Raw genomic sequence first — 71,134 nt, 5'->3', positions numbered from 1 at the left:
GTTGGGGCTCGCGGCCTTTTGACAGCTGTCAGTGCGGCCACCTGGAGCGGCCTTTGACAGCTGTCATTCCTGTGAGGGATACACTACACCCCTTTCCCCCCCTTGAAGAAAATAGTGGAACTGGAACAGTTTTAACTATGGCCGAATGTATGTCAGTGTGCCTCCGGCCCACTCAAAGTCCGCCCGGTAGGCAGGGGGTCGTCTGGATCTTGTGCAGTGACAGAGTGGTGGCTCTTCGTCTGCCGCGGGATTCTCCTTGGGGGGCAGGGTTTGTGGATCGGGGGTGTTTGGGGGTTAACAGGGTGATCGGTGCTGGGTTGGTCGGTATCTTCTGGCGTTGGGCCTGGAGGGTTGTTGAGGGGTGCCCTGGGGCGCAGTTGGTCTGTGTGCCTCCGAAGGGTGAGCCCTCCGCCGATGTTTATAGTGTAAGAAAGGGGGCCGGTTTATTCAAGGATAACCTCCTGAGTCCATTTATCCCTTCCCCCATAGTTGCGGGCCCAGACATTTTGTCCCTGTGTGAAGGTCCTTGACGGCGGGGTGATGGTTTTTTTCGCTGCAGGTCTGTCAGGGTGGAGCCTGTTGAGTCGAGTCACCAGCCGGCGACCCCAGCGGAGTTTTACCCAGGGGATTTACCGGTGGTAGATACAGGTGTGGTGTCTTGGGCGAGGAGGAATCGGGCGAGTCGGAGGTGCCAGTCCCCGGTGGCGAGTCTGCGGAGGGAGTCTTTGGTAGTCTTCACCATGACCTCTGCAAGGCCATTGGTCGACGGGTGAAAAGGGGCTGATGTGGCGTGTCTAATACAATTGCTCGACGTGAAGATCTGAAATTCACGGGAGGTAAATTGAGGCCCGTTGTCAGTGATTATCATGTCGGGAAGACCGTGCGTTGTGCAAACCCCCCTTAGAGCCTGGATGGTGGCACTTTTGGTGGTGCTAGAAACCGGGAGAACCTCCAACCACTTAGAGAAACTATCTACCGTATATACTTGAGTATAAGCCGACTCGAGTATAAGCCGAGACCCCCAATTTCACCCCCAAAAACTGGGAAAAGTTGTTGACTCGAGTATACGCCGATCCACCGTTCTGCAAGCCTCCGCCGCCGGCGGAGGCTGGATCCGCGCTCTGCAAGCCTCTGCCGCCAGCAGAGGCTCGATCCGCCATTTTGCAAGCCTGAATACACAGGAATACTCTGTGTGGCCGCGGCTCTCGGGGAAGCCCTGGCTGTCCGCTTCCTCGCTCCACGCTGCCATTCGGGGCCCGCGCGTTCCCCGGGCAAATCGCAGCGCCCAGCAGGCGAGGAAACACACCCGCTCCAGTCGCCCCCCCTTCCCTCAGGAGACGCAAAGCAAGTGACCGCCCGGAGCTTACCGAGGACTTGCACGCGGCCGAGGCTTCGGTGCTTCCAGGATCGCGCGCACCTCTCCCAAGCCGCCGCCGTCCGGAGACCTGCTGAAGTTTGGGGAGGTTTGGGGAGGTGCGCGCGCACCTCCCCAAACCTCCCCAAACATCGGCAGGTCTCCGGACCTCCGCGCCCTGCCTGCCTGCTTCTTTCCGCTGCAGAAAGAAGCAGGCAGGCAGGGCGCGGAGGAACGGAGACCTGCCGATGTTTGGGGAGGTTTGGGGAGGTGCGCGCGCACCTCCCCAAACCTCCCCAAACATCGGCAGGTCTCGGACGGCGGTGGCTTGGGAGAGGTGCGCGCGATCCCGGAAGCACCAAAGCCTTGGCCGCGTGCAAGTCCTCGGTAAGTTTTTTTGTTGACTGGAGTATAAGCCGAAGTGGAATTTTTCAGCCCAAAAAGTGGGCTGAAAAATTCGGCTTATAGTCAAGTATATACGGTACAATGATAAGAAAGATTTGTCCCTGGAAGGGGCCAGCGAAGTCGACGTGGATGCGGGATCAGGGGTTTTTTGTAGTTTCCCATTTGTGAATAGGGGAATGGGGGGGCGCTGGCCTGGTTTGCTGGCACAGGTAGCAGCCAGCTACGTGTGCCTCGATGTCTTTGTCAATTGAAGACCACCAAACGTAGCTGCGTGCCAAGGCTTTCATTTTTATGACACCCGGGTGACCGTTGTGCAATGTTTGGAGGACCTTGGGTCTGTGACATGGGGGAACTATCACCCTGCAACCCCATAGAATGCAGCCTAAATGGGTGGTGAGCTCGTGGCATTTTACAAAATACGGCTGGATGGTGGAGCTGGGGCAGGTAGATTGCCAGCCTGACGATACCCAGGCTAGGATTCTGCTGAGCATCGGGTCTCTGCTGCTGGCGGACACAATGTCCTTGGCTGTCACTGGGCATTCTGAGAGCTCCTGCATGGCTAGTATGCGACCTGCTGGGGCTGGGGCTGGGTTTATTTGAGGCAGGGGCAGCCTGCTGAGGCCGTCTGCATTGGACATCTCTTTTCCAGGTTTATAGATTAACTGGTAAGAATATGTGGAGAGGAAGGTAGTCCATCGCAGCATGCGAGGGGACAATATTTGGGGGGGTTTGACGGTCCCATGTGAACAACCCAAGGAGAGGCTTGTGGTCCGTGTAAATGGTGAAGGGTCTGCCGTAGAGATAATCATGGAACTTTTTAATTCCAGCTACTATGGCCAGTGCCTCTTTATCTATTTGGGCATAGTTGCATTCAGCCCTCGAGAGGGTCCTAGAGTAATACGCTACTGGGGCTTGAGTGCCATTGCCAAATGTATGGCTTAGGACCGCTCCGATTCCATAAGGGGATGCATCGCAAGCGATGCATAGGAGCTTGGATTCATTGTAGTGCAAAATGGTGGTATTGCTAGACAGTAATTGTTTAAGTTTTATAAAACTGTTGTTGTGAGCGGCGGTCCACTGCCAGGGTGCTCCTTTGTCCAGCAATCTATGGAGGGGCTCTGCTATTGTCGCTTTGCCAGGTAGGAAAGCGTGATAAAAATTCAGGAGCCCCAGGAATGCCTGGAGCTCTGTTTTATTCTTGGGTGCTGGGGCGGACCTGATGGCTTGGATTTTCGAATTGGTAGGGTGAATGCCTTTTCAGTCTATCCTGTACACTAAGAATTCAGTGGAGGGGACCCCGATAGAACATTTTTTCCGTTTTAGCTTTAATCCGGCTGCCCGGAACCTACTCAGAACTTCATGCAGCCTGGCTGCCAGCATACATTTGGAGTCGCCCGCGATGAGCACGTCATCGAAAAGTATGGGCATACTCCGGGAATCCCTTTTAAGGTCCGTTCCATGACCTGGAAAATCCCAGGTGCCACGGATATGCTGAATTGGAGGCGGTTCACTCTGAACGCCCCGCGATGAGTGACTATAGTTTGGGCGTCTGCAGTCTCTCTGGTGACAGGGAGTTGCAGGAATGCATGTGCTAGGTCTAATTTGGCGAAAACGGAGCCGGAACCAATTTCTGACAGGACATCCCTGACAGCGGGGACAGGGTACGCGTGGGGGTTCAATGCGCGGTTGAGGGTGGCTTTATAATCCGCGCAGATCCTCACGTCCCCGTTTGGTTTGACAGGCGTCACTATGGGAGTCTCCCATGTTCCGCTGTTGGTGGGCTCTAAGACTCCTAGGGCGACTAAACGATCTAACTCCTTATCTATTTTTTGCTTCAGCGCAAAGGGGACTCTTCTAGCTTTAATTCTGATTCGCCCAACCTCAGGTTTGAGTTTAAGGTCGATGGGCGGGCCGTTGTATCTGCCTAATGTTCCGTCGAAAACATCTGCAAAGATTTTGCAAATGTCTTCTAACGACTGAGGTTGGATGCGGTTTGTCCCTTCTAGGCGAATGCCTAATGCTTCAAACCAGTCCAACCCGATAAGTCTGGTCCGGGGATGTTTGGTTATCTGGGCTAAAAGGTTCCCTTTGAATTTTTTGAATTCAATCTTTAGGCTGGCCTGTCCCTTTAATTCTATAGGGGCGCCCTGGAAATCTGCTAGCAGGACCTTGGAAGGTTGCAAGGGAATGCGGCGTTTGCTTTTAAGCGCTATTTTTTGGAGTGTGTCCCTTGATAGGATGGAGACGGAAGACCCTGAGTCGACCTCCATCTCGCAAGGGACTCCCTGAATTTTGACCCAGGCCTTGACCTTGGCACGAATGAGGTGTGTGGCAGTGGGTTTGGCTTGGGAAAGTACGGACCCTACAGACCCTTGGGGATGGCGGGGGGACTTGGTCCTACCTGCGGGGATCTCATCAAGTTCGTGGAGGGTCTCCTGGTTTTGACTGCGGCATGCTGAACGGATGTGGCCGGTCTTCCCACAACCGTGGCATTTCACATTCCTGAAGCGACAGGTGGCTCTCGCATGGGCCCCGCCACAACTTGCACATCTGGCCCTGTTGCCTGCCAGAGGTTTCTTCGTGCTGGGGCCTGCTGGTCTGTTCTGTCCGCGGTTTCCTTCTCGACTGGCGGCCATCCGGTTGAATCGGGAGAGGATTGCGTCTACTCCGGAGCCGGGCTCAGGAGGTCCTTGGTCAGCTTCCCGGGCTTGATGGACCGAGGCGCCGGGGTTGTCGCTGAACGCCGGGGGATCTTCACGGTGGCTGTCCTCATATGCCATTATGTCTAACGTGAGCTCTGCGAGGTCCATTGTGGGTCTTGCCACAAGTTTCCTCTGGAGGCGTTCGTTCTGGAGGCCGGAGATGACTTGATCCCGGATGCCGTCCTCCAGGTCTGAGAAATGGCATTTCCGAGCGGCGTGCCGGACCCTAGCAATGAAGGCAGTGGAAGGTTCCCCCGGTTGCTGGCGACGGCGGGCGAAATGGAGTCGCCAATACAGCTCTGATCGCCTGGGCATGAAATGTTTGCTGAGGCGATCTGTTAGCTCAGCGTACGGCACTGTAGCGACTGGGTCCGGGCTGCAGAGTCCCACGGCGATGTCATATACTGCTGGCCCACTGAGGCATAGGAACGCGGCGGCCTTGTGGGGGTCCTCGGTGATTTTATTCACAACGAGGTACCCCTCGACTTGGCCCCAATGCGACTCCCAGCCTTCAGGGTGGCGGACGTCGAATTCTCTAACATGCCCGAGATTAGCCATGTTGGGTCGGCGGTACCGTGGCACTAAGAAGGTTAACCTGCCCTCAGCCAGTGACTTAGCTCGTAACTTCAGCGATATCGAGCGGCTGGGACGGCTTCCCTTCTTGGCCGTGACTTCAGCTCAGTTGTACCACGATCCCATCCTCGTCGCCAGGTGAGTTATCTCGGTAATGAAGAGGGAGACGATGGCTTCAACTCAAACATTTATGTGATTCAGCCCGGACGGGGCAAAACTGTACAACAAGCCTTTATATAGGCAACTGTCAAACGAGTTGACAAATCAGGGACAGGCGTTTTCCTGCTGAGGGGGCCGTGCCCAATAATCAGCTGGCAGCTTTTGACATTCCCCGAGTGATAGCGCATGCGCCGCTGAGCTGGGGAACCCTGTCAGCTGGTTGATGCTTCAGCTGGGAACTCGGATAAACCTAGCCGGCGTTTTGACAGCTAGTGGCTGTCAGTTGGCTGGTGAATCTGCACCTGCGCGACTTTGATAGCTCGCGGCTGCTGCCGTTTTGACAGCTTGCGGCTGTTACTGCGCATGCGCGGCTTTTGACAGCTGTCAGTGTCAAACAGAGGGGTGCGCATGCGTGTTGGGGCTGGCGGCCTTTTGACAGCTGTCAGTGCGGCCACGTGGAGCGGCCTTTGACAGCTGTCATTCCTGTGAGGGATACACTACAGACCATAAAAGCAAAGCGATATTTATGAAATGTTATTATGATGACTCCTTATTTATATAGTGCAAGTTCCCAGGATAACTCCAAACAGCTTGATTAGTGTTCTTATCCTATTGTTGTCTATTTTATCTACAGGAATGAACTGTGTATTTTTTTCTGGTTAGCTGAAGGTGTGAATTGAAATGGATTAGTTCATAATTTGAGTGGGCAGTAAAGTAACCTATCACACCCGGAGAGGTCTGGATTTGTAAGAGCTCAAAACCAATAACCTGCTGAATCTTCAAATTGTAATTCAAGGTCATTTGATTTTTCTTCCATGCACAAGGTCATTTTAGCTACAAAAGGTATTGAGGCTTTTAACACACCAAATGATCTAGCCTTTGCCTTAATAGTTTTCATCCTTATTGAATTGAGGAGACAGACACACACAGAGACAGACTGACAGACAGACAGACAGAGAGAAGCATGTCAGTCTGATCTTCAAATCCAGGAGGGCACCACAATCCACCAAAACATCAAATGTATAGGTTAGTTTTGGTATTTAGCTCTGAACACCTGGTATGAAGGATCATTAAACAATTGAAATTTTATTCACGTTTTCAGAGCTTTAAAAAGAAGCTCTTCATAGGGGAAGATATATGAATTTAATTGCCTAATCGGTTGATTTCACAATAGGAAGGAATGATGGTAGGAACAACTGACAGTAACTAAGAGAAGATTTGGGAATGGAAGTCGTACGGTGACTACAGAAAATAATTCCTATACTTAAAATACTATTGTTTTTCAGATATTTTTCCCCAAAGCTTATATCTGATGAAATTTACAAGCATTGTGGGCTGAAAATGTAAACTTGTATTCTTTGCACAAGAACCCCTCTTGAAAAGCTGATAGGACTGAATTCTTTTTCATTTTTGAAAGGGTAGAGCAAGATACAAGGAAGAGCAAGAAAAATAGCAGAAGATCTTTTACATATATGTCATGTATAAAATAATATGTTTTTAATCTACATGAAACAACAAGAAGAATTATTATCTTGTTCAAAAAGACTGCATTGCCTATTACAGATTCAGTATATCACATATTGAGTGGGGTCAAAAACCTACTAAAATTAGATTCCAAAAATGAATGTTTGGGCCTCTTTGCTTCCTTTTTAACTTCTCTATGTGTCTGCTGATGGCTGACTTGTCTGAAAACCAGGTTTGCAAGAATTTCCTTGCACTTTGGGATATAACTTGGTCGAGGATGCTGACCATTTCCCCATTCAAATTATGGTCGAGTCTATCCATGTGTTTATAGGATTGAGGAGTTTTATTGTGTCATCTCACTGCTAGTTGGTGTTCATGGATGTGGTCTGCTAGTCTTCTGCTGTCTCTCCTTCATAGTGGCTGTCACAGTCATTCTACGTAGTAATTCCACACAGTATCAGTTTATGTTTGGCAGCCATAGGATATAACATTAAAACAGAAAGAAATCATCTTCTGTGTCACTTACTTCCATTTCATTTACATAGTGTGACATGTTTTGGATGTGACACCATTTCCCCATAATTTAAAAATGCATCAGTAGAGCACAAGGCAGCTCGCAATTAAACCTAGTAATATGGGGATCTTTGTCACCAAAGAGTCAAGACATGGCTTTTTCATGATGATAATGCGGGTGCTTACCGCAAGGAGGTTGAGGGTTTGGTGAACTAGTGTAAGGAAAACAGCCTAGTTTTAAATACTGGGGAAAAAACCAAAGAGATCATTGTCGATTTCAGCAAAGGCAGGCACAGCCATACTTCTCTGTGCATTAATGATTTACCTGTGGAGATGGTTACCAACATCAAATTTCTCTGTGTGCAGTTAACAAGTAGACTGGCTTGGTCTCTCAACAGTGTGACACTGGTGAAGAGGGCACAGCAGTGCCTGCATTTTCTGCGTTGCATGAGAAAATCACATCTTCCTTCCCCTGTGCTTTCCAATTTCTACAGAGGAATGATCGAGAGCATCCTGTCATACAACATCACAGTCTGGTTTGGAAGCATCACTGCTTCAGACAGGAAGGCAGTGCAGAGTGGTGAGGATGGCAGAAAAGATCACTGGCAGTTCCCTCCCTTCCATCCAGGACATAGCACATAAGCATTGCTTGAGTAGGGTCCGCACGTCTGTCTGGGACATTACACATCCTGTTTGAAGTGGCTTGGGTGTAAGGATCACACAGAGACAGCAGGCGTAAGTTGAATGTTTATTATGGTACCCAAGTGTCGGCTTCGCCGACTTCTGCTCTTTTTATAGCCAGCTGTTGGCCCGCTGGGCCAATCAGTCCTTTGTTTTCCTCCCGCCGGAAAGCTGGTCCAATCGGCTGCATCTGGTTTTGACAGCTTAGGAATCCTCATGGCGGCTGCGCTTGCGTAGTAGGCGGCCGGGCTGACAGCTGGGAGCTGTCAGCTGCTGCGCCTGCGCAATCGCCAGCAGCAGCTTTGACAGCTGTCAAACTGCCGCGTGTATTCCTGTCAGCCGTTATTTACCTCATACAACTGTTGTTAACATGAACTAGTAACAATAATACATTTAACATTAATATATAACACCCCTTACCCTTCCCCCGAACTGGTGTCTGCCCTGCCCCTCGGTTGCTGTTTGTTGCCTGCCCATTCATAGTCCTGTAGGTAGGCTGGTGGTTGCTTTGTTCGGCCGGAGCAATGAAGAGGTGTTTCTCTGCCCGGCTCCCCTTCCCCCTGTTCTGGCTGGAGAAATGGTGCCCGGTTGGTGATTTCAAGTTCAGGTCGTTGTGGAGCCCCTTCTCCTTCTGCTGCCGGACCTGTGAGTTCAGATAGGTTTCGGGGGCTCCGCTTCCTCAGCTGGTCGGTGTGTCGTCGGATGTGACCGTTGCGACCCGTGTCTATAAGATAAGACAAGGGTCCTGTTTGGTCTATGACAACCCCCTGGAGCCACTTAGGTCTGTCTGAATAGTTCCTTGCCCATACAGTTTGTCTGTTTGTAAAAGATCTTTGCAGGAGGGGTTGTTCTTCATTGGCGTTTGTTCTGTCAGGGTGCATCCTGTCGAGTCTGGTGATGAGCTGTCGCCCCCAATGCAGTTCTGCCGGTGATTTCCCTGTGGTTGTGCATGGGGTGGTGTGTTGGGCTAGTAAGAACTGGGCTAGCTGCCGGTGCCAGTTCCCTTTGATAATTTTCCAAAGGGCATCTTTAGTAGACCTCACCATAATTTCAGCCAGACCGTTAGACGAGGGATGGAACGGGGCCGACGTGACGTGCCTAATAGAGTTCCCCCTGGTGAATATCTGAAATTCACAAGAAGTAAATTGGGGCCCATTATCAGAGACCAAAACATCGGGGAGGCCATGTGTGGCAAAAAAGCCCCTAAGCACCTGTACTGTGGCGGTCGTTGTGATGCTGTTGACCGGAACGACTTCCAGCCACCTGGAATAGCTATCCACCGCTATTAGGAATGTCTGTCCCTGAAAGGGCCCTGCGAAGTCTAAGTGCACCCAGGACCATGGATTCTTGGTTGTTTCCCATCTATGGATTGGGCTTTGAGGTAGGGCTGGCCTCGTTAACTGGCAGGGATAGCATCCTGCTACATAGTCCTCAATGTTTTTATCAATGTTTGGCCACCAAACATAGCTTCTGGCTAAGGCTTTCATCTTTACAATTCCTGGGTGTCTCTCGTGTAGTGTGCGTAAAGTTTGGGCTCTGTGCTTTTCTGGAATCACTACCCTGTTGCCCCATAGGATGCATCCCAAATGGGATGACAGTTCCTGTCTTCTCGTGAAATATGCCTGGAACTCTTGTCCCGGGCATGTGGCTGGCCATCCTGCAGTAACCCACTGCAGTACCCTGCAAATGGTCTTTTCTTTGGCTGTGGCCGAGGCAATATCTTTTGCTGATAAGGGGCATTCAGGTAGTTGTGAAATCGCCAGGATGTTTCCAGCAGGGGCTGGGACGGGGTCTTTGTCCGGCAAGGGAAGCCTACTGAGTCAGCGTGGCCCAATTCTTTCCCCGGCTTGTGAACTAGTTTGTATGTGTATGCTGATAAAAAGGTCGACCATCTTAATATTCTAGGTGACAGGATTTGGGGCGTTAATTTGTCCCATGTGAAAATGCCTAATAGGGGTTTATGGTCAGTGAAGATGGTGAATTGTCTGCCATACAAGTAATCGTGAAACTTCTTCACGCCTCCCTGTTAACGCCTCCCTGTCTATTTGGGCATAATTCCTTTCAGCCTTAGTCAGAGTCCTGGAATAGAATGCTATCAGCTTCTGTATTCCATTTCCCTTTAAGTGACTCAGGACTGCACCTATTCCGTACGGGGATGCATCGCAAGCGATGCATAGGGGCAGATCTTCTCTGAACAGTGTGACCGTGGAACTGTTACACAGGATGTTTTTTAGGTTTTGAAAACTGGTGTCATGCTGTGACGTCCAGATCCATGGGCTTCCCTTATCCAGCAGTCTATGTAGGGGTTCGGCTATGGTCGCTTTATGGGGCAGAAATGCATGGTAGACGTTTAACAGTCCGAGGAAGGCTTGCAACTCCTGTTTGTTTTTGGGTGTGGGGGCTGCTTTGATGGCCCTGATCTTGGAGTTGGTCGGATGAATCCCCTGGGCATCTATTCTGTAGCCGAGAAATTCCGTGGAGGAAACCCCTATTGAGCACTTTTCCTTTTGAAGTTTGAGACCCACTGTTCTAAATCTGCTCAGAACAGCTGTCAGTCGGTCTGCCAAATTTTGTTCTGATTCTCCAGTGATGAGGACATTGTCGAAATAGGGGCAAACCCCAGGGATTCCCTTTAAGTTTTTCTCCATTATTTCTTGGAATATCCCTGGGGCTGCCGATATGCCGAATTGTAGCCGCTTTACTTTAAAAGCCCCATGGTGAGTGACTATGGTCTGCGCATCTGCGGTTTCATGGGTTACAGGGAGTTGCAAATACGCCTGTGCCAAGTCTAACTTGGCAAAGATGGCGCCGGAATGGACGGAAGAGAGGACGTCTTTTACCGCGGGGACTGGGTAAGCGTGTGTGTTTAAAGCTCGGTTAAGGGTAGCCTTATAGTCGGTGCAGAGCCAAATTTGGCCGTTCGGTTTGATTGGGGTAACTATTGGAGTTTCCCAGCTTCCCCCGTCCGTAGGCTCTAGGACTCCTAAATTGACCAGGCGGTCCAGTACGTCCTCAATTTTCTTTTTGAGGGCGAATGGAACTCTCCTGGCCCTGATTCTTATGGGTGGAACCTTGGGGTTTAGTTTTAGGGAAATTGGGGGGCCCGTATATTTCCCCAGTGAACAGTCGAAGACATCTGCAAATTGATTGCAGACAGCATCGAGGCTTGCGGCCTGTGTGGTGTTAATTCCTGTTAAGCTGATGCCTAAGGCTTTGAACCAGTCCAGCCCGATTAAGCTGAATCGGTCCCCTTGAGTGACTAAAATGTTAAGGGGTCCTCAGAATTGTTTAAATTCAATGAAAATTCAGGCTCTCCCTTTCAATGGGTTTTTTTGGTAGTCCACCAGGTAAATCTGGGGGTGTTTTAATGGAATTTGCCTCCGGTTGTGTTGGCAAATTTTCCTGAATGTTTTCCTTGAAATTAGGGAAACCGAGGAGCTGGAATCTACTTCCATCTCGCAGGGGACCCCTTGTATGCGGGCTTTAATTTTTACTTTTGGGTTAAGTTGATGGCCCTCTTGCAAACTCTTGTCCCTGTCTACCACCTGTACTAGGAACCTGGGGGGGCTTTTTCCTAGAGGCTGGTGGGGGTCTCATACCTGGGGAGGTCGCCTCAAGCTCATGGAGGTTCTTGCAGTTCCGGCTTCGGTATACGGTTCTGATGTGCCCAGTTTTACCGCAGTTATGGCATTTGGCATTGCGGAACCGATAGGAGGTTCTGGGGTGGCTTCTCCCGCAGCTGGCACAGGTGGCTCGCAGTTCTTTAGGGTTGTTCTTCGGGTAGTTGTTCTTCTTGGTTCTTGCCCCTTCCCCACGATTGTTTTGGTGTGTTTGAAGTCTTTTGAATTGCCGTTGAATGGCGTCCACGTCGGTCAGATCCTCTAATTCCCCGACGTAACTGTGGGCTATTTCATCCTGATGCACTGATCCGTGTTGACCGTTCCCCACTTGTGCGAGGTCTCCTTGGTGGCTGTCCTCGTACGCCAGAATTTCCCTAGTGACTTCGGCTAAGTTTAGGGAGGGCTTCACAATGATTTTCTTTTTGAGGCATTCGTCCTTAAGCCTGATAACCAATTGGTCCCTGATCCGGTCTTCCAGATCTGGAAATTGGCACCTTCGGGCGGCATGCTGGACTCCTGCGATGAAGTCGGTCGTGGATTCATCTGGCAGCTGGCGCCGATGTGCAAATTGGACCCTCCAGTATATCTCCGAGCGTGTTGGCATAAAATGCTTGCTGAGTTTTTCTGTCAGCTCCGCGTAGGCCACTTCCGCGACCAGCTCCGGACTGAAGAGTCCGACAGCCACGTCATATACGGCCGGGCCACTCAGGTACAGGAGGGCTGCCGCCTTGGACCGGACCTCTGTGATCTTGCTGACCAGCAGGAACCCTTCGACTTGGCCCAGATGCGATTCCCAACGTTCTGGGTGTCAGATGTCAAATTCTCGGATATGTCTGAGGTTGGCCATGCTGTCTCGGTCCTTATTACTGCTTCGCCTTGATGTGGGAAGTTATAACTTCCTAGTCAGTGACTTCAACCGTGACTTGCTCTGAGCCGCCGGAAAGTTCCCCTTCCTTGGCTAGTGACTTCAGCTCAGTGAAGCGAATCCCACCTTCATCGCCAGTGAAGTGGCTTGGGTGTAAGGATCACGCGGAGACAGCAGGCTTAAGTTGAATGTTTATTATGGTACCCAAGTGTCAGCTTCACCGGCTTCTGCTCTTTTTATAGCCAGCTGGTGGCTGGCTGGGCCAATCAGCCCTTTGTTTTCCTCCCGCCGGAAAGCTGGTCCAATCGGCTGCATCTGGTTTTGACAGCTTAGGAATCCTCGTGGCGGCTGCGCTTGCGTGGTAGGTGGCTGGGCTGACAGCTGGGAGCTGTCAGCTGCTGCACCTGCGCAATCGCCAATGGCAGCTTTGACAGCTGTCAAACTGCCGCGTGTATTCCTGTCAGCCGTTATTTACCTCATGCAACTGTTGTTAACGTGAACTAGTAACAATAATACATTTAACATTAACATTAACATTTAACACAATCTGTTTTCCTTGTTACCTTCTGGGAGGAAGCTCCGTGATATCCGAAGCAGAACATCCAGAATTCAGTCACAGCTTTGTTCCATACAATATTAACCTTGTGAACTCTGAAGCTTCTTCCTTCCATTATGTATTCAAGATGGACAGTGAATAATATTTATATTACTTATATGTAAGGGTGTAGGTCTATACATATGTTGTATATAGTATGTTTTAAATGTGTGTTATGTAAGCGCACACTAAGCAACTAAATTTCATTTTTAATGTGTGCCATTGTGCCCATAGGAAAAAATGACAAGAAAGGTTATCTATGTATCTATTTTTGAAGAAGAAAAACCACAAGCTGAGTTGTATAGCGATGGATCAAGGAAGGAACAGATCTTTGTGCAAGAACATCCACTACATTCAGAGCTGGTGGGTTTTCTTCTTTGTTAATAGTCTGGATCTCTGATGAACATAAGCACAAATGTCCAACCTTGGAAGCAAAAGGGTGGTTTGTCCAGTTAAGATTGCCATTAAGGTGGATAAGGGAGAGAGGATGTCCTCATGACTGTTTGTGTGGTGTATTTGAACTTGCTTTGGGAATAACTCATATGGGGAAAGTGCCTTATAGGGGTCCTGAGGAGGAAAGAAAAAGGAAGGAAGGAGCAATTCAGTTCTTTTTTTGTTGTTGAGTTACCTTTATAAATAGATTGATTCTTCCTTCTGGGTGAGGGCTAGAGGAGGAGTTGGTGGTATTTATTTATTTATTTTTATTTTATTGCATTTATATACCGCCCTTTCCCTGAGGACTCAGGGCGGTTTACAGGGAGTTAAAAATCAACCATACAAAAGTTAAAAATCAATTAAAAATATTAGATCAACCCTGTACTATTAAAAACCCCAATTAAAATAGTAATAGTAAAATGGTAGATGAATGAAAGGCTCCTCTACCAGATGAAGAGAAGCAGGGCAGAGCGTCTTTGAAATTTGTTTATATGAAGGTGTTGTACTCTCTCTCTCTCTATCTCTGTGTGTGTGTGTGTGTGTGTGTGTTTGTGTTGCAGTATGAAGGAGGTGGTAGATGGGTACACTGATGACACTGAAAGTGTTAATAAATGTGTTTACCTGGCTACAGAGTAAGCCCCCTTCAATCTATCTGTAGCAGATTTTTCAGGCAATGTCTTTGGTGAGACATGAGGAAAGCCTTCTTCGGTTTTTCATCAATCCTGGAAAGAAATGTTCTGACTTTCAGCAAGAGAGACAACAGGTTTAATCTATTACGATGACTGACTGGACTAATTCTTAGTGAGAATAAAATATTCTAGCAGAAAATGAAGAAAGAGTAAAGGGGCTAATGGATTTTAATTCTGCTTTCTTGCTACTACAATTTCCTGCATGTTGATAGGAACTAGGAACCACCACACTGGGACAAGCAGCCTCTGGATTATCTCTTCCTTCCAATTTGAACATGGTGTTTTAAGATACAAAACGAAAACAATTTATTTGACTTCACAAATGAGAGATTTCCTTGACTTATTCTCAGTGAACTTTACTTTACATAGATAGGGGTGATGCTGGTAGTTCTTCCTCTTCGAAGAAGGCAATTTCCAAAAAGAAATGTGTCTGAGAGATCTTTAAAACAATAAAATTTGGAATGTCTTTGTTTTTCAAATTGACTGTTAAATCCCATGATTATATTGGATGTGTTGTTCATTTTTACTGAAGATGAGTTACACTGGTGTTCCTTCATCTTTTGATTTCATAGCACGGACACTTCCCTGAAATTTTCCAAATTGTTTTCTCAGCCCATCCTTGAACCAGATAACCAGGGCAGCACAAACAATTGTGAGACAAAATGCACACAGTATTCCTGTTATAGTTGACATTTTCATCTTAGCTTTACCCTGTACCGTAACTGGAGGTGGCCCACTGTCTATGCTACCCCCATAGCCCTTATTGCTACAGTCTGGCGGGGCCCATCCAACATCACAGTGACAGTGTTTCAAAGTGTTACAAACTCCCCGATTGTGGCACATTGTAACATTACAGTCATATTTCAGAATGGAAACATTGACACAACTACCCTCAATACACATCATGTTATTGCCACAAGGAACACCATTTCTCACTGCTCCAATATCATCGACCTTCACCCCAGGGTGGTAGTCAGTGCCCCAGCATTGATTCATTCCGGTGGAAGTATGAATTATTGTACTGTGATCCTCCAAAGAAGGCATTTGAATGTTTTTACACTGGATACGGCCACACAGGCTATCCCCAGGTTTACATTTCTTGTAAATTCCATGTTTAAGCCCACAGTTGCCAAAGCGATCGCCCTTATTATTCACTTCTCGGAAACATACTTCAGAAGTGACTGTTGCTCCACTACCGAATATCATTTTGCACTGCATATCGTGAGTTGTGCAGTTCCCGTGATAGCAATACACACCATCATGACACACGGCACCGTCTTGCACATGCACATCTTCTGGACAGTGTTCTGAAGTCCCATTGCAATATTCTGGAAGATCACAACTACTAATCTTCTCTCTGCAAACAGTTCCTTGTTGACGATACTGGCAGTTAGCACAGCACAGACCCAAGGCACAAACAGCAGCAGGGCGCAACATACAATTAGCTTGACAGCAGGCATCTGACTTGCATTGTTTTTCCGACCCACAATCACATTGCTCTCCATTTTCCACTATTTTGTTACCACAGAATTCAAATTTAAAAGTTTTGTTAGTGTCTGGTGGGACAAATAAACAGTCAGTGTTTCTATGGTGGAAATAATCTTTATAACTGCAGTTACTAAATTTATCAGTCTCTGCTGCATATGGTGCCATAATGCATTCATTCTTTTCACAATGACAAAATTGCCCATCATGTTGCATTCCAAGAATATGTCCCTGTTCATGGGCAAATATGAAAGAAATATAAAACAAACTGGGAGTTCTATAGGATTCAATGGCACTTGCCCAGTAACTGCTGCATATAGTTCCAACATATGCAAGTCCTACACTTGCCCCAAAATCTTTATATGCAAATAAGTGAGCAACATCATTTTTTAAAATGTTAAGCAGATGTTTTGTTCTCCATTCATTAAATAATAAAAGGGTGTTATCTGCTATAGAGGTAATGTATATGGGGTTTTTTTGTGACCAGATCACTAAGCCTGTTATTGACAAATGAACAGAAAGGGAGTCATAGAATGTATTTGCAGTGTGGACAATATCTAGAACTTGCATAGTAATAAAAGATTCATTTCTGTGAAACTGCAAATATCGCTCATGATCAATCACAATTGCCACTTTAACATATCTCGTATGTGGCCACCAGGATTTCCCAAAAACTTGTTGGTTTGCAAGATTCTCTGTTTCAGGAATTATGTCCTCTTGATGGCTCTGCTCTTCCTGCCCTACTCCACAAAACATTCGGACAGCCCCTTCCTCTACTTCTAACCGAAACACCACGTGTTGAAAGGTAGAAGATTGCTGGACTGGTTCAATTTCATAGGTCTTATTTTCGATTTGCAAGAGACCTCTCAGTCCTCCTGAACATGTACTGAGGGTGACTCGAGAAGAGGACTTTCTCTGTATAAATCCATGGTAGAAACAATCTTCCTTGATAAAAGGGTGATCCACCTGGAGATCTCCTGCTGTATCATAGGTGAAAACAGGAAAGACCTTAGGGATGAAGTTCCTTCTTTGCCTGAGGAATACCACATGGGGATTCCCTTCAATGGGCAGGAGGTAGCTGACATCCTGGGGTTCCTCTTGCCCATACTTGGGAGACAGCTTCCTTGGGATGATCACGTCGTAAGAGGCATATCGGAAGCCCTGAGGAGGTGCCTGTCTAGAAGCTGCATGTTGGATGATCTTAAGCAATATCACAATCAGCCATGACAGACAGGTCCTCATTTTTGCAGAACGAGGGTGGAACCTCACCTTATTATAGAGAAGGAATCTCAGCAAGGACATGAACAGGGGAAAGAGAGAGAGAAAGAAAAAAAGTTAAAAGATTTGAAAATGAGGATTCTGTGCATAGCAACAGAAATGCAGTAGATTTTGGAATGTAGGCGGAGTTTAAACAGCCAAATGTAGAATAGTTAGTGTTCGTATCCTACTGCTCTGTAATTCATCTAACAGGAACTAACTGTATATTTTCTCTGGTTGGGCCAAGGTGTGAATTGAAGTGGATTAGTTCATAATTTGAATAGGAAGTGAAGTAGCCTATCAGACCAGGAGAGGCATGGCTTTGTAAGAGCTCAAAAACAATAACTTGCTGAACCTTCTAATTTCTATTTCACGGTTATTTGACTTTTTCCTAGTTTCACCCATGCCATCTTTAGCTATAAAAAGATCTGAGGCCTTTTGCATACCGAATGGCTCAGTCTTTGCCTTATGAATTTTTACAACTATGGGGGGGGGGGAGAGAAACAATATGTTAAATACCACAAACTTGCACTCTTAGCACAAATATACCTTATTTTAAAGTCTAAACAGATGGTGTTTTTATGTTACATGAAAGATCAGCAAGAAGAAGAATTACATTCCAGAAAGACTGCATGGCATTCTATAGATATTATACATCTTTTGTTGAGTGGGGTCAAAAGCCTACTAAAAAAAGAAATCAAAAATTTGGTCCCTTTGTTTCCTTTTCAACTTTTTCATTATCTCTTTCCAAGGGTCTGCAAATGTTGTTTTAGTGCCTGTTTTATTTTATTTTTATTTTAATTCCATTTATATTCCGCCCTTCTCCGAAGACCCAGGGCGGCTTACAAGCTTAGCAGTAGCCTTCATTCTATGTATATGCCTGCTTATTAGGGCTTTCACACACACCCCCAAGCGGCATTATTACAAAGTCAGCTTAATTGCCCCCAACAATCTGGGTCCTCATTTTACCTACCTCGGAAGGATGGAAGGCTGAGTCAACCTTGAGCCTGGTGGGACTCGAACCTGCACTAATTGCAGGCAGCTGGTGTTACTTAAGGAGGCATTAGCCCACTGCTCCACCAAGGCTCTTTGATGACTGATTTGCCTGAGTACCAATTCCCTTGTACTTTGAGAGTTAGCTTGGTCTAAGTCTAAGATGCTGACGTTTCTGCATTCAGATTATGGTTGTATCTGTCCATGTATTGCGGGATTAAGAAGTTTTCATTGTGTCTTCTCACAACTAGTTGGTGTTCATGGATGTGGTCCCCTAATCTTTTGCTGTCTGTCAGACCTAATAGCTGTTAGAGTCCTTACCCTGTATATTGCAGATGACTCCTCTTTTTTTCCCTTGGGCTACTGATTTTTTGGTTTTCTTAAAGTGTTTTGGAGGGCTTTAGCTGATTTATATGCTATGGTGATACCCTGTTGTTGTCAGTGGTATCAGATCTTGAGGCCATCAGCAATCGACACCCAGTTAAGCAGGGATTAAATCACACTAAATAAATGTTGAACACATAATCTCATTAGCAGGTGTACCAAAATTGTCCAAATGGAGTTAAAGCAACATCAGACATAGTTGGAATAGAATAGAATAGAATAGAATAGAATAGAATAGAATAGAATAGAATAGAATAGAATAGAATAGAATAGAATAGAATAGAATAGAATAGAATAGAATCTTTATTGTCACCTTTGAATGTACACTAATCAGCATACATTAAAATGAAATTTTGTTGCATACAGCTCTCAAAGGGTCACCACCTCCGATATACACTACACAAATATGACAAAAATAAATAAATACAGAATTATGCATATGCCCAAATATATTATATGACACAGAGTAATAATAGTCTATTCAGGTTATGTATACATGTGCATGGCAAGAAAAATGAATGTTGCAAGTTTACCAGACGGATGGCCTAGGGAACAATGCTATTACAGAATTGGGTAGTCCTGCTAGAAATACTTCGAAAACTCCTCCCAGAGGGGAGCAACAGAAACAGACCGTGAAGAGGGTGTGTGAGGTCTCCAACAATGCTTTGAGCTCTAAGCACATAGCACTTACAAGCAGCATCTTGAATACCAGGGAGCAAGATTCCTATGATCTTCTCAGCTGTCCTTACCATTATCTGTATGGACTTTCTATCTGAGGCCCCGTTGTCACCCAACCAGACAGTGATGCAGTTCATTAAAATGCTTTCAATTGTGCCTCTGTAAAAAGTGGCCAGGAGAAAAGGGGAAATTTGAGGTTTTAAATGATTGGTTGAATGTGTACCTGGCCAGGTATATAAGGGGCACAGGTAACCCTGATTTTTCAGTACAGTTTCTACCACGAATAAAAAGCTGCATGCTGTACTCCTCTGCCTGGCATCTTTCCTGTGTTCCAGAACCCACTACACAATAGTGGCAACAAGGATGGGATCCTGCTTCACCGGAGGAGCTGAAAGTCAATAGGGGACAGCATCGCTTGCTGGAGGAAAGAGGCATATTTCTCCCCCCTAGCTCTTCGATGACCGGCTAGTCACCACACTAGTGGCCACATCCGTGAAGCAGGACCCAAGGATGCCTGACACAGAGATGGCAAAGATCGGCCAGCCCCGAGAGTTCGACATCCGCCACCCCGAACGATGGGAATCGCACCTGGAACAGGTCAAAATCTACCTCCAAGCCAATCAGATCACCGAAGACGGTTTGAAAGCGGCGGCCCTGCTCTGCATCAGTGGGCCTGCCATTTACGATCTGGCTGTTGGCCTGTGTTCGCCAGCTACCCTCGAGAGCGTCTCTTACCGCGACCTCATCGAGAAGCTGAACGGACATTTCAAGCCACAAATGTCCGAGCTGGCCTGGTGGTTTCAGTTCATCCAACAGGTCCAGCTACCAGGCAAATCGGCGGCGGATTTCATCGTGGCCTTGTGGCAGGCTGCCCGCCTCTGCAAATTCTCTGATCTGGACGTGAGGCTGCACAACCAACTCATGTTCAGCCTACGTGACACAGCTACAGCAGAAGCTGTTCGTTAGGCCCAACTTGACTCTACAAGATGCCCAGGACGAGATCCTGGCACATGAGGTGGCCGGCGGTGCAGTTCAGACCACCTCCCGACCCAGCAGCCCAGAAGGATCTATCCATCTGGAAAACGGTGTGTTTTGGCGGGAGCGAAGAAGCGGAGTAGGAGGCCGAAATCGACGCAGTCCACTGGAGGCTGAAGCAACCACAGCAATGACGTGGCAACCAAGGGGCCCAGTGGAAGCCAGCTTCATCACCCAAGTATACCGGCTGCGGCACAAACACCCCCAAGTGAGCCAGCTGCAGCGGGAACCATGCGAGGGCAGCCTGCAAGTTCCGGATGGCCACATGTCGGGCCTGTGGGAAGACAGGCCACATCGCCGTGGTCTGCTGGAACCGTTCCCGAGACGGCCTACACGAACTGCACCCAGAGGACATGTCGCTGAAAGGTACTGGGGCCCATCTGTGCATCACCATAGACTATTTCAAAAGCCAGAGGGCCGTCTGCAACACAGGAGTCCACCGGCTACTCACCCCCAAAATTAAACTGGACATCCATTTGCAGGGTGTTCCCTGCAAAATGGAGCTTGACTCTGGCTCTGCAGTTTCAGTAATCTCTCATGAGACCTTTAAATTTGTGTGTGGCCGGAGCAAGCATTGGGCCAAATTGAGGCCCTCCAGCATAACTTTAACCAATTTCCAACACACCCCCATCAAGTGGGAGGCCACCCTTTTGGTGCAGTTCAGGGATTTCCAAGAGCACTTGGATATTCTCGTGGTCGAGGGCCGGAGGACTAGCCTTGTGGGGTTGGACTGGTTTAAGGTGCTAGGAATAGGGATCTCAGGAATCCACAGCACCCAGGCCAACAGCATCGAAGCCGTCTGCAAAGTGTTTGCAGACGTGTTTGATGGCAAATTAGGCAAGTACACCAGGCCCCCCATCTCTTTTAAACTAAACCTCAGCATTCTACCATTGAGAATTAAACCCTGTAGAGTCCCCTTCGCTCTCAAGCATAAGATTGAAAGCGAACTAGATAAGCTAGTAGAACAAGGGGTGTTAGAGCCAGTAGAATGGGGAGAGTGGGAGACCCCCATAGTTACCCCCCTCAAATCCACTGGGGAGGTGAGAATTTGCACTGATTATAAGTGCACGATAAACCAAGCACTTAATCAGCACGCTTACCCAATTCCAACGGTCAGCCATGTTCTCGCTTCACTCCAAGGCGGCGCCATCTTTACAAAGCTGGATCTCACACAGGTGTACCAGCAGCTACCGGTTACCTGGGAAACGGCAGACGCCCAAACAATAGTCACGCACAGAGGAGCCTTCAGAGTTAACTGTTTACAGTTCAGTGTCAGCGTAGCTCCAGGAATATTCCAGGAGGTGATGGAGCGGACTCTGAAAGGCATTCCAGAGGTATGTCCTTACTTTGATGATGTCCTCATCGCAAGGGACACAGAAGAGGTACTGGCTGAGAGATTGCAGGCAGTTCTAGGGAGGTTCCGCTCTGCAGGGCTTAAATTAAAGAAGGACAAGTGCTGCATTAAAGCCACAGAATTCCTAGGGTTCAAAATTGATGCCAAAGGGATTCACCCTGCAGAATCCAAGGTGAGGGCAATCAAAATGGCCCCCACCCCCAGAAACAAGATGGAACTGCAAGCATTCCTGGGGCTCCTGAACTTCTACCACTCATTCCTCCCACACAAGGCAGCCATAGCTGAGCCTCTGCACAGGCTCCTAGACAAGCAGGCTGCATGGCACTGGACCCAAGTCTATGAAAAAAGTTTTAAAAATTTAAAAGAATTATTGTCTAGTACATAGGTCGACAACCCACGGCTCCGGAGCCGCATGCGGCTCTTTAAACCGTCTCCTGCAGCTCCCGGTTGCCCAGTGCGCGCGCACCTCCCCGAACAGGCGGAGGTGCGCGCGCACCACTCCAAACGGGAGAAGGTTTGGAGAGCTGTGGGCGCACCTCTCGGAACAGGCGGAACAGGTTCGGGCAGAGGTGTGGTTTGGAGACCTGCTGCTGCTGGTTTAGAAAGCTGCCGCAGCCCGCAGTAGCTTTTTAAACCGGCACCAGCAGGTCTCCAAACGGGTGTTCGGGCAGAGGTGCGCGTGCACCTCTCCAAAGGTTTGGAGAGCTGCGCGCGCAGGAGAGGTACGCACGCACCTCCACCCGAACACCCATTTGGAGACCTGCTGGTGTTCGGCCGGAGGTGCAGTTTGGAGACCTGCTGGTGCCGGTTTAGAAAGCTGCCGTTCTAAACCGGCACCAGCAGGTCTCCAAACGCGTGTTTGGGCAGAGGTGCGCACGCAGCTCTCCAAAGGTTTGGAGAGCTGCGTGTGCAGGAGAGCTGCACGCGTAGATCTCCAAACCTTTGGAGAGGTGCGCGCGCACCTCCGCCCGAACACCCATTTGGAGACCTGCTGGTGTTCGGGCAGAGGTGCGGTTTGGAGACCTGCTGGTGCCGGTTTAGAAAGCTGCCGCGGCCCGCAGCAGCTTTCTAAACCGGCACCAGCAGGTCTCCAAACGGGTGTTCGGGTGGCAGTTTGGAGGTCCCGGGGGTGGCTCCGGTGGTGCCCAGGCTGAAGGCGGTGCCGCAACCCAGTGCCCGTCACCAGGGAGACACGTCGCCGCTGGCGTGCAGGTGCGTCCACATAAAAAAAAGTGGAACCACACACGTGTATCCATGCACGCGCATGCGCAAAAAACATTTTGCACATGCGCAAAACATTTTGTTTTATGCGCATGCACGTGCATGGATGCACGCGCGTGGCTCACACTTTTTTAATGTGTGATGGAACTGGTTCCCAGTGGCTCTTTTGCTTTTTCGGGTTGCCGACCCCTGGTCTAGTAAATCTACAGTCACCCACTTCATTGAGTCAAAGCCCATCTGCATCACTTGCGATGCATCACCCTATGGAGTGGGTGCAGTACTGAACCACCTAGAGGGAAACGGAGAACAGGTGCCAATCACATACTACTCCCGAACATTGTCAGGGGCAGAAAGGAATTACGCCCAGATTGACAAGGAAGCTCTAGCAATAGTGGCTGGGGTCAAAAAATTCAATGACTATCTCTATGGCAGAGAGTTCACCATATTCACGGATCATAAGCCCTTATTGGTGTTGTTTACAACAGACAAACAAACCCCCCAAATTCTATCCCCAAGGATGCGCAGGTGGTCCATATTAGTTTAGTTTAGTTTGTTAGTTTATTAGACTTATATACCGCCCTTCTCCTGTAGGACTCAGGGCGGTTCACAAGGTTTTTAAAAGAAACAATACCACAATTACAAAATTTAAAACAATTAAAATGATTATATTAAACCTTGAATATAAAAATCTTAGTTAAAAACCAATTAAAACCCCAATTAATATCCTCAGTCCAGGCCAGAGAGCTCAAAGAGCCAGGTCTTCAGGTCCCGGTGGAATGAATGGAGGTCAGGGGCAGTTCTAAGCTCTACAGGCAGCTGGTTCCAAAGGGCCGGCACACCCACTGAGAAGGCTCCCCCCTGGGTATTGTCCGCCAGCAATCTTTTACCGGCGGTACCCTGAGAAGACCCTCCCTGTGGGAGCACAGAGGACAAAGGGAACTTGATGCCGGCAGCAGGTGCTCCCTCAAATATCCCAGACCCAAGCCATTTAGGGCTTTATAGGTCATCACCAGCACCTTGAATCTCACCCGGAGGGCAACTGGAAACCAATGCATCTCACGGAGCAGAGGTGTTATGTGGGAGTATCGGGAAACCCCCATCACAACCCGCGCGGCTGCATTCTGCACCAGCTGAAGCCTCCGGGTGGTCCTCAAGGGCAGCCCCATGTAGAGAGCGTTGCAGTAGTCCAATCGGGAGGTCACAAGCGCATGAGTGACTGTGCGTAGGGCATCTCGGTCCAGATAGGGCCGCAACTGACACACCAGGCGAACCTGGGCAAAAGCCCCCCTGGTCACGGCTCCTATATGATCTTCAAAACTGAGCCGTGAATCCAGGAGGACACCCAAGTTGCATGCCCTATCGATGGGGGGGCAACACCGCACCCCCCATCATTAAAGATGGAATAGGCTGGTTAGCCCAAGATGCCAGTATGCACAGCCACTCAGTCTTGGCAGGATTGAGATGAAGCCTGTTTCTTCCCATCCAGACCCGGACCGCCTCCAGGCAATGGGACATCACGGCGAGGGCATCACTGGGTTGGTTCGGGGTGGAGAGAAAAAGTTGGGTATCATCAACGTACTGATGATACCCCACCCCAAAACCACAAATGATCTCACCCAGTGGCTTCATGTATATGTTGAACAGGAGGGGAGAGAGAACCAACCCCTGAGGAACTCCACAAATGAGAGGCCTCGGGGCGGACCTCTGCCCTCCCATCGACACCAATTGCGAGCAGTCCAGGAGATAGGAGGAGAACCACTGTAAAACAGTGCCTCCCACTCCCAACCCCTTGAGACGCCGCAATAGGATACCATGATCGATGGTATCAAAAGCCGCTGAGGGATCTAATAGAACTAGGACAGAGGAGCAACCCCTGTCCCGAGCTCGCCAGAGATCATTCACCAGCACGACCAATGCCGTCTCCGTGCTGTACCGGGCCTGAAACCCGATTGGTATGGGTCCAGATAATCAGTTTCCTCCAGGAACAGAGGAAACTGATGCGCCACCACACTCTCAACAACCTTCGACAAAAAGCGAAGGTTGGAGACAGGACGATAGTTATTTAAAATCACTGGGTCCAGGGCAGGCTTCTTGAGAAGGGGCTTCACCACCACCTCCTTCAGAGCGGCGGGGAAGACACTCTCACTCAAAGAGGCAGATATTACTGCCTGGAACCAGCTTCGTGTCTCCTCCCGAGCTGCATAAGTCAGCCAGGAGGGGCACGGGTCCAATAAACAGGTGGTGGAGCTCAGCCTCCCCATATTCCTATCTGCATACACCTATAAACTGGTCCACAAACCAGGCAAAGAAATGGACCATGCAGATGGGTTAAGTAGGTTACCCCTAGCAAACTCAGAACCCGATCCGGCACTGGCAGCCCAAATACTAGCCATCCAAGACCTACCAGAATGCCCTCTAAATGCAAAGGACATAGCTGCTGAGACAACATCAGACAGAATCCTGAGTCGGGTTTAGTCTTGGATAGTCACAGGGTGGCAAGAGAAGAGTCCAGGCCCAGAAGGAGGCATGAATTGTCTGCCCACAAGGGATGCCTATTGTGGGGTAGTAGGGTCATCATTTCTGAGACACTGAGGGGCAGAGTCATTCAGTCGTTACACGAAGGGCACCCAGGCATAGTTCAGATGAAGGCGTTAGCTAGGAGCTATTTGTGGTGGCCAGGTCTAGACAAGGCCATAGAGGAACAGGTACACAGTTGCTATGCCTGCCAAAGGTCCAGGCCAGAGCTGCCCTACGCACCGGTCCACAAATGGGAGGCAACTCACACCCCCTGGTCCAGGGTTCACATCGATTATGCTGGTCCGTTCCAAGGACAGCTATTCCTAGTGGTGGTAGACAGCCACTCCAATTGGCTAGAGGTAGTACCAGTCACTAATATGACTATCCAAGTGCTCAGGGGGCTCTTTGCCACACATGGCCTCCCTGACATGTTGGTGTTGGATAACGGGCCTCAATTCACCTCTGCTGATTTCCAGGCATTCATGAAGGCCAACTTGATTAGGCACGTCACAGCCGTGCCCTTCCACTCGTTGACCAATGGACAAGCAGAGTGCATGGTGTGAACGACCAAGGACGTGTTGAGGCGCATCATCATCAGTGACTGGCATCACAGGTTGGCACACTTCCTGTTAGTACAACACACCACACCTTGCACAGTCACGGGGAAGAGCCCAGCGGAACTTTGTTGGGGTAGGCGCCTTATCACCAAACTGGACAGGCTATACCCCGACAGAGTGGCTGCAGAGACTGAGCAACCCAAACCCCCTAGGGAGCTACACGCCAATGACTTGGTTTGGGCCAGGAACTATGGGCCGGTACATGCGTGGATTCCTGGGGTGGTGGTTGACAGAACCGGGCTGTTATCCTACATTGTAGGGGTGGAGGGGGGCCGTCAGATCAGACAACACATTGACCAAGTCAGGAAACGGGTTCCTGAAAGGTCACAGAATAACCAACCAGAGGACCACCCCCCACCGTCCACAAGTCCTCGTGACCAACCATACCAACAAATTACAGGACGCGAGCCTAAGGAGGACCTCATGGACCCACTAGTGTTGCCAGAGAGCCCTGCATGGCCCAGGCAACTGCTGGCCCAGGGCCATCATGACAACCCAGCCACAGGGTCTGACTCTGGGGGGGTGTGTCAACCTGAAACACTGAGCCAGGACTCAACAACTGACTCTGCTGTCCAGGACAGGGGGGAACCCCTGAGATGGTCATCCCGGACACATAGGCCACCTGCCTATCTCACTGACTATGTGTGGACATGAGGGAGGCCATAGGACGTGGTATCACAGCGCGTCATAACAAGTCTGTTGTCACTGTATATATTGTTTGTTCTTAAAAGGGGGAGGGGTGTTATGTATTGGGCTAAATGAGAACACTTGCAACAGCTGCGCAGCCGATACCACCAGGTGGTGCTGTACCAAAACTGCTGTGACAGGGATCAGCTTTAGGTGGGAAATCTGAGGTTTGAAATGATTGGTTGAATGCGTACCTGGCCAGGTATATAAGGGGCACAGGTAACCCTGATATTTCAGTACAGTTTCTACCACCAATAAAGAGCTGCATGCTGTACTCCTCTGCCTGGTGTCTTTCCTGTGTTCCAGAACCCACTACACAATAGTTACATTTATTGGACTTGACACCTCTGATTGCAAACTTCCCCACCAGTCCCACTGTATCTCCAGATATCCAAAGCCTTTAGTAAGAACCCAAATCAGTGAAATATACCCCATCTAAAGTCTGTGACATTCACTGTAAGAGCAGGCAAAATCATCATCATCAACAACAACAACATCTTTTGATTATTTTCCTTTGATGCTTGGATTGTGAATTGGTGAAAGTGTGTGGAGTGTTATACAGTCCTTTGTACATCTACTCCAACCACCCTCCTAAAATAAAAGCACACAGTACGTATAAATCTCCTTTCCTCATTTGCTCCTGTAGGCTGGGGCTTTTCAAATTGAACTTAAATAGTTCCCAAATTTGTGGAGGGAAACCTATTGGCCGCCGCCTAGTGGTCAACCATATAAGTAGCTGTGCAGTTTTGTTCCTGTTACTTCAATAAAGCAATGTTCCTGTTTGAACCCTCTCATCTTGCCTCGTGCTTCCAAAGAACCCACTACACAACAGAAAGCTTCCGCAAGAATCTAAGCAAAAAATTCCGTTGTCAAAGAAACTTCCTTGGCACACAGCCTGGACTGAAGAACTGCTGTCATCTTCCTTTTTTCCTCCAAATCACTTCTTCTCTTGCCAAACATTGTCCTTGGTAATGGCTGCTGGGAGGATAGCTATGCAATTTCAGCCATGCTGAACACTGCACACTGTTTTGTCACTTCAATCTTCACTGATACACTTGTGGGAGGATGGGATGGATGTGGGAAGCAGAGGACATGGGTCTGTTGACTTGATATTGTTTGAACATCTTTTATGCATTTTATACCTGTCCTACTCCTATTTTGTCAATGCCACAAAGTTGCTCTTATTTACTGTATTTTCATGGTTCTCAGTATCAGATGTCATACAAACTTAATATAGAAAATAATCCTGTATACTAAGAAGTGGTACTGTTGGATGTCACTAAGGTAGCATCAGCCTGTGGCAGGCTATGGTGGCAAATTGCCTTGACCATCTTGAAGATACCCCCAAAAATGAAGTGTCCCAATTCAAATAGGTCAGGCAGGATATGCTATTGTTGAGACATTTTTTAAGTGAGTTGTGCCCCATTTTACAATCTTTCTTGCCACAGTTGTTAAGCAAATCACTGTGGCTGACCAGTTAGTAACCCAGTTGTTAAGTGAATTTGGCTTCCCCATTAACTTTGCTTGTCAAAAGTTTGCAAAAGGTGATCACATGACCCTGGGACACTACAACCGTCATAAATATGAGTCAGTTGTCAAGTGTCTGAATTTTGATTACATGATCATGGGGATGCTACAAAGAACATAAATGTAAAAAATTGTCATGTCACTTTTTTCAGTGCTGTTGTAACTTTGAATGGTCATTAAATGACCTGTTAAATGAGGATTACCTGCATACAATTTATAGGGTAGAAGAATGCGCAAAAACATTCCTTGGAAAAATGTTTTTTGGAAGATAATGTATCACTTGTGTAGCAATTATTTCTACAAGTAGTCCTCGTCTTACGACCACATTTGAGCCCAAAATTGCTTTGTAATTGTAATTGCTTTGCGCCATTTTATGACCTTTCTTGCCACAATGGTTAAGTTAGTAACACGGTTGTTAAGTGAATCTGGCTTCCCCATTGACCTTTCTTGTCAGGTCACAAAAGGTGAGCACATAACTATGGGACTCTGCAGCTGTCATAAATACATGCTAGTTGCCAAGCATCTGGATTCTGATCACATGACCATCTGGATCCTGCAACGGTCATAAGTGTGAAAAATGGTCATACATCCCTTTTCTAGTGCTTCTGTAACTTGGAATGGTCACTAAATGAAAGGTTGTATGCTGAGGACTACCTGCATTGGTAAAGGTCTCTTCTCCACGTGTTGCTGGTTTCGTGGTCATCTTTCCCAGAAAAAGTTTTCAAGACGGTCAGCCACATTTTTTGTGCACAGCAGCACTGTTGAATTTCTATGATAAATGTAGCAGGCAAAGATGGGGAGTAGGAGTCAGCATGCATGGGGCAACCTAAGCCATGGTTGGGTTCTACAGGTGGATGTCTGGATGAAAACAGCTCTTCCCAATCTAGGAGCAATAACTATTATGAAATATGACAGCAGTTTCTTCAAGGTATTCTACATTATGGAGGAAAACTTCAAAAGATACTTTGTAAGATTTATTTATGTACAGATTTTTTGGAAAATAAATCAATGAATTAATAAAACATAAATGCACTGGGGGCAAATAAGTGATGCAAGCCTTTCTGACTGTCAAAGCAACAGCAGAAATGAATAGTGTTGCAGTATGTGAAATACATGAGGAAGTATGAGGTTTCAGAACAGGAGCGATGAGAACAAACAGCTGGTCTTGGCATTGGATATCCAAACAAGTGGCAATGCATGGAAGTTCACAAGCAGAGCAGGAACACAAATAAAAAAAATGTAATATTGGAGAAATCAAACAAAGAACTAGGAAAATGGCAAGGCTGGATACAAACATCTCAAGAAGACAATTTCACACATGCTTCCAATCAAGATTAGGTACTGAGAGTTGTAAAAAACATCTTCCTGACCTTTTTAGTAGCCTTGTGTGATCTTTTCTTACTAACGAGAGCATGCTGGTTGTACAAGCGGCCCTTGGTGTGAAGATGATTCTACCAAATGAGGATAAAAAATACAAAGAAGTCATAGTGCTACCAGTAGTAGAGATGAAAGAGATTTATCTCTGGGTTACAAGGAAGTGTCACTGATGCTTTCCTACTGAATCCCTGTAGTATTATGATTGTCCAATTGGAGAAGGCTACCACAGGATTTAATTTCTCTCCCTAGTCTCTATTGAAAGATATGAATTAATTTTAGAACTTTTTACCTCTTTTGTGATACAGAAATTTAGATAAAAAGCATGCCTCTTAAATAAAATTAATGTATATCGGAAGTTGTTTCCCTTTCAAAGAAAGGTTTTTTCATAAATCAGTCTGAAAGAAAAGTCCTGTTAAAATGGAATTTAAAAACACCCCCCACCCCCACCCCCGAGTTAGTTCATTTAGCCTTTATCCATTTCTTCCAGGCTTTCTATCTGATATACTGTTTGTTGTTATGGTTTATGATTTACTGTTGATATTCTCCTTCTGTTGATTCTGTTGGATGAATTCCTCCTCCCAGTTTTCTAATCTTGTATATTAGTCTGTTTCTGAAATACACAACCACACCAACAAAAATAGCAGCACCACAAAGACCATATATTAATCCTCCTATCACTCTAGGTTTTGCAACATTCCTGCCAACATAAAGTCGTGAAGGTGGTCCACTGTCTATGCTACCCCCATAGCCTTGATACTGACAGTTGGGAGGTTTCCAGCCATAATCACAGTGACAATGTTTACGACTATTGCACACTCCCCGATTATGGCACTTTGTGACATTACAATCAACCATTAAGCTGGTGATACTGACACACTTCTGATGGATGCATATCCTGCCACTGCCACAAGGGGTGCTATCCTTCACTGCACCAATATCCTCGATCTCGCTTCCAATGTGGTAGTCGATACCCCAGCATCGCTTTTTGCCAATGGAAAATTGAATTATTGTACTGTGTTCCGCCAAAGAAGGCAAGTTTTTCACATTTTCACACTGGATACGGCCACACAGGATATTCTCAACTTTACATTTTTTATAGTTCTTATATTTAAGGCCACAGTTTCCAAAACGATCTCCTTTGGTATTCATTTCCCGGAAGCAAACATCAGAAGCAGCTATTGCTCTGCTGCCAAAAATTGTTTTGCACTGTTTGTCGTGAGTATTGCAATTCCCATTGTAACAATATGCACCATCACTGCATGGGACACCATCCAGCACATGAACATCTTCAGGACACTTGTCAGAGGTTCCATTGCAGTATTCAGGAAGATCACAACTGCTAGTCTTCTCTCTGCAAACAGTTCCAGCTACTTGATACTGACACTTGTCACAACATAAGCCAAATGCACAAGTGGCACCAGGTTTCAACATACAATTAGATAGGCAACAGGGATCTGACTTGCACTGAGCTGCAGAACCACAATCGCATTGCTCTCCATCATCCACTATCTTGTTTCCACAAAATTTGATGGTGTATATTTTACTTGGATTTTGTTGCTCTAATAAACACTTTGCATTTCTGTTCTTGAAATAATCCTTATAGCTACAATTGCTGAACTTATCATAGCCTGAAAGGACATCAGCCATAATACACGCAACTTTATCACATGAACAATATTTGTTATCATGGCTCATTCCAAGATTATGTCCTAGCTCATGAACAAATATGAAAGATATAGTGAACAGTCTTGTAGTTATGTATTGTTCAACAGCAGATCCATAGTCATCTCTACAAATTCCTCCTGTGTATGCTAATCCTAGGTCACTAAAATGCTTGAATGCAAATAAATGAGCAGCATCATTCCTTAGGCGTTTTTGCAGTGAATCTCTTCTCCATTTAGTGAAAGATCTAAGGGTCCTATGTATGTCCGAATGAAGCTTTATGAGATTCCTTTGGGTCCAGATTTCCAGTCCAGCTAAAGACAGTTTAACAGACAGTGGTTCATATAATGAATTTGCCATATGAAGAATATCCATAACACTCATAGCAACTAGAGTTTTATTGCTGTTAAATTTCAAATATCGTTCATAATCTATCACAAAAGCAATCTCTGCATATCTAGTGTGTGGCCACCATTTGAAAGCACTTCTATCCTGTAGGCTTTCCATTTTTGGCATGATGGCCTTTTGATACCATTCCTCTTCTTTTGTTAGCCCACATCTCATGGAGACGGCACCTTGTTCTTCTTCCAGAGCATATACAACATGCTGAAAGATAGCAGATTCCTCAACTGGCTCAATCTCATATGTTTTATTTTCTAATTGCAATATACCCCTGAGTCCTCCCGAGCAAAAGCTGAGGGTGACCAGGGAAGAGGGTTTATCTTGAACGAAGCCACGATAAAAACAATCATCCCTGATGAAAGGTTGGTCCATCCGGAGATCTCCTTCTTCATTATAGTAGAACACAGGAAAGTGCTTAGGTACCAAACCCCACTTCTGTCTGAGATGCACCACTTGGTTATTCCCTCCAATCTGCAGTAAATAGCTTATGTGTTCTGGTTCCTCCAGTCCAGACTTGGGAGTCACTTTCGTCGGAATGATTGTTTCATAAGAAATACGCCTAAAGCCTGGAGGCCATCTCTCTTCAAGAGTCTCAGCCAAGCTCTTCCTCAACAGCATCACAAATAGCCATGAAATACACTTGTTCATTTCCCACCAAGGGAAAGAAAACCATCAAAGTAGAACCTCTGACACCTTATTCATGGAAAAGAAGTTCACTGTAACTTTTGCTGGACTAGAGAAAAATGAGGAAGCATGTGTATGAATCGGAAGATGAAATATTCTGACCATAGCAACAATAAACACATGGAATTCTTTGGAATATGGGTGGAGCTTAACAGAGCAACAACAAAAACGGACAGCAAAAGAATTGTTTAGACAATGCTAAGTTTTAAATTTGAGTGCCCTCCCCCTTACTGGAAAGTTGGAGACAATGCATAAATGGACCAATACAGAACAGACACTTTGCTTGTTTCAAGGATACTTGAGATGCTCTAGTATTGGAATGGTCCATGATAGAAGTAAAGCCCACAACATCTCTCTATTGAAAATTCAAAAATATTTTTAAAGAGAACATTTTGGAATATTCCAAACTGATCTAAGAATCAGAATTCTTGATAATGAGCCATTAAAAGCTTTGGGTGCTTAAAAATGTTTAAATGGTACCAACAGATTTGAAATTAAAGTTAAATTAGAGTAAAGTAGAATAAAATTCTATTGGACTCTTGTGAAGCCAGCATCTGGATTACTTTTTTGCCATGCATAACAGCTCCTCTGTTGATTTTTCCAGGATAGATGGAAGTGAAAAGGGAAAACTTAAAGCCCCTGTTTAATTTTGGAGCAGGCGCATCAAGCATTGCTAATATTTTATCTTTATTTATGCCAAAGCATCAATAAAGGCACCTAAGAAGGAGATAGAGGAAGTTCCATTTTTATGTTTCTATTTTAATGAATACCACACTGATTGAATTTCTCCCCTACTGATTCCCAAACCAGAACCTTATCACAGTATAACACAGTATTGAATTCCCCCAAAAGTAGAATCTCCATGATATGTTGACATTTTCAGGGACTGCAGGGATTCCAAACAGAATATGCTTAACTCGGAATACTCTGTGATGGATAATAACAATTTGGACATTCGTTATCAAATCATTAATAGCAAGCTGCTGATATGGTTTAGTTAGATCGAATTATGCAAACTCTCCATGTGGCAAGAACAGCAAGCAAGAGTTTATTTATTTATTTTATTACATTTATATACCGCCCTTTCCCGGAGGACTCAGGGCGGTTTACAGGGAATTAAAAACCAAAAATACAAAAGTTAAAACCAGTTTAAAAAAGATTAAATTTATCCCTGTACAAATAAAACCCCAATTAAAATAAATTAATCCTCAGCCTGGGCCAGAGAGCTCGAAGAGCCAGGTCTTCAGGCCCCAGTGGAATGAACGGAGGTCGGGGGCAGTCCTCAGCTCCGTGGGCAGCCGGTTCCAGAGGGCAGACGCCCCCACTGAGAAGGCCCTATTCCTGGGTGTTACCCGCCGGCAATCTCTTACCGGTGGGACCCTGAGAAGACCCTCCCTGTGGGAGCGCACTGGACGAAGGGAACTTGATGCTGGCAGCAGGTGTTCCCTCAAATACCCCGGACCCAAGCCATGTAGGGCTTTATAGGTAATGAGCAGCACCTTGAATTTCACCCGGAGGGCAACCAGAAGCCAATGCAGCTCGCGGAGTAGAGGTGTTACATGGGAGTATCGGGAGACCCCCATTACAACTCACGCGGCTGCATTCTGCACCAGTTGAAGCCTCCGAGTGGTCCTCAAGGGCAGCCCCATGTAGAGAGAGTTGCAGTAGTCCAAACAGGAGGTCACGAGCGCATGAGTAACTGTGCGTAGGGCATCTCGGTCCAGATAGGGACGCAACTGGCGCACCAGGCGAACCTGGGCAAAAGCCCCCCTGGTCACGGCTCCTATGTGGTCTTCAAAATTGAGTCGTGAATCCAGGAGGACGCCCAAGTTGCGAGCCCTATCAACGGGGGGTAACACCTCACCCCCCATCGTTAGAGATGGAATAGTCTGGTTGACCCGAGATGCCGATATGCACAGCTACTCAGTCTTGGCGGGATTGAGACGAAGCCTGTTTCTCCCCATCCAGACCTGGACCGCCTCCAGGCACCGGGACATCACGGCGAGGGCATCACTGGGTTGGTTTGGGGTGGAAAGAAAAAGTTGGGTATCATCAGCGTACTGATGATACCCCACCCCGAAACCACGAATGATCTCACCCAGCGGCTTCATATAGATGTTGAACAGGAGGGGCGAGAGAACCGACCCCTGAGGAACTCCACAAATGAGAGGCCTCGGGGCGGATCTCTGCCCTCCCGTCAACACCGACTGCGAGCGGCCCAGGAGATAGGAGGAGAACCACCGTAAAACGGTGCCTCCCACTCCCAACCCCCTGAGACGCCACAGCAGGATACCATGGTCAATGGTATTGAAAGCCACTGAGAGATCTAATAGGACCAGGACAGAGGAGCAACCCCTGTCCTGAGCCCGCCAGAGATCATTCACCAGTGCGACCAATGCCGTCTCCGTTCTGTGTCCGGGTCTGAAACCCGATTGGTATGGGTCCAGATAATCAGTTTCAGTTGTTGTAAGGGAAAAAAAGGAAACTGAGTTTGATATGTTTGCCTTCTTGAGTTATGGCATACAGGTATAGGATCTCCTGCTTGATCAGGGGGCTGGACCAGAAGACCTCCAAGGTTCTGTTCTGTTCTGTTCTATTCTATTCTATTCTATTCTGTTCTGTTCTGCTCTGCTCTACTCTACCAGGTGGTTCTGCCCCAGGCGCCTAATGGACCCTGAATGGTTCCAGATGGCGCTTGGGTCTATACCCATCGCCCTCACCCACAGCCCAGTCGATGCCCTGCTGGATGCCTTGGAAAGGGCGGCCGCCAAGGCACTTAACTGTGTTGTACCCTTGTGACCTCTGACCCGGCACAGATCCCGTTGGGCTCCGTGGTTCTCTGCAGAGCTCCGGGAGATGAAGCGTCAGAGACGGGGTCTAGAGAGTGGTTGGAGGTCCAGCCGATCTGAATCTGACCGATTGCAGTTAAGAACCTTTATAAGGTCTTATCTTGCGGTGATGAGGACGGCGAAGGCTAACTACTTCGCTGCCCTTATCGCGTCCGCAGATAATCGCCTGGCTGCCCTGTTTAGGGTGACTCGCTCCCTCCTTAACCAGGAGGTGAGGGAGGATCCCTTACAGGGACGAGCCGAGGAGTTTACTTATCATCTGGCGGACAAAATCGCTCAGATGCGGACCGGTCTGGACTCTGACTGGGCAGAGTCTGATGTGGAGGAATCGGACGGTCTTGAGCATGTTATCTGGACTGAGTTCGATCCTGTTTCCCCTGATGATGTGGACAGGATCATGGGGAGGCTGAGCACCACCACCTGTTTTTTGGATCCGTGCCCCTCCTGGCTGGTTTATACGGCCCGGGAGGAGACACGAGGCTGGTTCCAGGCAGTAATAACTGCTTCTTTGAAGGAGGGTGTCTTCCCTGCCGCCTTGAAGGAGGCGGTGGTGAGACCCCTCCTCAAAAAGCCTACCCTGGACCCGCTTGTTTTAAATAACTATCATCCAGTCTCCAACCTTCGCTTTCTGGCGAAGGTTGTTGAGAGTGTAAACATTCATTCTAAATGTTTACGTACCTTATTTTTGATGTTTCTATAGTCCTTATTTCTCATAGGTTTTAACACTGCCACAATGGCCATAGCTTGCTGCATCTTTGCTCCACACCTTCGTGATTAACATGATTTTCAACTTCTTGTTCAATTTTTCCATATGAGGCCAAAGCAATTTTCCAGATTAGGGGTGTATGATAGAGCTTGTCTCTTGGCTTTTTTTGGTGGTCATTTTATATGTTCAGTTTCTATGTGTTTTTGTCTTTGTATTATCTGTTTTATTTATTGTATTATAGGTCGCCTAGAGTCATTTATGTAAGAAAGGCAGCTGTGTAAGTTGAATACATAAAAAAATAAGATAAAGACTACCACAATGTGGCAGATGCCTCTGGGTAGGAAGGACCTTGTTCCACCTGTCTTCAAGAAGATGGTAGCTTGTCCTTACTCAAGAGACCGTTGCTGGTTTCAGCTTTACTGGACAATTCTCATCCAGACTCCAACCTTTCCTTTTGGGGGATCATTACTGAGAATGCATAGCTCCAAAAGGCTCTGGAAGAAGTGGATTATCTGGATCTCTAGCAATTGGCTTTCATACCAGGATATAGCACTAAAACATTAATCACATTAGTTAAGTCTGGTGGGCCCGGGAAGGGGCTGGTGTATATGTCCTGGTCGCCCTAGTTCTCTCAGCAGCTTTCAGTACCATCAGTTAAGGTATTGGACTGGTTCAGAGGATTGAGAGAGGAAGGCCCAGGTCTTCAGTGGTTTTCATGTCCCCTTCAAGGCTGGTTTCCAATCAGTATTAGTAGAAAAGGAATGGTCTAGCCATAGTGGGCTGCCACAGAGCACGAATGTCTCCTCCTTCCTATTTAATCTCTACATGAAACTGTTGGGTGAAGTCATCTTTCAGCATGGGATTCAGTATCATCAGCATGGTGAAGATACTTGGTTGTGTATCTTAGCTTGGGCTGGCCAAGTGATACAAGGTGCTTTCCCAATGCCTGGGGGCTGTGTAAATCTGGATGGCTAAAGTTTCAGCTCTGCCTTGGTAACAGTTTTATCCCCTTCCCCTGGAACTAGTGATTTTCCATAATGGGGAATGGGAATATATTCCTCTGGTCAGGATGTATAATGTAGGGATTCTCCTGGACTCACAACTCTTGCTCAAGGAACCGGTGGCGGCTTTGGCCGGGACAACTTTTGCAGAGATACATCTTGTGCATCAGTTGTACTTACTATATTTCTAAATAGAGAAACAATGTTCATAGTCACTCATGCCTTAATAATTTGATTGGACTATTGCAGCATGGTCTACCTGGGGCTGCCCTTGAACAGCATTGAGCTGGTCCAGCTTTCAGGGGCCCACTCATCTGTATTATACCCATGCAACAATGCTGCTGTGTAAGTGATGCCAGTTCCTAATAGGCTTGAGTACAACTGAAGATGGTTGCTATCTTTAAAGTGCTAAATAGCTTAGGGGCAGATTTCTTGCAGGACTGCTTCTCCCTGGTGATTTCTGCCCATCCTACCAGATCTGGTAAAGTAGGCAGGCTCTGGGTACCACTGAAAAGAACAATGTCTTGTGATGATCCTCAATAGCATACCTTTTCTGTTATGCTACCTGGCCTAAGGAACAGCATCGCCTCCCCAAATGTGGACAGCTTCTATTCTAGTGGGTTTTCAAAAGGTTTTGTCCCATATAGACATCAGAGTCAAGAAGTTAGTATTGTAGTGGGCTGGTTGAATGCAATTAGTGGTTTTGCAGTTTTAATGAGTTTCAGTATACTTGTTTTCATTTTTTGGTAAAGTTTAATGGACCCCTTTGTTTTCATCTTGTTTGCTGCTTCTTACACACATTCTGAACATGATGCAGCTGCTGATCTTCACTGTCCTATGAAAAGTCAAGTTCATCTGAAACTAGGTGATCTGACTTCTTAGTACAGTCTTGGGATCATACTAAAGAACCTTGTACAGCATACTTGCTTAGTATAAATCACCTTATTGAAAAACCGCCGTATTCTACATCCATCAATCTGTGCACAGAATATTGATATAATCCTCTGCAGTGTAAGCAGAGACTGATATGTCTGAAACTATGTCCATTGATGGCAAGGAAGGCATTTCTTATGCTATCTGAGCTTGTTGCTTTGCATTTTTAATCCACTCAGTGTGATACCATGTGCTTTAGTTTCTCTTTCTGGTTTCTGACACTTGTCCAGTGCAGTTTCACTGGCTAGTGTTTTTTCTTGAGCCATTGCAAATGTCCATTTCAGTTTAGGAAAAAAAAGCCTCTATTGGTGTTCTTCATCATGAACTCCTGTACTAGGAAATGTCCCAGGATCTTTTCTAAAAATGCCCCAAAGCTGCAGGCGCTCACTGAAAATGGATAAAAGACATCCTCCTGACCCATTCAATAGTCTCGTATGATAAAGAGGCAGTGCCAGATTCCCATTCCTTGTCTCAGATAACTCTGGAGGATGAGATGGTACTTAGGTTTTATTGAAGTTCAAGAATCAAATATTTAGATTATGACGGAAGGAGGCTGTCAGTGTCCCTTATCCTATGGAGGACTGATGATCAGTTCTCCAGCACAGGGATGTCTTATATAAATAAGACTCCCTACCAAGGCAAATTCTTTCCTCAAATCTGATTCTTCCATGAAGTCTTCCAGCACACAGGGCAGATTCCAGTCTTGAATTCATAGCAGTCAGCCATTTTCATGCTTGGGATTTTCCTACTGCAGAGAACATGCCAGGTGCCCCTTGGTGTGAAGACGAGTCTGCCACATGGGAAAGATGTTGAGAAGAGCACTACTGGTAGTAAATGCAATATACATTGATACCTGTGCTATCCATAAAAGCCATGAGTGACTTTTGTTGTTGTTGCAACATTTTTCTCCTCTTTGAGCAATAGCTGCTATGAAGTTGACTGCCAGGCTGGAAGACCCTACTTCAGGAGGATCAGCTTCTCCTAAACACCCATACTATGTTTCTATTAGAATTTTTAAAAGGCAATTTAAAATTATTTTCTTCTTGTTTGGCAATTAAGTAATGTAGTAAAAAAAATTCCCAATGAAATGCTTTTAGTATTTACCAGAGCAATAAAACAGAACTTTTACAAATGACGCTGCCTGAAATTAAGTTCATTTTTTTCAGCCTTATAAATCAATACTCAAATTCCAGAGGCTCAAATGCATTTTATATAATAATATCCATTACCTCTTCTGAACACATTTGATATACTTCATTTCTGTGATTTACCATTTACTCACTTCTGTAGTTGATGACTCAGTTCTTCTCCTAAGCCTTCTAAATAAGCGAATAAATCCATATCTGAAATATATCCCTACACTAACCAAAACAAAAGCAGAGGAAAGGACATATATAATCCCTGCAATAATTCCAGCTTTTGCTATCGTGCTTAAGTGTTTGCGTGGTTGAGGAGGTCCACTATCAATGCTGCCACCATGGCCTTTCTTCAGGCAGTCTGGAGGACCCCAGCCATAATCACAATGACAATGTTTGCGACTGTTGCACACTCCCCGATTATGGCACTTGGTGAAGTTACAATCGTATTTCAAGAGAGACACGCTCACACATTTTCTGTTAATGCACATCTTATCTTTCCCACAAGGACTTCCGTCTGTCACTGCTCCAATATCAGCTGTCTTCATTCCACTGTGGTAGTCTGTACTCCAGCACTGCTTATCACCAAGGGGGACTTGGATTATGGCACTGTGTTCCTCCAAAGAAGGTAAGATTTGGACATTTTCACATTGGATTCGCCCACAGAGGGTATTCTTAATTTGACATTTGTGGTAAATTCCATGCTTATTAAGGCCACAATTGCCAAAGCGATCTCCTTTAGCATTCATTTCTCTGAAGCAAATATCTGTAGCAGTTTTTGCACTAAAGCCAAAAATCATTTTGCACTGTGTATCTTCAGATATGCAGTTTCCACGATAACAGTACGCATTATTACTACATGGGGCACCATCCTGCATATAAACATCTTCTGGACACCACTCGGAAGTCCCGTTGCAGTATTCAGGAAGATCACAATAGTTAGTCTTCTTTCTGCAAATAGTTCCAGATTTAAGGTGCTGACACTTAGCACAGCACTCACCAAAAGCACAACTGACACCAGAACGAAATGTACAATTAGACTGACAACATGGATCCAGCTTGCATTGAGCTTCTGAACCACAGTCACATTGCTCTTCCTTATCTACTACTTTATTGCCACATGATTTGATTTTAAAGATTCTATCAGGGTCTGGAGGACTTAACAAGCATGGAGCATTCATTGTGAGAAAATAGTCATTATAACTACAATTGCTAAATTTATTAGTCACTTCATGAACTGGAGCCATAATGCAATGTATGTTACCACAACTACAGTACTGTTCATCATGCTGCATACCAAGATTATGCCCTAATTCATGGGCTAATATGCTACTGACAATGGACAAACTGGTAGTCTTATATGAGATAACAGCAGATCCCATCCTTTCATCACAAACTGTTCCTACATAAGCTGACCCAAGTGAAAATTCAAAAGATTTATATGCAATTAAGTGAGCAACATCACTTTTTAGATGGTTAACCAAGAAGTCTCTCCTCCAGTCAGTGAAATCCTGAAGGGTGCTATCTATGGCAGGAGAAATCGTTATGAAGTTCTTTTGGGACCAGATTTCCAATCCAGCTACAGATAGTTGAACAAAAAGAGGTTCATAAAAAGAATTGGCAATATGAATAATGTCAAGAACCTGCAAAGCAGTAAGAGTTTCATTTTTAGCAAACATTAAATAACGTTCATGTTCAATCACAAAAGCAATCTCTACATATCGAGTACGTAGCCACCAGTCTTCTTTGGATGCAGTTTTTGAAAATACATTCTCTATGTTTTGGAACATGGCCTCTTGATGTTTTTGCTCTTCCTGTGTTAGTCCACATCTCATTTGGATAGCACTCACTTTTTCTTTTAAACGAAATATCACATGCTGAAAGGTAGTAGATCCCTGTACTGGTTCGATTTCATATGTCTTATTTTCTAACTGCAGGATGCCTTTGAGACCACCTGAGCAAATGCTGAGAGTGACCAGAGAGAAGGGTCTGTCCTGCACAAAACCATGGTAGTAGCAATCATCCCTGAAGAATGGATAGTCCAGCTGCAGATCCCCATCCTTACCATAGGTAAAGATGGGCAAATGCCTAGGAACCAAGTTCTTCTTTTGTGTGAGGTGCATGATGATATTCTTTCCCTCAAAATGAAGGAGACAAGTGACATTCTGTTGTTCCTGTTGTCCAGGTTTTGGAGTTAATAACTGTGGGATGGTCACCTCATAAGAAGCATAAATAAAGCCCTGAGGAAGTACTTGTCTGGCAGTCAAAGTCAGAAGATTACTGAGGAACATCAACAGCCACAGAAGATGGATGGTCTTTTTCCATGGCAGGAGGAAGTCTTGAAAGCACACCTTCTCATATTTCATTTCCAAAAGGAAGCTCTCTTAAAGTAGAAGACAGAGTGGTAAGAAGTTCGAAAGAATCTCAGATGTAAATAAGATGATGAAAAGGAGGGTTCTGTATATAGCAACAGTTATGTAGCTTCCCTTGGAATGTGGGTGGAGCTTGAATGATGAAGAATGGAACAGACTGGCAGGAAGAGGGTTGTCTTCCCCCCATCCCCAAGTATTTTGCTGAGCAGATAAATCATATTGTCTTTTTTATGATATACTTTTCCATGTCGAATCACTTCAGAACAAGATGGCTGGGAAATAAATTTAGTAAATAAATAATACTTTTTAAATTTTTAAATTAAGACATTTCATCGTGACTCAGTAATATAGACATGAGTACAGAAAGCACCAAAAATTAAAAAAGTAGATGCCCTTATTGACACAGATTCTGTGGATTAATAAAGATATGAATCAAAAGATGATCAAATGAATATTCCATTAAACCAATCATATATCTTGGGGAAGGTAAAGCAGCAGACCTGAATGATTTTTCTTCTTCATGTTGTTCTCTTTAAAGGAGGTTTCACATTACCTAGAGCAGGGGTAGGCAACCTCGGCTCTTTTATGACTCATGGACTTCAACTCCCAGAATTCCTGAGTCAGCATAGCTGGGAGTTGAAGTCCATGAGTCATAAAAGAGCCGAGGTTGCCTACCCCTGAACTAGAGGAAGCCATTTTAATTTTTACAGCTGCTGACAGGTTCCTATTGGTATGTATGCTGCATGTAACAGCATTATAGTCACTGTTTTCAATGGCTTTAAAGCAGCCTTGGGAAGTCAGAAGATTATAATCTATGAATAAATTGCTGAATGATATGCCCAGGATTATCATTCCACTTGTTCAATTATAACACCAATAAAAACTGTCCTTTTGTCTTTAAATTAGAATTCCAATTTGCAACCTCGATGGAATTTTGTCTTTGTACTTGTATTCAGTGTATGTAATGTAGTAGTGTCATATCAATAAATAATAAAATATAACTATACACATACAAATACATTCATAGAAATATACATGCATACATGCACACATCTGTCTGATCCTTGGCAAGGATTCTCAAAATTTGCAACCCACACCTACCACGCACCCAACCTTAAAGCACGGAAGACAATTTCACAATCTGGGGTCATTCCTCAAACATTTGGCAACACACTGAAATGAGGAGAAAAGTAAAGCTTCTCTTGTTCCAGGATACAGCTTTCTTACTTATTTCCATTTTCTCCTAAGAAAAGTACTAAGTACTAAGTACTTAGTACTAAGCATTCTGATCTAATGAGTTCAAGCAGTCCTGTGACAAGAAAATCATTATGTTCCTTAATTTCATGGAACCAAGGGAATTAGTTACACTGCAAGCACTGGTTTAGTATTGTGACTAAGAGGCTAAACAGAAAATAAACAAGTTTCACTTAAAACCTACATCTGCCATGAACCTCCCATAGTAGGCTACAATTATATTACCCATGGTCTTGTTATTTGCAATTTGATAATGATGCTAATTCTCAGTTTTTTTAGGTGCAAAATATTTCAGAACAGGTTTTTTTTTAAAAAAAGCAGTTTTTTCTACTTCCTCTGTTATGAAGAACTAATTGGAATATTTATTCATTGGCAAAGAATTCATGATAAATAAAGCTTCCATCAAACATGCAATTAAAAATAGTGAAAATTTGTGAAAAGTTGTGTGACATGAAGACAGTCTAACACAGGGGTGTCAAACTCGCACCGTTACGTGACATTACTGCTAAGCTTGTAAGCCGCCCTGAGTCTTCGGAGAAGGGCAGGATATAAATGGAATTAAAATTTAAAAAAAAATGTCACGATGTATCACAACTTTTTTTGCATTGCCGGAGCTGGGGAGGGTGTGGTCTCCGTATGATACAACCAGCCCATGGGCTGGCAGTTTGACAGCCCTGCTTTAGACTGAAGAATACTATACCAACAGAGCACCAGACACAAAAATCATGTACAATTTTCAAATAAAAGAGAAAATTAACTAAAATTTGCTTATGGATATAAGCTGCATGGTCCAGGAGACTAAGATGCATTCATAGCAGAAGATGAAAAAACCTCTAATTCAGTAATTTTGAATAACATGTTACACTCTGAGAAATAACCCTATAATCTTTTTAGTGAGATCACTACTGAAGAATAAAATCTACAGAGTACAGCAACAAAATACATACAAAATAATTTATTAAATAATTTGAAATAATCCCTCAGTAATAATTCTCATGGTTATACAATAACAAAGCACATTTGAAAGTAGTTACTGTATTATACAATGTGATAAGTAATATATCATAGTTGGATGAGATCTCTTTTTTAAAGATATATGGTGAACTGGGTCTGTTTTGAAGAAGTGTTACTGTTCAGAAATAAAAATTAATTCTTATAGGAAACTCAAGTGATAACAAATGCAGTGGTCATGTATGGATTATGAAAGGAAATTTAAAGATAAAATAGTGGGCAAGACAGACTGTAAGTGACACAGAATGGTTAAAACTTAGGTCGAGTTTTTGAAAATAATGACAGCAATATTATATTACACAATTCCAGAAATAATGTACTCTATTCATTTCAGATGTTTGATTGCTGAAGGAACATTTCTGCTATTGCACACAAAACTCTGCTGGTTTACACTTGTGTTTTCTGAAAAAACTACAAAACAAATCTGAACAAACTAAATTTTTTGTCATCACAATTTTACAATAATGTGTTTATTCTCATGCTTTCTAAACAGTTTCTGAATTGATGTAATACACAGGAGTCACTACAGAATAGCAGTGTAACAATTAAGCTGCAAGCAGATGCTGCAATTCCCAATACAGTTACACATGATTATATATCACTGAAGTCAATGGGAGTGTTGGTATGAGCACCAAACAATTTCACCACTACCTCAAATCTTGTATTAAATATATAAAACCCTACTAGAAGAAATATATTGTCACAGGTTAATGTGGTCTGTGGTAGATTAGTTATGCTATGATTCTGTGCAGTATTTGATCTTGTGTTCGACACCTTTGCAAATCTCTGTAATTAACAATACCTATGCAGCTCTTGAGCAAAAAGTTCTTGTATGTGCAATTTTGAGGCATTCTTTTCTAGAGAAACGTCAAACACTAGGAGCCCAATGGGATTGCTCTTACTGTAGTTTAGAGCAGTGTTTATTTTGAGCAAAATGTGACCTCTGACTTTGCTACTTCATCATCTGGTCCTTTCCCCATTCAGAGTATACAAGGATCAGCCCCAGCTGCACTTTTGCCTTTTCGAAATGGCATTTAAAATGTGCTTGTGTAAACATGCCATCTCATCATAATAGGCCATTCAGATAAATCAACTGAAGATGCCATTGCAAACTTTATCTGTCTAGGTACTCATTTTACTTCACTAAGCAGCTCTATCATTGTCTACTTCCAATCAAATTTTATAAGCTGCATATACTCCAAGAAATACTTTCAAAAACTATTCTGTGGATCCAAAATATTATGGTACCAATTTGCAAAGTACCGAGAAGGCTCAGCTTTAACAAGAAACTTCAGTTCTTCCCTCCATGCAGCAATTTTTATAGGAAGAGCCAATTCTAGTAGTGGATAAAGTTTGAAATTTTCTATATTTTTATCTGACGGTTTTACTAATAGCCTGGATTATATCCACATAGTCTGTAACAACCTCCCATTTCAATGAGGAGGGGAATGAACTGCAACAGCGCTCTTGTGGATATTCCCCAGTAATTATCTAACTGTTCGCCCCCCTCCCCCACATGACATTCTGAGTGTCATAAGCCTTTTCATAAGGCATAAGACTAGAAAGCTACAGCGATAAAGATGGGAAAACTATCTTTAGAGGCCAAAGTGCAAGAAACAAATTGCATTATCCCGGCACAATGCACTGAAAGGATATTTCCTATATCCTCCTAGCCTCCTAAGAGTTTATAATAGCAGGTTGGACATTTGTCCTCATGTCAGAATTGGAGTTATCAAAGTCTGTCATCCAACATTCAGTTTGTTATAAGATGCCAAACCCAGCTAGAAGAGCAACAGCAGAAAGAACTATTACACTGCCTTTAGTCCTTCTTCCACTGGCATTGCTGGGTGGCCCACTATCAATGCTGCCCCCATTGCCTTTCTTAAGGCAGTATGGAGGGGCCCAACCAGAGTTACAATGACAATGTTTATGAGAGTTGCATATTCCTCTGTTGTGGCATTTGGTTTGATTACAATCATAGTTCAGCAGGGAGACCTTGATGCAATCACCATTAATACATATCATGCCGCGGCCACACTGTGTGCCATCTTTCACCGCTCCAATATCAGCTACACCAATTCCAGTTGGAGAATCTGTACCCCAGCACAAATGGTTGTTAACGGTAGTTTGAATTATGGTGTTCTGCTCATTCAAATTAGGCACTTCACCAATGTTTACACACTGGACTCTGCCGCACCAGACATTATTGTTCTCACACTTCTTATACACATTCCCAGGAATAATGCCACAATTGCCAAAACGATCACCTCGAGAATTTATTTCTTTGAAGCACTCCAATGGGGCAACCAATGCTTGCTTGCCAAAGATAACTTTGCATTGCTCACTGTGAGTAGAGCATTTTCCATGATAGCAATAGCCCCCATCAGAGCACGGAGCTCCATCCTGTACATAAACATCTTCAGGACACCACTCTGAAATTCCGGTGCAGTATTCGGGAAGATCGCACATGTTAGTCCTTTCTCTACAAACTGTTCCAGCTGGAAGAAGCTGACAGTCAGCACAGCATTTTCCAAACGCACAAGTGGCTCCTGAACGCAACATACAGTTAGACTGACAACATGCATCTGATTCACAATGGAATTTTGAACCGCAATCACACTGTTCTCCACTTTCTACCACCTTGTTGCCACAGTTTTTGAGGTCATACAATTTCTCATGTTCTGGCGGAATTAAGAGACATTGCTTTCTACTAGAGTCCATTAGCTTAGAATAACTGGTATAACTGCAGTTACTGAACTTACTTGAGTTACTTTGGAAGGGAGCCATAATACAAGAATGCTGTTTACAGGTGCAGGATTTCTCATCATGCTGCATACCAAGGTTATGACCCAGTTGATGAGCAAAAGTTATTGTGAAAGAAAATAAACTAGAAGTAATAAATGCCTCAACAGCAGATGCCCAGTTCGGATCACATACAGATCCAACAAACGATAATCCAAACTTAATCCCAAAATTCTTATATACAAATAAGTGGCCAACATCATGTCTTAGATGCTGGACAAGTATCGTTTTCCTCCATGTATTGAAAGTGTCAAGCAGCTCATCTATGCTTTTTGCCATTGCAATGAGGTTCTTTTGTGACCATATTTCTAATCCAACCACCACCAGATGAATCCCAAGAGGCTTGTACAGCGAATCTGCAAGGTGAACAACATCCAGGACTTGCCTAGCAGTGACAGTTTCATTTTTACCAAATTGGACGTATCGTTCATGTTCTACTACAATTGCTATCTTCAGGTACCTGGGGTATGTTTGCCATAGTCCACTCAAAGCACTTTTGCTTATAATATTTTCTCCGTTCTGGATCATGGCCTCCTGGTGATTTTTGTCTTCTTCCATTACTCCACACCTCATTGGGATTTCATTCCCCTTCTCTTCCAGTCTGTAGACCACATGCTGAAAAGTAGAAGATGCCTGCAGAGGTTCAATTTCGTACAGCTTATTACCCACTTGTAGAAAACCTCTGAGTCCTCCTGAGCAACTGCTGAGGGTGACTAGAGAGGAAGGCTCATCATGTACAAAGCCATAGTAAAAGCAGTCATTCTTTATGAAAGGGTAGTCCACCTCAATGTCTCCATCCTCATTGTAGGTAAAAATAGGGAAGTGCTTAGGAACAAAATTCCTCTTCTGCCTGAGATGAACCACGTGGCCTTTCCCTTCTATCTCCATTAAATAAGTGAGGTCTTGCGGTTCCCGGCCTCGTCGGGGTGCCATCCTTCTTGGGATAATAACTTCGTAAGATATGAAGGGAAACCCCTGAGGTGGTACCTGACAAATGGGCTGACTCCAGAATATCCCAGAGGCAAGGACAAGACAGAAAAATCCTCTCTTGGCACTATCCATCCCCATTTCTCCCTTCAGGGGCCAAGGGAGGGGAGGCCTTGCCTCACGTTGGAGAGTGACAGTGATGGAAGCAGCAAGGCGGAAGGGAGAGGATAAAAATAAAAGTCCGCCGCCACCACTGTAGTGGGAGGAGGGTAGCCATGGAGTTCCCTTTGGCTGTACAGCAAACGGCTTTTTCCTGTATCTTCTGGAGGGCATTCCAGAACTTTCAGGAAAGCCCCTCCCTCTAGTGGGCAGGCAGAGTCCAATAGGACTGATCTATTCCATCAGGTAGGCTGTTTTGCCATTCCAGACCACCCTAGTCCCAAGTCGCTGAAATAGAAGTAAAGTTTCATTCTTAAAACTGGTCTCTCTCTCTCTCTCTCTCTCTCTCTCTCTCTCTCTGTGTGTGTGTGTGTGTGTAGAATAGGTTGCTTTTAAGAACCCTCTTTATCTTCAGGTATCTTTTCCCATTCCACTGGCCATCCCACTGGATACAACCATGTATTCTATTTAGATACAGTACATCCTGGAAAACTAAATTCAAGAGCAAAGACAAATTATGATTATTATTTTACTGATTAAAAAAAAGGAAAGCAACGATAAGTAAGCTTAACTATCTACTGGCTAGTTCAGCAGATAGAATGCTGAGCAACATCCATGTAACTGAGCTGTGTTGAGTCCTGATACATTCAGAGAATTGATGAGAGCTATGCCCTTATTTTCCATCCTGATTGTCAGGCATATGACAAATATCCTTAGGTACAAAGCAGTCTATTGCTATCTTTTGAATCCCTATTCTTGAATCAGTTGAGTTATTTAGCCCTCTGCTCTTAAAGAGGTAGGAAACCTTTAAGCAGAAAGTTATTGCCCTGAACATATTTTGGAGAGGTCAAGAAACTGGAGACAGAAGAACAATCAGGTAAAATTAAGATGCCACATATGTAATCAGAGCAGAAACAGAATCTGTTTTCTTCCACAGATTTGGACAAAAAAATGGGGGAATTTTTTTAAAAATTTAACATACGAAGTCTATTGTAGGCCTGATTCTGCATTTCCTGTTTCTTACCTCCATTTTCAGTAGAAAGCACACCAGGAACCCCCAAAATTGGTTTGGGAATTACAGGCTAAAAGAGGCGTCTTTTTACATAAGAGCACTTATATGAAATTCACACCCTTTTCCTGAGGTTTCTGTTGTTTAAAAAAGAATTGAGGATTTTTTAAAAAAAACAAACCCAATTTGCAAGTTATTTATTTCTATTTAAACAATTCTTAACACCATTTATTTTAGATGTATTTGTGATATATTTTAATATTTTAATCTCACATACTATTTATAATGTTCATATACACTCTTATGAGGCTTTATATCATAGTATATGAATACTATGCTAAATATGCAGTATTATCACACCTCATACCCTAACGGCATTAGTATCTCACCTTGGAATGAATTGCATCTTTCTGTTGTGATTCAGGGTCAGCCTGTGGGTTCGGCAGTTGGGTCGGACGACTCAGAGGAGGAGGGGGGTGTTGAAGACCTTGCTGAGGGGGTTGAAGATCTTGCTGATGATAGCCCTCAGCCAGGCCCCTCCCACTTGGTCACCATGGAGACCCAGCTGTGTGAGCCTGACAGTGTGGATGAAGATGACCCACAGCTGGCCCTGTTCAAGGACGCCCGACGCAGGAGGCAGTCAAGTAGGAGTAAACAGAGGAAGGCAATGGGGCTTCTCGGAAGGAGGCAGAGAGAAGCCATGCCCTGAACTCTTTATAAGGGGAATGTGTGGGGAGGGCTGGTTTGCTGAAAGCAACCGCTCGGATAGTGTTTCAAAGCTCCTGTATCTTGGTTCGTGTCTTGTTTGTTTTTGTAGTAATAAATTTGGCAGACGTAATTCTAGCCTCTTGCCGTTTGTAAAGGGGTTGCCTTTTCTGCAGGGCCGGTAGCAGGCTGGTACAGAACACTTTCTTTTCCTATACCTCATCCTCATCACCTTGCTTTTTTAAAAAAAGGAACTGGAGAATTTATTTATTCATTTATTATTTATTTGTAGTCATAATTATTTTACAAATAACTCAAGGCAGTGAACATGTCCAACGTACAGTATCTGCCTCCTCGTATTTTCTCTACAACAACCCTGCGATGTGGATCGGGCTTAGTCAGAGGGACTGGCCCAAAGTCATCCAGCCAGCTTTCATGGCTAAGGCAGAAGATGAATTCATAATCTCCCGCTTTCTAGTTTTATGATCACCTTTCATTTCCAGATAATGTAGCTTCTTTGATCCAAAGGTTTGTGTTGATCCCTGGAACATGTAAGGTTGGTTCTGGCCTTTAGCATGTTCACAACTTTCTTAATGGACAAAAATACATAAAGCTTATTTAATTAAATTTATTGGCCACCTAACTCCTGCAGTCTCTAATACAAAACTAAAAAAAGGCAAAAACAGAAGAAGCACTAAATCAATAGCAGCACAAACTAAAATAGTCTGTGGAGAAAACCCACAAAATAACGAATATTAAACACTGATTATCCTTTAAACATTGATCAGCCATTATGTTAAAAAAGCAAAAGAAAGAGGCAAGATCATTGGCTCATCTGATGAAATTCCTAATGCTGTGCTGTGGCCTAATACCCCAGGGCCATCCACATAAGGAATGAGTAAGACTTCTGTTTTTTTCCAAGAGCTGATTCTGATTACTTTCTATGGTTTTCTTTAAAAAGTTTTATTGATTTTCTAGTTGTACTTTTCAGTATTTAAAAAGCAACGTGGCGGCTGGGTTACTTGGTAATAAAATAACATACTAGTATCCTTAGTAGAACTTTCAAGCTACTACATTAAATTTTTCCTCTCTTTTCCCCTTAACATTTATTGTCTTCTGTTTAAACTAATACAATTCTTATTAAATCAATTAAATAAAAATGACATTCTTACATTTATCAATATGTTTTGGCTTATACAATTCCTTATAATTTTAACATTCAGTCTTTATAGACAATCAATGTCTTAATTAGTTTTCCCCAATTTTTAATTTCCCGTTCATATTTAACTTTAACTTTTAATATTTATAATTTCCAAATTTTGAGTAACCAAAGTTCCCATTTTCACAATTCATCACAAAGTCTAATATTCAGAATGCACATCTTATCTATTTAGATATATTCTATTTCTCACTATTTTACATCAACTAATTGATAATACAGTATAACATTCTTATTTCCTATTAATTTCCAAGTGTCTTAAGTTTAGTAATCAAATTTTCTCGTTTCAACATCAAATACTTCCTCTCTTTTTCTCTTAATGTCTATTATCATATATTTAAGCTAGTAGTTTTTATATCAGCTAAGTAAAAACATGTCTGTTACATTTATCAATATATTTTTTGCTTATATATATCTTAAAATAGCTTTACATTCAACCTTTATAAACAGATCAATATTCAAATTTAACTTTTAGTATTTATATTTCCAAATTTTAAAATAACCAGTTTTCTTTATCTGTTCATAACACAATCTCATATTCAAAGTACATATCTTGACAAATCGAGTATATTCTTTTTTAAAATCCTTACTAATAAATCAAAGCCCCAATTTTCTTCAGCCTTATTCTAGCTTTCTTTCTTTGCCAAGTTGCCTTCCATATCTGTGCTTTTAAAATATCATAGAGATCTCCCTCTGTTATTATAGATATTGTTTTAAGTAAGAAAGGCCATCCAGTCACCATTTTTTAAAAGGGGCTAACAGATCGTCTCTCTCGGCGTACTTGTCCTGAAATGTTTATCTTCCCTTCGGTCTGTTATTCTTCTTGATCCTCAGGTTTCTTCTGGTTTATATAGAAAGTCTTTTCCATTTTCAAAGTTGTCAATCCCTTTTCTGGGTTTTCTGGTAACTTTGTTTGTTGGTCAGTTGAATCTTCTATCATAGTATTTAATTGTTCCACTTCTTCTATTATATTCTGTGTAGTTAATTCTTTGGTTGTGATCTAAGTTTGGGTTCATATATCTAGGCTGACATCTTGTTCTTTTCTGTAGCCTCTTATTTCATCAGTGGCTTTAAGAATAGCTTCATGAATTGTTTTCAACATAAATAAAATCTGTTTCTGATCTTCATCCATGTTCTCTTAGTGGTGTGAATTAAAAGCTTTACAATCACAAAATAAAAAAATTATCACTGAGTATAGAACACAGCTGGGCTTCTCACAGCTGATTGCCAAGGTTACAAGTCTTATCTATAGTCTTGGCTTCCAGCCAAGTCTCTTTTAAACAATAACAGTTTGTAGTATCAGGTTTAGCCACAAGATGTCACCTATACTGTTTAGAATTTTCTTTTTTAAATCCAAGATTTTTATACTCCTTTTTCCAATTTTACGTCTTTTTTATAAGTAAAAACCCAAATCTTCAATAAAAATAGGAAATATTTTAGTCTTCAAGTTTTAAAAAGATAAAAATCCAGTTAAAATCAGGTTATTGTTTCAATGTTTTAAACTCCCCTGGATAGTCAGTCGCCACTGTTTTTAGAGGGTGGGATAGATTTTCCCTTCCCTCTCTACAGGGGGAAAATACTTTGGGCAGCTTATACAGGTAAAAAAAATAGTTAGCATTGCAGAGAGGTTCAGATCTCACCCAGTCTCATCCGCGCTGCTTTGTAGGTGCCTGGTGGTAAATTTGACTTCGGCTGTCTGCAACCTAGTAACGAGCCATATTTCTATGGCCGGTCCTTCATCCACCAGTTTGGAGGGCTGCGCCGGATTGGGCGGAAGGGCTACCGCCCTCCTGTGATCAAGCGGGGATCTCCTCCTTCCTGGTCATGCCTACAGGGTGATTTTCGACCCTTTCCAGGGTCCCCCAGCAATGCGAAATCGGACATGGAAGACGGAGCTTGCCTTCCAAGCAGCTGCAGCAGCCGCAGCAGCCGCAGCAGCCGCAGCAGCAAACCAGAAGTCTACTTTTGAAGGTTTTGTTTCCCAAGGGCTGCTGATTAGAATCTTAGAGGCTTTCCAGTTCAGTTTTATAGATAAATCAGCTTGAGCAGGCCTGATTGTTCATGAATAATGAGAGAAGAAAAGGGATCAAGAAACCGTGGACTACTAGTAACAGCAGCACCCTATTTTAGACAGGTGCAACTCTCCCTGAAAGACCAAGCTCATTTGGGAGTAGCTTTAAATGTCAAAGGATTTGTAAATAACAATTGCAATAGAGGAGCCCTTTCTTACAAATATGCTTGATAGGGCAACTATGTTCATTCTTCAGCCATTAAGATTTGGCTATGGCTAAACACATCTTGATGACATCTCATCTTGATTTAGTATAGTGAATGTTATGTGGAGCTGAACTTGAAAAGTATTCAGAAACTGCACTTTGTCCCAGTAGGAGGTTGGGCTATCAAACACAATGTAATTTGTGCTATCAACTTTTAAAGACCCAAACAACTTTAAACTACTATTTCAAGAATTCTTCTGAACCATCTTGTTATGAACTATCTAGTTGCTAAAGTCTGCAAGAGAGATTCTTGTTTTCAAGACATTCCATTATCAGAGGCTAGTCATTTTAGTCTGGGGGAAAAGTACCTTTCTCTGTGTTGCTCCCTGGATAATATTTGCTTAGCTGCTGCTCTCTTGGGGTTTCAAAAATCTATATCAGATATATTTTTAAATCTAGCTTTTAAGTATTAATTGGTTTTATTATTGATTTCATGCTAATTTTATCAATCTGTTTTTATATTATTAATTGATTCATTTGACCAAAATACCAAATCTGCCCAACTCAGGGTGGTTTACAAATAAAAGCAATTTTGAATAAGGAAAAATGCCACCAATAGAATCCCAACTATAAATCACCCACAACAGGGCTCAACAATAATCCAATGCCCAAGGCCTGGGAGAATCACATAAGTTTGCTTATTGAAAAGGGAAATGAGATATCTGTGAATTTGAAAACGGTATTTAAAATATTTTGTTTTATTTTTCAGTGGAATAATATAAAAGTAGACTGGAAAAAAGTACAAACGGACAAAACAGTTTTAGAATTAAAAAAAAGGAAAAACCAACATGTACTGTGAAAAACCAAGGAGAAAGGTTAAAAATCCTTTTTAAAAAAAAAACAACATTCTTGTCTTGAGTGTTTCCTCTTCAAAACAAATAAATATTTACAAAAATCACAGATTATAACGTCATTTTATTGACAATTACTTTACACAGCTTTTCTCTGCAGGGAGGTGAGTGAGATGTCCCTAGCTAGTGTGGTGAAACTACCAGAGAATAATAACTCCCTCATAATATTCTATACATATAAAGCCTCAACCTGTATTTTTTTAAAAAAAATTACAGTAATTGAGAGAAGCTAAGCCTATGGAATATTACTATACTCTTATTTACTGGCTATTGTACTTCAATATTTAAGCAAGTATCAAAATCATGGGCATCTCTTTTCACACCAATGCGTAAGCTGTTCAAAGAATAAACTGAAAAGGGGGGGAAAAAATCACTAATGATCAATACAATAACCCAAGTGGTGGAAAAGAAGGTCTTCTATCTCACTTTGAATTTAATCTTCGTGAGAAAGTGAAAATTCCAAAATAGAACTACCTCTGAACTGCTGTAACCCACTTGCTTGGAAAAGACCCGATAGAACCATGGAGCCAAGCTCTGTTTATGAAAGATAAAGATGTTACAGACTACAGCGAGACACTAATAAAAAAAAGTATGAGATTACAATTTGAAAATATCAGAGCCTTAAAAAGTCCCTCAAAAAGATTCACAAAGGAAAATTCGGTCCTGAACACAAAAATAGGTCATTCCATCCTGAAAGTTACTGCAAGTTTGTAACATGGGAAGAAGAAGGAAAAAAAAACAAAACAGCAAGTGCTGGAATTTTGGAAAGGTCACAGCTCACTGTCCCGTTTTTAAATAGCTAACTTATTTACTTCCGTTTCTTCACCAAGTCCTCACTAGTTACAAAAGTCATTTTCCCTTCTGTCACTGTAATCTCATTCGTTTCTCTGGTGGTCCTTTAGCAGCAGTGCTTTGTTGTGTGGTCTTAGCAGTTTCCTTCTCCTCTTGTTTTATGGCTTCAGGTGCTGGCTCTGATTCTTTCTTGATCTGATCCACTGGGGAAAAAATAAACCACATAAAGTCTAATTCCAATAGCCTTACATGTCTCACTATCAGTACTATAAGATATTTCCTAGTGCTAGACTTCACTGAAAGAATCACCTCGATTTTTACCAGTAAGTACTAGGAACAGTTCCATTATCCTATATCGGAAAGCAAACCATTTCATTTAGCAGAGCAATGCAGAAATGACAGCTATGGGAAGAAAAAAAGCCCTTATTTCCCCCCCCCCCCCATTTTCAAGTGACCTTCCCTTTACCTAAAGCCACCCTTGCAGTTCAAAATTGCCAAAATAACAAGACTGCTTTTGAATCGCTACGTACAGATTTTCTTTTCCTTTGAGAAAATCATAAATTCCTGCACTTCGGATGGCATGGGGGGGAAAAAAGATTGAAGACTGGGAATTCTTCAGCATCCAAGTGATAGAAAATCTACTAGCATAAAATGATATGCATAATGACCAACTTGGACAAAATGTATCTTCTCAAGAGCCTGGCTAAAAACTAATCATATATATTTGCTGGATTTGATCTCATTTAAAAACACGGACTAAATTCTTACCTGGGACTGGTTTTTCTCCAGATTTTTGCTGTGAACAAAGAGAGAAAAACCGAGAGTCATTCGTCAAAAATGCACATCTTGGATGCTGGTATAGATATAAGATTGCATTCTCTTACTAAACATTGCCCAAATGGAGAATAAGAAATGTTGGTTGTAATCTATCTAGATAACTGTACTCAGGATTAACACAGCAAGTCACACAAATGATTGTCACATAGAAAATGGATTTAATATACATTGCCCAAGAAGCAGGACCAGAACTAGTTAAGTTAAAATTACAATGAAGTCAATTTAGGATAAATGTCAGGCAAAACTTTCTAATTATACAAGCTAGCAGCCAGTGGAACGGGCTATTACATTAAGTGACGAGTTCTCATTGCTGGAAGCCTACTCAAAATATTATAATCTGAGATGGATGGCATAGCAAAAGAGTGTTTCGTATTATTATAGAATTGGAAAGAACCTTAGGGTTCATCTAATTTCCTGTTCAGTACCAATTCCCCTAGAGCATCTGACAGGATTTAAATTAGTTAGGAGATTACATCATTTTTAAGATCCCTTTCAACTCTAAAATTCTATGAAATATTTTTCTGCTATGCTATTCATCTATAAGGCCATCTATGAATGTGATTAATGTCATCTCAGTACCACATCCTAGTTTGAAGCTCAACTGAAAAAGGTCCAGATAATAATTTCCTTGAGGTCCCTCTAGAATTGCAAACTGAATGTTTTCTCAACAACCTTTTCTTTTGAGGTTGGAGAGGATGAATATTCTCCAGAATTGTTGAGTCCAGGAATGGGGTGTTTTTTTGTTTGTTTGCTGAGGGAAAAGAAACACCTCCCCCCACACACACATTTAAGAACCAGAAGAAACACATTATCTTTCATAAATCATCTCTTGTCCACAGCCTGAAGATCCCATCCAATTCTTTGGGACCAACAGTCTCAAACTCTTTTCATACTAGATTGAGCATCAGTCAAACTCAAATGACCTGCAAAGCCAAAGTCCAACTCTGAGCAGGACTTGAACAGTTTTGACAAAGTATCTCATTATAGCAAACAGTAGTTTACTATTTGACTGTTACCTGCACAAACTTAGGGGGAAATTTCTGTCTCAGATCTAGAAGTAATGCATCCACACGTTGCCTCTGGAAAATAGAGCTTGGTTCCTCCTTCTTCTTTGTTTTTGGTTTGGCTTTATCTGAAAATAAAATTATTGGGGATCATAATGAAAGTGTATCAACTTTTTGATATCATAATTTATAAGGAGAAACCTAATTCTAGTTATTTAGAAATGAAACTCAGATGGATGTTTTTGGTATTCTGCAATTCAGGTGAAATAGATCAATTCACATTGCAACATATACTGCTTAGGGGCTACAGGAAAAAAATAATAATATGGCGGCAGAAAATGATCATTCTGATTTTGCCAGCTCTGGGTAACTGAGAATACATTTTACAACAGTTAAGTACTAATGGAAGGACCTGCCGCCATACACAGAAATATTGTACTGATATGCAATATTTCTGGAATGAGAGCCAAAGTCACTTAGTAATTAAGGTGTTGGATTAGAAGCAGGGAGGCCCAAGTTCTAAACCAACCTTAAGCATAGAAACCAGCTGGGTGATCTTAATTAAGACAGACACTTCCTTTCACACCTTATTAGGCTCTGTGGACAACCCAGCCAAAAAAAATAATAATTCTCCCCTTCCCCCACGCAGACTGATAAGTTTTGCTATGTGATCTAGGCAAGCATGGTGCCCAAAACCCAGAATCTGCGACCAAATGGGAAAAATGCAATGAAGAACACAGTGACACTTCCTGGGATACTTTACTCATTCTGCATTCTATTGTTTACAAATATAAAGTGACAGTAACATTAACTGAATTTCACTGAAGTATACGGACCAAGACCAATCACAACATTCCTAAGGAAAAGGGAAGGATAAATTTTGAAATCTTAAGTCCCAGGTCTCTTACCTCGTTCCTCTTGATCTTTGAAATGCCACCAATAACCTTTGGAGGGGTGATAGCGACAATAAGACATAGCTTCCTCAAAAGCCGACTGGATTCCGTGTACGGCAGTGAGCTGGACAATATAAATTTGTAAGCAAATATATGTGATTTCTCGCTTGGTACAGTACTTCAGCCAGCCCAATGGGCCCATTCACAACATATATTTTTCACACATAGCTCAATACTCTAAAGCTTTGTTCTGATACAATTTCCCATGATGTCGCTACAAATGAGGATGGAAGTTGGGCGAGTCAATATATGGAGACTAAAAGGAGCAGGGAGAGCAATATCCTAACCTTCCTACCAGACATGAGATAAAGTAGGAATGATCATCTGTCCTCAGACTAATATTATATGATCTCTGATCTAGTTTTAAAGCCCCAATGCAATACCGGAGCTCAGTACAGACCTCTGACAAGACCTATCTAACCATCCCTGCAGCATGATGCTAAAAGACATGAGGAAAAAAGATACCAGAAAGAAAAGTGTGTGTGTGTGGGGGGGGGGGAAATGTTATCAGACAAATAGGTGAATGCGCTCATTATGACTCTGATTAGATATAACATGCAGCCTCCAGCAATCGTCTCTGGAAGGATCGATGAAATAAAGGCAATCTGATTACACTGATATTTTTAAAAGATGTATATGGCCAGCCATCATATAAAACACAACTTTAGGTGATTCACTGAAGTAATACAATTAAAGACAAAGAAGCCAGGTGCCTGATCCACAATCTCAAATCCACTCAACCATATAATACTCATGATCCAAACTCACACTGACCCAGTGTCTATGGGAAAAAGCCAAACCTTCACAATCTTCCGGAAGGCTAAAAGGAGGGGAGCCTGCCAGATCCCAGGGGAAATGATGTTTCATAGGCTACTGCAGAAAAAGCTCACTTCCTCGGTCTCATTAGATGACAATATTTAAAAGAAAGGACTTGAAGGCATATAGCCTGTGAAGCAGGCCAATATTTCCAGAGAGAGCCTGAGCAAGACCACACATTAGTCAGAAGTACAGATTTCAGCTATTTCACAAATAGATCATCTTCAGCAATCCTTCTGTGATTAGGCAAATAGCTACCCTTGAGAAAACTATTGTTGTGACTCAGGGCCAGCCTGTGGGTCCGACAGCCGGCTCCGACGTATCGGAGGACTCAGATGAGGGGGAGGAGGGAGACGAACCGGCTGATGATGGTTGGGAGGCTTTGCAGAATCCTCAGCCGGGGACCTCTTCTCAGCTGCGTGAGCCCGAGAGTGCGGAGGATGATGACCCACAGCTGGCCCTGTTCAAGGACGCCCGACGCAGGAGGCAGTCGAGCAGGAACAAACAAAGAAAGGCTATGGGACTCCTCGGGAGGAGGCACAGGGAGACCACGCCCTGAGCTCTCTATAAAAGGAGTGTTTGGGGAGGGGCTGGTTGCTGAAAGCAACTTTTCCGCTTGAGAAGACAAGCTCTAGTGTTTTTGTTAACTGCGTAATTAAATCTTGGCAGATGCCTTTTAGCCTTGGATGCTCTCCAGTCTCTTCTTTCTAAAAAGGGGTTTGCCTTACTACAAGGCCAGAAGGGCTGGTTCAGAACAACTATTTAAGCCAGCAGCCTCCCCAACCTTTTCAGCTTGGCAGCCCGGCCCCTGGGGGGATAGGTCTGTGTGACTGGTAGGTGGAGCACATGTGCGAGCACCCACCGCTCGCGTGACTGGAGCGCGTGCGAGCACAACTGTCAGCCGTTCATGAGCGCAGCTCCACTTGCGTGAGCAGCAGACACTTGCGAAACTCCACTCGCAAGAGCCCGCTGCTCGCGTGAATGGAGCTGCACACCCAAACACAAGTGCTGGCCACTCACATGAGTGGAGCTGCACGTGCGTGCCCACTCACAAGCCACTCACACAGCCCTGTTCCAAATCTGCCATGGCCCAGCAGTGGCTCGTGGCCCAGAGTTTGGGGACTCCTGATTTAAGTGACAGTGTCCTTTTTATGGGAGAAATACCAAAGATAAATCTTGGCAGAGACAGTTTTCTATCTTATGTACGGTATTAGTATATAGTCTAATATAATTCAAAAAATTCATTTTTCTCCCCGTGGTTACATTTTTATAGAAAATATATTTTTCCAGAAAAACAAAACTTTCAGAAGGTTACAAAGGACTAGAAACCAAACTAAATGTTTATGGGCATTTCTTTTATTCTAATAAAACAAGTGTCACAGAAACTTACCACTCTTGAGTTTACAACTGACCCCAAGTCAGGTGCCTGATAAATTACTCCAGCAATAATGTAATAATCAGCCAATGGGATAACTTTGAAAGAAGCATAGCATTAGTCAACCAATCCATTCTAGATATACAGTAAGTGCAATTGCTTAATTAATAAAAGTGTATAAAACCGTAACAAAATTGAAATAAAGCTAGTTTACAAGAATAGTTAACGCCTACATCCTCAGTAGCCTTTCTTTTTACGGGCATGCATTTAAAACTACTTCAGTGTAATAAAACAGTAATATATAAATTCTCCAAATTTTGCTTTCACTAATCAGATGCAGAAATAATTGGTCTTGCACTTCAAAAGTAATAGTGATAGATATTTAAAATGCAGAAAGATTGAACAAACATGGTCAGATAAAAATCTTAAACTATAATTACATCAGATAATGTCCTAACCATAAGAAGAAACCAGTGTGGCCCCCAAAAGAAATCTTCTTGAAGACAAAACACATTTTGTTTCCCATATTGCATTTTACCACAAGAGGGCATTCCCTTATTGTTGCAAAAAAAATAAAGTTAGTGTCAAAGACAGCTTCCAACACTGTCTACATGTCCTTCACAGCAAATACTATTATTTCAAATTGGGTTAGATAGAAGGAGGTAATGGAAATCTAACGCTTTTAGAGGGCCCCAGTTTTGTTTTGTTTTTTTAAAAAAATTAAACAACATTTAAACAGGAGACATAACAATACAAATTATCAGAATGAATAGCATTGTTTCTGGTTCTATTTCTTCTTCTATTGAACTTCCTTGCTAAAAATAGGTGAAGAGATTTTATTATGCTTATGGTTGATATTAGTATATTATGCTTATGGTTGCTATTAGCTATATAAAAGCAAATGTTTCATGCTTAGGTACATGATGTTTAGGTACAGGGGATTGTTTCATGCTTAGGTACATAAATGTTTAGGTACAGGGGATTGCTTACATGAAAAGAGCATGGTGAGGGAAGGGGGGGAAAGGAGCTATAGTGGAGCCTGGGTTGTTGTGTATGAGTCATCATCTAGGAATTGTTTTTATGTACCTTTTGGTTCCTAGTACCAAGACCAGATCTCTTTGTTCTGGAAAGGTGTAAAAGATGGAAGACATCTTTCCTAGTTGTTGCCTTCATCTCTCCACCAGCCACGAAGAGAGATGTGGCCACCCAACTCTATTTTGATCAAAATAAAAGTCGTTTGCTTGCTGAAAACTCGGCTCAGGAGTTCCTTTGGCTCTTTTAAATTCCTGAGTAACGCTGGGGCAATTGTGAGGCTAAATGTAAAAACCTTACATAGGAGTGTATTTTATTAGAACCTACGAAGCTTGTCCAGACAAATAAATAGGTAGAGGTGTGAGGCAAGATGGGAGCACTGGAGAATAACGTACAATACTATTTTAGGTTTACAGAATCACAGAACTGAAAGAGGCAATTTAGGTCATTGTGGAACTCAGTGCTCCATGCAAAATGAAAGGGGACACATAGTCCACCTCTCCCTGTGGAAGTAGTATGCCTGCACAGAGAAAATCTGTATCAATGGCAAGATTCCACAATATCCAGATATTTGGATTTCAGCCCCCCCCCCCCGAATTCTCCAGCCAGCCTGGCCATTGATTAAAAAATAATCATCTTGGAATTGGTCTGTCTGAAGAACATGCAAACTGGGAAAGGCTGGTCATAGGTTACGCTCTACGTTCTAAATAGGGCAGCTGTCTACATCCTTACCTTGTGTTGGGTTCTGTCTTTGCTGCTTACGGATGATGAAAAGGATTGGCTCTTGAGCATGTAGAAGAATGTATTCTACTCCAACCATTTGACTGAAAGATAAAAGGACAGAGCTAAATCTAGAGGCAGAAAACAATCACAGACAGTATAAAAACTAAAACTGTAAGCTATCTTAAGTGTAGAGGAAAAAAGAATGGTCCCTTTTTAAAAAGAGGTAATCTAAAACTCATTAAGCGGTGAGTAATTTCTTCTTTCCCCCCCCCAATACCTCTTGATAAACAGTGGAGTTTTATATTAATACAGCTTTAATAAATTTACTGACTGGTGGTCTTCTTCCCACCCACCCCTGGCACCTAAATAGGTAAAAAAACAACGATTTAAAAGCATATTGATTTAAATTAGTGGCCTTAATCTTTAGTATCAGGAAACAGAAACCATAACGCTATTCAAAAATCTCAAGTATAATTGGAAAAATGAAAAAAAGACTCAATTAAGAAGTTTCAGAATGTACAAAAAAGAAATTAGCAGCTTTAGCAGGGAGCAAATTAAAGGAGTAAAAATAATAGCAGCAAACATAAAAGACCCGGGAAGGTCCTAAATACCTGTTTACTAATGAGAAAATGGTACTCCAGAAAGCATCCTTTCCAATGCAAAAAAGGAATAGTATATGTTAGTTTTAGCCTAATAAAAATGTTTTTTCTAAGTAATCCCTTTTTTCGTAGTTTCCAGTAGAAACATCTAGTAAGACTAGGCAGCAGTCAAAATTTTCTACTGGAGCAATGATTAAAGACTCTCCTCACTCCAGTCACAGACAGACAAAGAAGGTTACATAAGCAGATCTACTACAAAGAATTAGAAAGCCATAGATATGAAGAAAGAGTCCATCTAACAGCACTCTGAAATCTCGCCCAATAAATAAATTAAATCCTAGGTCCTTCCTCAAACTTTCTGAATAAATAGCAATTTGGCTGCTTTAGGGATTTGCCCTGTTTACAAAAGGGCTGTCTCATATTAGAGATGTCTGCCTCACACTCAAACTTCAGCAACAACAATGGTTATCAACACTGTTGGTTTTGTTTTCAGTTTTGGCTAAGAAGGTATTCTGAATCAAGTTTAGTTAATGTCAAAATATTTATTTAATGATTAAACATGTGCTATGCATCTTGCCTAAAGGAAACTCTAAGCAGCTTATTGTCATAAAAACAACTCTGGTGGAGCAGTGCTTAGAGTGCACTACAGGCAGTCCATGACTTAGGACCACAATTGAATCCAAAATCTGTTGTTAAGCAAGCCAATTGTTATATGAGTTTTGTCCCATTGTATGACCTTTCTTGCCACAGTTGTTGAATGAATTACTGCAGTTGTTCAGCTAGTAGCAAGCTTGTTGAATGAATCTGGCTTCCCCATTGATTTTGCTTGTCAGAAGGTTGCAAAAGGTGATCACATGACACTGCAATGGTCGTAATTATGAACCAGTTGCCAAGCATCTGAATTTTGATCACGTGACCATAAGGACGTTGTAACGGTCGTATGCGTGAAAAACAATTATAAGTAACTTTTTTCAGTGCCATTATAACTTCAAACCATCAATAAATGAACTGTGGTAAGTCGAGGGCTATCTGTATTGCAGGCTAACTCTGCCCACAGCCAGGAGTTCAATTCTGACAATCTAGAGGTGGACCCAGCCTTCCAATTTTGCTATGAGCAGAAAACAATTTATCAAATACAGACAAATTAATTACAAACAAAAACAGAAGTTTAGATTTGGCACAATACGGCTTAATTATTTGTCCTCTAATCTCTGGCCAGTAAAGTTTCTTAACATCTTAGTTGATATTATGACATCATTTCTTCCTGAAAGCTAAAAGGCTAATAATATTACATCAACTTACTTCAAGTGGTCCAAGGTTAGCCTTTGCATTTTGACCATTTCATTGTTGCACGTTCGATCATAGAATGGATTACTACGCTCTGAGAAATAGTCCAATACACTCCCACTGTTTAATATTGGAATCCATGAACTATCAACCCAGGAAATTCCCAGCAGATTATCTGCAAAAGTGGAATAATGAGCAAGGGAGAAGCAAAGTAAAAGAAGAAAAGAGAAAAACATACTTCGTGTTCAGAAAATGAATGACTGTAAAAAAAAAAGTTTAACCAACCTGAGATATCCAGTACATAAACTTACAAATTAATGACACTAGTCCAGGGGTCTTCAAACTTGGCCCTTTTATGACTTGTGGACTTCAACTCCCAGAATTCCTCAGCCAGGCACGCTGGCTGAGGAATTCTGGGAGTTGAAGTCCACAAGTCATAAAAGGGCCAAGTTTGAAGACCCCTGCACTAGTCTAACAATAACACAGTAAGTTCTCTCTTTAATGTAAGCTGAGGATCCATAATCTGCTCACTGAAGCATCTTTAAATAATACTGTATATTTAAAGTAAAATATTTAAGCTATCATTGTACATTTTTGTTTTGGCCCCAAAGCAGACAATATAGAAACTTGCTGAGGTCAAGCATACCTGACACAAATAATGATAATAATAACTTTATTGTCACTTTGAATGTAGACCAATCAGCATACATCAAAATGAAATTTCATTGCATACAGCTCTCAAAGGGTCACCACCTCCAATATAATATACTCCTTGTTCAGGGCCCTCTCAAATTTCAAATTGTCCATTTTAGTCTCTAGGGAGTGAACAATGGCAAACAGGACAGATGGAAATGGGGCACCATGTGGATTAGCCCTCAAGTTAGCTTGTATTCTGACAACCTCGCCTTCTTTCCTTTTTCTGATCCTGACTCTTCCACCTTTTCCTTAAAGGGAAAATACTACAAATACTACAACTTGTACTTGTGGTCTTGAGTTCTATGGAAGTAAAAAATAAACAATGCATCGAAGTGATAAATAACATCAGTGCAGAAATATTTGAGGAAAGAAAACAAATTCAAAGCCACACTACCACTCCATCATCTATACCAGGGGTAGGCAACCTCGGCTCTTTTATGACTCATGGACTTCAACTCCCAGAGTCATAAAAGAGCCGAGGTTGCCTACCCCTGACCTATACCAATACATTTAGAATATTATTTCACTCTAGTGGTTTCTATGTCCAAAAGGGTGCCATAGCAAGATAATAAGATAAGAAATGTGGCACTGGAAATTTTAGCTTATAAAAATGATGGGAGTAGTGAACGCAATAAAGATTTATAAATTTGACCATTGTTTAGACAGATTTTCTTTCTTTTCTTATAATACCTAAATTCAGAATAACCTATTGAAACTGCCTGGATAAAAGACAGTCTTTTTACATAATGTAGCCTCTATATTCAGGAAATATATCTTTCTTGAACGCTGCAAAACTCAGTCGAATATGAGTCCTACTCCATCATACTCTGCTACTTCAAGGAGGAAATCTGTTTTGAAAAAAGGATGCTTAGTATTTTGTAGCAGGAGTGCTCTTTATACAATGGTGTCTTCACCAAGTCATCCTGATATATCATAGCTACAAATAACCAGGCAATTTGAAACATTTACAAGATGCTAAGCAGTATTACTGATAGGAACAAAAGAATACAAGAAGGGAAGAAGTGGGGTGATCAAAATTAAATGTAGGTGGCTGGCACCATTTTATATAAGTTATGTTTCAGGGGCTTCAAATGATTCCAGAATGTAAACTGGGTCTCCTTCCCTCCTTCATATTTCTGTTGTTTGTTGTTAGCTGCGAAGTCGTGTCTGACCCATCGCGACCCTATGGACAACGTTCCTCCAGGCCTTCCTGTCCTCTACCATCTTCTGGAGTCCATTTAAGCTCACGCCTACTGCTTCAGTGACTCCATCCAGCCACCTCATTCTCTGTCGTCCCCTTTTTCTCTTGCCCTCAATCTTTCCCAGCATTAGGCTCTTCTCCAGTGAGTCCTTCCTTCTCATTAGGTGGCCAAAGTATTTCAGTTTTAGCTTCAGGATCTGGCCTTCTAAAGAGCAGTCAGGGTTGATCTCCTCTAGGACTGACCGGTTTGATCACCTGGCAGTCCAAGGGACTTGCAGGAGTCTTCTCCAGCACCAGAGTTCAAATTTCTGTTGTTATATTTGTTCAGTTCCACCAAGCTCTTTGGAAGCTTCAAATAACATGGTATTCCTCAAAAATGTTACATATTGGCAGTAAAATTAAAAAGAAGTACTGCATTATTATAGTCTAGTAGCATAACATATCTCGGGGCAACTGCAATATAAAAGTAAAATTAAAGAAAAAGTACATGATACTTAAGGCCATTTTAAATCTAAAAAATATCTGTGATTTTTCAGTGAAAAAAATACTCTTAATATATATAGAAAAAGGGAATACAGAAGTGTTCCAATTCAATATAAGAAATATATTTTAGCATTATTATTAAACCCAGGATTCTCATAGTAATTATTCTACAGCAGAGTTTTGAAATTGAAGCTTTGAATCAACCTGAAATCCAATCTAAGCTGTGATATATAGTAGCATAAAATATGCATATACTGCTTCAGAAATCTTTTAGAAAGCAAAACCCAGATGGCTGGGAAGCCATGCTTAATGCAGCATAAATAGGTCTATGAATAATACATATGCTGCTCTCTAGCTCTTGGAAGACAATACACAGTCATAAGTAAATACATCTCCATTCCTTTCTATGAAACAGATTTTTTTCCCCACTGGAGTAAATTACTTCTTAAAAATAATTAAAATAAACATTACAGAAGCATCCAAGATAGGACAGTTTAACACAGGAGTCTTCAAACTTGGCCCTTTTATGACTTGTGGACTTCTGAGGAATTCTGGGAGTTGAAATCCACAAGTCATAAAAGGGCGTTTGAAGACCCCTGGCTTAACAGAAACCTCCACTGACATTTATTTAGTAAACGATACACTTATGTGACATCGCTTTTTCATGAGCCATAATGGTTACTCAAGTAGTCTGCCCATTATGGATTAAGTGATGGTTTAATGACCTTTTTTGTCGTGGTCATTAAGTAAACCCATGTTTTGCTTTTGGCCAGTTTTGCTGAAAACTGAAAACAAACAATGGGCTTTTGGCAAAGCCATTGTAAAAATGTGACCATGGATAAATGTGGCCTGGCTACTAAGTTCCCAACTTGCAGTCATGTGACAGCAGAACTGTAGAAACTTTGAATCTAAGTCATAAGTACTCCTTTCCTAAGTCCACCATGACTTCAAATGGTCACTAATCAACTGGTCATAAGTCAAGAACTACCTGTAGTTGAGTTCCTGGGTACAATTCAAGGTACTATTTGTTGTCTATAAAGTTCTTGAAGGATCAGGGCATGGATGTTCAAGGGAACCTCCTTCAATAATTATGTCTTTTATCCTTTAAGATCTAACAGGATGGGCATGCTTTGGTTTCCAATATCAATGACATCTTGTGGGAACCCAGAGACATTCCTTTTCTGTCATTGCTCTGGAGTAGATGCTCTCCTCCAGGTCTGTTTGGGCCTCATTCTACTGAACAGAAGGCTGATTTGTATTCTGAAAGAGAAATTCAGATCCTTTTAATACTAACCAATGAATGTCAGGTGCTTTTTCTTTAAGGATTGCTTTGGATTATTTCTGAACTCTAAATTTATGACTTGCACTAAATTACCAAAAAAACTCTAACTTAATATTAATTCTAGTTTGCTTGATCTTGGAATTTATCAGAAATATGGGGTTTGTTCTTTCCAGACCTAAAGGTCTGTCTATTCTGTAACTATAGTTTTTGTGTAGTATCTGTTAATAGTGAGTGATCTGATCAACTGACTTTCTTGCCCTTTTCACTGCTACAAAACTGGAAGAATTTTTTCTTTATATTGGTAGAGTCTAAGTTTGACAGATGCCTTGATTGTGAGTATGCTTTGATTCTCAGACTGTTCTGTCCATTCTTTTTAAAATCATTTCTTCTTTTTGGTTCATAAAGAATCTTGAGCACTTGGGTATTTCAAACATAATACAATGCATAGTGGACACTTTCATGATTGTAGAAGCAAGCAACAAAAAACAAACAAAACTCTTCAGAATAAATGAATCAGCAAGAAAAATACAAAAGCTGATTTTTATCTAATAATCTAACCATGGTTTTTTAAATAATAGTCTGAAGAAACTATAGTGACCTGATTCATATATACACTATTTCATACATTTTTCTTCATGAAAACCGTGGAGTCAGATTTAAAAATACATTCAGGCTTAGATATTGTATTAAAACACATGATTGGTTTTTTTAACATGCTATAATAACCAATTATGGCTTTGTCAAAACACACACTCACACTGTGATGCAATGTGTGTGACCCAAATCAGAAACTAGATTGATCCATTTTTTTTGCAAATATCAATGACCAGACAACTGATCAATTCTTATCAATGTATCTACTCTAGCAAGCTAAGAATGTACAAATATTAATCCCTAACACAATAAAACAGCAGTTAATGTACTTTGCTTAAAATCCTATCTTTCTGCCAACCAACAGCAATCACCTTGAAATAAAAACAAATTTTAAAATGCAATTGACTGAGATTTATTTTCATATGTGAAAGATAAGGGAGAAACATATTAATACAAAGAGAAAGCAGCAACCACAAAAGCTTAATTACTAAATTATTTTTCCTTACTGGCAACCATTCAATGGGGAAAATCCTATAGGTTTGTTATTAGTTTTAATGTATACTTTATTTTTATTTACATTTGTTTATATCAGTGGCCATTTGAGGAAATTTGGATTCTCAATGGTATAGCATAATTAGCTCAGCAGCAGCTGTTTTAATATGGTCACCTGCTCAAAAATATAGAAATACTCTAGAAACATAACATGTTACATTAAAGGCCCCTGCACATATTATCCTTGAATCCATTGTTGTCTGACAATATATAACATAAATTAATAAAATCTTTCTATCTTCCTAAGGTTATAACAATTTTATCCTTATCAGTTTCAATGCATGTAAAAGTTAAACATGATATAGAACAGATATAGGTGCATCCAAGAAAGTGAACCAATTATCTTAATTGGCCATTACACAAAATTTTGCAACTATGTAAGAAACTTGATTATTCAGGAGAAATGTAACAGTATATAAATAGTATGACAATACTACTACTGTATACATGTTTCATTAACATCTAACAAACTTTAAAAAAAATAAAACAATTGTAGCAAGTTTTGCTGTTCTCTGACCTTACATCTGCTGTGTATCCCTCACCCTTCTAAGTAGCTCTTGAAATTGAACTTCAAAGCACAAACATTTGAATCATTAGTTGAACTCAGTATTATATAATCTGAATTTATTCAATTTGATTTATGTGCAATCTTAATCTAATTTCCACAGAGTAGAAAATATAAATACCATTTCCACATTGCAATCAACAAATCAAACCAACATGTCATTTGTTCAGAAGAAAACTAATATTATACAGACTTCTTTATACAGTTTTGCTGACCAATATTAGTCAGAATGCACGACTATTATGGTTTCTCCCCCTCCTCAAAGCTAGAGATTAACTTGAAATCGGAAAGAAATCTGAATGGATCTGAACATCTGAAGCCCTTCCGGTAAAGAAACTATCCTGGTTCTTCGATTTTTTTTAAATAGAACAGCCTACGATCACGGAATAGCAGCGAGGAGTTGGTTTTGTGGCTTCCCGTGTCGATGCGGCTCATGAAAATACTCCATGCCTCTGATGGAAGTGGACAATAGCCCAGGAAAATGTGCTTTAGAAAAATACTAAAATAAATAAGTAACTAAGCAATCAAAAGCTGGTCCTCCCAGTTCCGTAGGGATCATTCCTGTTTATACCTAAGCACCAGGCAGCTACAACTACCAAATGCTATTCCCCTCCAATACCTCTTATATCGACCGCCGCCATGATTCAGCTCCGCGCGTCACGGACACTCTTTCCTTGACGCGAAACTATGATCCATACAAACCATAGAGAAACAGCGCCAGACCGATCAAAAGGGAGAATCAGCGCTTGCCTAGACCACGGGTAGGCAACCTCGGCTCTTTTATGACTCATGGACTTCAACTCCCAGAATTCCTGAGTCAGCTATGCTATGCTGACTCAGGAATTCTGGGAGTTGAAGTCCATGAGTCATAAAAGAGCCGAGGTTGCCTACCCCTGGCCTAAACGGACGAAAAAAGGGCTTGTTGCGCATGCGTATTTGTTGCTTCATGTGTCCAGGCAACTGCAGAATACGGCACGGTTACTATAGGAACGCTCGCAGCGTAATCAAGCATTGATTCAAAAAGGGGTTCAAATAAAAACGCTATGAAAGATTTTCATTGTAGTTCTCAGGAAATGCTGGGCCTTACAGCATGGTGATTAAGTACTTTTGTTCCAATATAAAGTGACCAAAGTACATAGATTTTTGCAATCTTGGTAATTAAGCCTCATCTCACTTCTGTACCTTTTTAGATGGATAGGAGAGCAACTCCATCATTCCCGAATCTTACTAGTATCTGGAGGTGGGGAAGCCGTCCTAGTTGAATGATGTACACTCGGCATGACTTTGATCAACCAATTTAAACGTTTTTGTAAAATTATATTGTGCAGTTGGTTAGGTGGATGCAAGCAAACAATTTAAAGTTCATCTTTTTTCATGTTGCAAAATTCCTGGGCCAAGGAAATCCAAATTACCCGATTATTGTGAATAGACACTAGAACAATGATATTCTCGAAGGCTAATAACAACCAGTATGGGAAACAATGGTTATCAAAATATGTGGATGTAGGGCTTCTTAATTGTCTCCTCTCATTCCTATTAGATGCCTGCTTCTCAGAAATATTATCTGTCTTCATTGTGTAGAGTCCTTGGTGCTGAGTTTGGTGGTTTTCTTGCATACATTTCATTACCAAACCAGGTAACATCATCAGTGCTGGTAGTTCAACCCTGAGCTACAAATATTGTCTTCTATCAGTGTCTTTGTATTTACATATTAAGTGTCTATAAGTATGTATTGAGTTACAGACATATTCAATAATGTTAGGAAAGCAAACTAGTAAACAAATGCTCATCCTGTTCCATATTTTATTATTGACTGTTCTGTTAATCTCTGTTATCAGAGCAGAATACTTTACATGTGACTAATTCCAACCCCTGATAAATTGGCCTCAGCAGGCAGTAATATCTGTCAAGTTTGTCTGGAGTTAGAAATTAAACATAATGTAATTGGTCTTGTTTGGGAAACCAGCGAATACACAGATGTCATCTAGACTAGGAAGGCAAAAAAAGGAAAACAATAAAGGTACATTTTTGTATTCCTGGCAAGAAAACTAAATGAATGAATTCGTGAACTAATCAGGATCTGAGACTGACTTGAAGTTACCTTTTGTACTATACAACTTACTAGAGTCTTTACCTCCTCCTGGGGAAATTCCTTCAGGACTATATAGCAGGATTTCATAAACCAAAATAATGATAAATAAAAACACTCAGGAGAACAATACTCTTCAGAGATTATAATGTAATTTCTCTTATTGCTAAGGGAAATGATATGGCCCAACATTTGAGCTGAGCTTATATAAGGATTAGGGACAATCAAAGATAGTTAAAGTAAAACCCAGTGGAAATATCTATGCAAATAATACCACAGAAGGCCATGCAATCATAACTGCAAAACACAAAGATTAGTTTTTATTAACCAAAATAACTTTAAATATTCCTGAGCAACATGCCATAATGTACTTGTTTACACATCTTTAACCATGGTTTACCTTGCTGTGGTTTGCTGAATAAATTGGCATTTTAATTGGCTAGGAACAGATAATATAGTAATGGTGGGTTCAACTAGATTTAACTCAAATCAAATAAGCCACATGATTTAGCATGTTGTATAAACTCAGTCAATACCTGTCCATAATATACTAAATTATGGTCTTCAGAATCATGGTATCACAGGAACCCTGTCAATTATAATATATTCAAAGAATCTTGTTTAAGAAACCAAAGTAATCTTGTGAACATAGGCATTCTGGCCTATGTCAACAGAATGTGATTATAAACATGAAAACCTGAACTGAAAACCATTTTGAGAAACAGTAATTAACAACTATTGGTTCTAACTTGCCTTTTAAATTTTGCTTCTGTTCTAGTATTGTTAACAGTAATTGGATCAATATATTTTTACCATGAAATAATTCCTGTTTGCACATTGTTAAAAGCTACATTTGCTTATTTATAATGTATCTGACAACAAAAGCATGGCTAACTTCCCAGGGGTTTGGTGCCAGATCCAACAAAGCAAGAATGACCTCAGTTTGCCAGAAGGGGGTATCTTGGGCAGCATACCTGCAACTTTGCAGCATCAAATCAATTGTTACTTCATGCTTTTCTTTTGTAAGTATTATAAATAAGTTTAAGTACTTAGGTGTAAACAGGAACAATCCCTATGGAACTGTGAGAACCAGCTAGCTTGCTTAGTTA

At 42.6% G+C, this 71,134-nt stretch overlaps 5 protein-coding genes across 6 annotated transcripts; all 5 read right to left on the bottom strand.

Moving 5' to 3' along the window:
* Window positions 1–14,592: 14,592 nt before the first annotated feature.
* LOC310632230 (disintegrin and metalloproteinase domain-containing protein 20-like) lies at window positions 14,593–16,840 on the bottom strand (the record flags this gene model as incomplete). The annotated part of the gene is made up of 1 exon (XM_083349287.1): window positions 14,593–16,840. Exon 1 carries the CDS (start codon window positions 16,780–16,782, stop codon window positions 14,593–14,595), a length of 2,190 nt encoding a protein of 729 aa, XP_083205413.1. The 5' UTR covers window positions 16,783–16,840.
* A 12,875-nt stretch (window positions 16,841–29,715) lies between these two features.
* LOC310632456 (disintegrin and metalloproteinase domain-containing protein 20-like) lies at window positions 29,716–31,899 on the bottom strand (the record flags this gene model as incomplete). The annotated part of the gene is made up of 1 exon (XM_083349677.1): window positions 29,716–31,899. One exon carries the CDS (start codon window positions 31,897–31,899, stop codon window positions 29,716–29,718), a length of 2,184 nt encoding a protein of 727 aa, XP_083205803.1.
* Window positions 31,900–38,691: 6,792 nt separating this feature from the next.
* LOC310632455 (disintegrin and metalloproteinase domain-containing protein 20-like) lies at window positions 38,692–40,683 on the bottom strand (the record flags this gene model as incomplete). The annotated part of the gene is made up of 1 exon (XM_083349676.1): window positions 38,692–40,683. One exon carries the CDS (start codon window positions 40,681–40,683, stop codon window positions 38,692–38,694), a length of 1,992 nt encoding a protein of 663 aa, XP_083205802.1.
* Window positions 40,684–44,958: 4,275 nt separating this feature from the next.
* On the bottom strand, window positions 44,959–47,067 carry LOC310632392 (disintegrin and metalloproteinase domain-containing protein 21-like; the record flags this gene model as incomplete). The annotated part of the gene is made up of 1 exon (XM_083349594.1): window positions 44,959–47,067. One exon carries the CDS (start codon window positions 47,065–47,067, stop codon window positions 44,959–44,961), a length of 2,109 nt encoding a protein of 702 aa, XP_083205720.1.
* A 6,284-nt stretch (window positions 47,068–53,351) lies between these two features.
* On the bottom strand, window positions 53,352–68,601 carry MED6 (mediator complex subunit 6). 2 transcript variants are annotated; one of them, XM_083358554.1, is made up of 8 exons: window positions 68,556–68,601; window positions 62,579–62,738; window positions 60,687–60,778; window positions 58,938–59,020; window positions 56,687–56,795; window positions 55,791–55,906; window positions 54,706–54,733; window positions 53,352–54,140 (listed from the first exon to the last, which is right to left on the bottom strand). In XM_083358554.1, the coding sequence occupies exons 1-8, from the start codon at window positions 68,575–68,577 to the stop codon at window positions 54,010–54,012; spliced, it is 741 nt and encodes a 246-aa protein (XP_083214680.1). In that variant the 5' UTR covers window positions 68,578–68,601; the 3' UTR covers window positions 53,352–54,009. The 2 variants fall into 2 exon arrangements, with proteins under 2 accessions (XP_083214680.1, XP_083214679.1); XM_083358553.1 differs by lacking the exon at window positions 68,556–68,601 and having other exon boundaries at window positions 62,579–62,906.
* Between the last annotated feature and the right edge of the window lie 2,533 nt (window positions 68,602–71,134).

The sequence above is a fragment of the Vipera ursinii genome (genome assembly GCF_947247035.1).
Source record: "Vipera ursinii genome assembly, chromosome: 1".
Classification (NCBI taxonomy): Eukaryota; Metazoa; Chordata; class Lepidosauria; order Squamata; family Viperidae; genus Vipera; species Vipera ursinii.
Note: the sequence above shows the minus strand (reverse complement) of the source record. Positions and strands in the feature narration are given on the sequence as shown.

Coding starts and splice junctions, on each gene's coding strand:
- MED6 (XM_083358553.1), bottom strand. CDS start 62,799: ATGTTTTTCTCTTTTCTTCTTTTACTTTGCTTCTCCCTTGCTCATTAT. Junction 60,779..62,578: donor CTAACCTTGGACCACTTGAA/GTAAGTTGATGT, acceptor TTTATCTTTCAG/TCAAATGGTTGGAGTAGAAT. Junction 59,021..60,686: donor AAGACAGAACCCAACACAAG/GTAAGGATGTAG, acceptor CTTCTTTCAAAG/TTATCCCATTGGCTGATTAT.